Source organism: Macrotis lagotis, chromosome 7, assembly GCF_037893015.1.
Source record: "Macrotis lagotis isolate mMagLag1 chromosome 7, bilby.v1.9.chrom.fasta, whole genome shotgun sequence".
Taxonomy (NCBI): domain Eukaryota; kingdom Metazoa; phylum Chordata; class Mammalia; order Peramelemorphia; family Peramelidae; genus Macrotis; species Macrotis lagotis.
Window position 1 is genome coordinate 47,019,088 of NC_133664.1, and position 72,089 is coordinate 47,091,176.

The window sequence follows — 72,089 nt, forward strand, 5'->3', positions numbered from 1 at the left end:
CATTCCATTTATAACTTGTTCACTCATTCCCCCAAATGATGATTATTTTTTCTCTTGGTTTTTAGGTCCTGCTTATTACAGAAAGAAAGAATATTTTGCTCTCTTTGATTTCTTTGGGATACAGACCAAAGTAGTGGTACCTTAGGTCAAAAAAATATCCAAAATTTAATTACTTTTTTCCCAAATCATTTCCAGAATAAGCATAACAATTCACAGCTATTCCTTCAGTCTCTCCAACAAATGCCATTTTTCCTTTCTGTAAGTTTTGCCAATCTATCTGGTTTAAGTTGTAACCTCAGCATTGCATTAATTTCCATTTCTCTAACTCTTACCTGTGATTAGAACTCTTAATAAATTTGGCAATTAATGTTTGAATTCTACTTATTATACAAGTTCTTGGGGAGGGGAAGGGAAAGAAAATAAAAGGAAATGAGGGAGATGGGGAGAGAGAGAGAGAGAGAGATTTTTTTTGGTCAATTGTTTGGAGTCAGAAGTCTTATAGCTCAATTCATAGTCAGTGATTTTCTCATTGTGTGACCTTGGTCATTTCATTTCATTTTTCTAGGTTTCCATTTCCTTAACTATAAAGTAAGTTAGATTGGATAAAAATCTAAAACCTTTTCCAACTTTAAATCAAACAAGTAATTAATCAAGAATTCACTAATTTGTCTTCTATTTTCCAGGTCCTGTGCTAGGCAATGTATGTTCTAATACAGAAAAATGAAACAAGGAGACAATATGCAAATATTTAAGTATATGCAGAATAAATTTAAAATGGATACAAGATGCTTAGGAGGAGAGGGTACCAGAAACCTGGAGGATCAGGAATGACTTAATGTAGAAGGTTATGTTTAAGCTGTGTCCTGAAAGGAGAATAGATTCCTTAGAAGCCAAGGTGAGGAGAATATGCATTCTAATAATCATTGGTAATGACTAGTGTAAAGAGATGGAGATAGGAAATAGAGTGTCTCAGATTGACTAGACCTTGGAGTGTAGAAAAGGGAGCAATATAAAATGAAGATAGATAGTTGGGACCTGGTAGTAAAGCACTTAAAAACCAAATAGAAGGGGCAGCTAGGTGGTGCAGTGGATAGAGTACCAGCCCTGGAGTCAGGAGAACCTGAGTTCAAATCTAACCTCAGCACTTTATATTTACTTAGCTATGTGGCCTTGGGCAAGTCACTTAGACCCATTGCCTGGCAAAAACCCAAACCAAAACCAAACAAAAGCCAAAAAGCCCAAGAGAAGTTAATATTTGCTCCTATAGTTGACAGGAGTTCAGTTGGGGGGTGGGGCGCATAGTCAGATCTGTTTTTAACAAGAATTACTTTAGCAGGATGGTTTGGAGTGATAAGAGTCAAGGGAGGGAAGACCATTAGAGAAGCACTGAATAGTCTAAGGAAGAGGTAATTAGGGTCTAGGCTAATATGGTGGCTATGTGAATAAAGAGATAGTATCAGATGTGAGATAGAGACAAAGAAATGGAGAGATTTGGTAACAGATGGGATTTGTGGAATGAGGAAGCAAGAGGCTTTGGGGATAACACCAAGACTGAGAAGCTGGGAGACTGAAAGCATTGAAGTTTGGAGGAGGGTGGGTTTGGGTGTGGGGGTAGGTTTAATGAGTTCAATTTGGGGCATATTGAGTTTGAGAATTTTGAGAATATCCAATGTCCAACAGGTAATTAATTGGTGATAAAAGCCTGAAACTTTACAAGAAAAACTAAGGCAAGATCCACAGTAGATTAATGGGTCATTTGCTACCCCCTAACAATCACATAAAGGTATTTTTGAAACCCCTATAGGGAAAGAGATCCTAAATATATGTATATATGACTTAGAATTTGATTTAGACCCAGAAAGTAAGTTTCTCTCATTCTGTTTTCCTGGTTTAATTACTTCATTACTTAATTACTTTAATTCTAGACTTTATGGTAAATGTAGAGAGTTGGGTGTTCACTGTAATTCATGCTTATGTTTTGGGGGCTGTTACTGGACTGCAGGGATTGTTGATATATAATTTGTGTTCCTTTTTTGTAGAATCATCTATAACAATATTATAATTTTAGTCATTGAGATAATACTAATCCCTGTGTATTTGGCAAGCTATTAAAATTTTTCAGTGATAAAAAATACATCAGATAATAAGGAACCTAAGTTGAGTCACTCCTTGCTGAAGGTTGGTAATATGCCCCCATCTAACCCACTGGCTAGCACTAGAATAATAAATGTTTGTTGAGTGTTGACAGAGAGAAGAGGTATGGAAACTGTTTTTTTCTACTTTTTAACCAGAAATTCAGCCTATGTTTTGATAGAAAATGGGGGAAAGGAAGAGGCAACCAAAATAATAAAACCTTTAAAGCTACATGATTCTAAACTCTTACCCAACATTTAAAGTGTGATTTTTCTCATCAATGTTTTGATATGTGTGGCCCTCAGTTTCCTGTATGTGATTTTAACATATTCCCCTTTAAATAAATTGCCCAAGGGCAATTCTCCATGGGTCTCTCCACTAAAAAATTATCCTGACAAATTTGGCACAATGGAAAGAATGGTGAATTTGGAGTAAGAAGACATGAGCTCAGATGCTGATCGATTCATATCCGGCCACTGAATCCAGAGGGTTCTGGAGGAAAAAGAGAGACTGGCGACTTAGTACAGCCCTCTCCCCTACCAAATCCAATTTATGTGCTTGTCTTGTCATCACCTCCCTGATGTCAAGGTCTTCAAATCCATTTGATCCAAGTCTGCTGCTTCTCTGACCATTTCTATACTCATGTATTCTTCTCTGGTTATAGGTTCTCTATCTCTTAAGGGATTTTCAAGAATAAAGCAGCTAGTTAGACAATGTCATTATTTGGACATTTGTACTATTATAGAGACTTCTTACTATGTAAACGATACTTCTCCACAACTAATTCAACTGGGATCTTGCAACACACTGAGTCCTCATGACATTTCAAAAATAAGCCAAATAATTTAAAAAAAAAAGAAATGGAGAGTAGGCACACCCAAGCCCAGAAGGATTAACATCATTTGAGAGTTTACATTCTGCAATGTGAGAAAAGAAACTAAAAATTTTAAATCAACCACAGGCTTTTGTTTTTTTCTCAGACACCCAAATCATCATGCATAAAAATCTCCATGATTTCATACTTTGGTCAGTGCCACATTTCATTAACTCCCCATAGAGTTGCAACCACTTTTATGTGGGTTTTTTGGTTCTGGTGATTATTATTCTACATATTTATTTTAAAATTTTCCAATATGAAGAGTTCTGGGTCCAATATTTCTAAGGCTGGTATAGTAGAGTGCCTAACCTGGAGTCAGGAAGACCTAAGTTCAAATCCTGCCTCAGACACTTATTTGTGCAACCCTGGGAAAGTCACTTAAACTCAGGATGCTTTGGATTTCTCCACTCTTAACTGGGGATAATAATTGCATCTACCCTCAGGGTTTTGTGAGGCTCAAAAAAGATACTATTTATAGAGTACTTAGCACAGTTTTGGAACATTCAGGAGGCATTATATTAATAGATGTTTATTTACTTCTTTTTATTTTCAGGATTACAGGACAATAAGTCTATAGTGGGAAGGAATCCAAGAGATCACCCTCAGTCAACCCCTTCATTTTACAAATGAGGAAATGAAGTCTCAGAGATCACATAGATAATATTAGACTCTATGATGGTTACTACTATGCTTCCCTCTCCTGCTCCATTTTCTTTTAAAAGATATGTTTTTTTAACATTTATATCACTTCTTAATAACTTAGCAAGTGCAGAGTCCTTTACTTGTATCAACTTTGATGTTTTCTCTTCTAATCTAATTATTCTTCTTCCAACCCCTTCCTCTAGAGTTTTTATTTCATCTTTTCTCATTTCATTTCTTCTACTCATTCATGTAGACTGAAGAAAATACATTTTCCCCACTTTGGATTTCTGCTTGTAGCTGTTACAGAGATATCCTCTGTGTATCATGAATGTGTGTGTATGAAAGAGAGAGAGAGAGAGAGAGAGAGAGAGAGAGGCAGACAGACAGACAGAGACAGACAGACAGATAGAAAGACAAAGAAAAAGAGAGACAGAAACAGAAAGAGAATGGAAGAAATCTCTGTATTTATAATGACTTTTTTTATACTGGTCAATGTTATCTTTGATTTACTCATATCTCTAGCTTTAGTTCCTAAATTAGGACTTGGTATTTGGTCCAGGATTCACCCCATTTCCTCACTTTGCAACCTGGAGCCACTTGGGTTCTTTCTCTGACTTTCATCTCTCAGAGTTGGGCTCTCCTGGATTTCTGAAGTTCAGCCCTTTGCTTTACAGAGTTCCTTCTGGCATCTTAGGACAAGGTTCCAGGTACTTTGGAGCCATCAGCCCTAGGTTGACTCAGAGAGCTGCTATGCCGGTTGATGCCAATTCCTATTACTAATCTCTGGAACTTTCAACATTCCCACCCTTCAATATTCTAATCACTCTATTGCTTTCTCGGGGGAGCCCTCTACTCTTCTTGCATCTGAACACAGACCTTTGCAGACTTCATACATCCCTGGACTTTCCTGGACTGTCGCTAGCTGCTAGGGAGCTCCATTTTGAATTACCTTCAAGTTTCTAGTTGACCTCTTATACAGGTAAGGGGTGAAATAAGTTCTTCCCTATAGTTTCTCATTGTGTATCTTGGTCATTGTTTGATCTACTGTGAACCTCAAGGTTTAGTTAGATTATATTTATTGATGCTAAGTGGAATGTTTCCCTTTCAGGTAAAATCTTGTTCAGAAGTGTTTTATTTGTTTTCTAAAACTTCTGTTTGGAGTTCTATTTTACTTTTTAATTTTTCACCTTAAAAAAATTCTTTCCTCCTCTAATTTTGCTTGCAAGAGATAGTTTGTGTCAGCATAGGATTGTCTTTGGTAGAGATATTTCTGGATTGTCTGTAGAGCGACTATGGTCTTAAGAAATGATAAATTCCTTAAATTGAATCTGGGCCTTTTGTGTTATGGAAACCTCTGCCACAAGATTTAGATTAGCTGCTATGTGAGAATGCAGTGTCATTTAAGAAGTCAGGAAAAGCAAATGACCTGGGCCAAGTACTGAAGGAAGATGATATTCATGATAATGGTGACCCAATTTCAAAGGCAATACAAAATTGATTTCCAAGATGTCCTGAAGAGGGGAAGAGTCTAAAAAAATGGAAAAGATCATAGACATTTCTATTATTTTATTTAAAAAAATCCAACAACCCAAATGATGGAGAGATCTAATAACCCATATAATTAATCTTTCATTTCTATGAGCCATTCTTAAGGATGATCTTTGAGTTTCTCAAAGGCAGACAATCTTTTCCCTCTCTTTGTATCTCCAGCCCTTAGCCAAGTACTTCATAACTGTCAGTTTATTAAATCAATGTTTATTGAAAGACTGATCAGTACATGCCAAGGGATTTTTTTAAATAAATATATAGATGGAAGACCTTCTCAGAGTATGTGCCGCAACAATAACATTTCACAGTCACACAATTGATGGAGGTGTAGGAAGATATTAGATCCTGCCCTATCTCTTCCAGGAAAAATTTTAGAAAATACTATTTAGAAGATTGCTCCCAAGAATCTAGGAAAGGAAGCAGCAATCACAAAAAGCCAGATGCTTGGAGCAAGTAGAAATCATACAGTACTGATCCAATTTTCCTTTTTTTGGAGGGATTACTAAACTAGTTTGTGAATGTTGTTTTGGACTGGACATTTGATTTTATTTGTGATTAAGGTGCCAATTGATTCTACTAATGCAGAATGCTGCCTGCTCTGCAACCTTAGGGCAACTAGGTGGATCTTTGGATGGAACTCTAGGCCTGGAGTCAGGAAGACTCATCTTTGTGAATTCAACTCTGACTTCAGACACTCCCTAGCTGGTAACCCTGAGCAAGTGACATCACCCTGCTTGCCTCAGTTTCCTCATCTGGGAAATAATCTGGAGAAGGAAATGACAAACCCTTTAGCATCTTTGCCATGAAAACCCCAAGTAGAGTTAGAGTCAGACCCAACTGAAATAACCGAACAACAATGTAATTTTAGAGATCTAGCAAGAAAATTTAAAATGGAGGTTCTTGCTCAGAGTCTCAGTCAATAAGTATTAGAAATGGTATTTGAAACCAGGTTAACTTGACTCCAGCTATGACTACTGCCATGCTACTGTCATCCAGGTGATCATATAAGAAATATCTGATATGCAAAGAAAAAGGGCCAGACATGTAAGACATTGCCACAAAATAAGAAACTGAGAGTTTAAGTGTCATCTTAATTCCATGGTATCTTGAAAGACCTAGAGGAAGAGCTCTTTGAGTTCTATTCCCTCCATAAATATTCCCTCTAGCTTAATTTTCATTAATATTTAATATATTTAATTATATATTTATAATATATAAATTATTCTATTGGTTAAATTTTCATTCAAATATATATAAAATAATTCTATTAATTTTTAAATATAATATATTTGAATATAAGTATTAATATTTAATGTCAAAAACATGGGTGAAAGATGACACCAGATAAGAAAATGTAAATGGGCTTAAATTAGCACCCTTGGAAAGACTGCCTTCATCAAGGAGATCAGCTATCTACAAATGCAAGGCTATAACTCAGTCCTTCATGTATGATCTATGGCTCCAGATTTTTCTGAAACAAATACCCCTCCTTACATGTGGATTTTTTCTTTCTTATAATCATTTCATAGGTTCATGTGGGCTGGAAGAGGTTTCAAAAGTCATTTAGCCCAAGTCCATATGGGGAAACTGAGGCCTAGGGATATACAATGACTTGCCCAGGGTCACAGAGAAAAGAGGTAAGGCAGGACAAGCATTTATTAAATATCTACTATTTGCCAGGTGCTTTACAATGAGAGACAAGAAGAAACAAAGAATTCAAAGTAGCTTCAAGAATCAAAGATGTTAAAATCTAGTCTTTTTGCAGGTGAAGAAAGAAATAACATTTATTAAGCACTTACTGTATACAGGAGCCTGTACTAAGAGCTTTACAAGTATCTCATTTGTATGGGACATGGATATTCAAAATAATCATAATAATTCCTATTAATGCATTGTTTTGATGTTTACAAAGAACTTTTTTCACCTCAGCCCTTCATGGTAAATGGGACCATGTTATTATACCCAATTTATCAATGAGGAAACTGAAGTTCAACATTGACTTATCAAAGGGCATTCCATAGAATATGGAATATTGGTCATAGAATCAGAGTTCTAGAATCCCAAAATACCTCAGAATCAATCTAATCCAATCCCTTCATTTTATAGATAAGGAAACTTGGATTCAGAGAGAAGTCACTTAGGATCATACAACTCCTGTGGTGGTTTTCACTTGGAAGGAGGAATAAACTTGTTGTGTTTGGTCCTGAAAAGCAGAATCAGGACAAAGGAATCAGAATTAAAGGAAAGATCTAACATCAAGGAAAACTTCTTAATGAGTAGAGTGGCCTAACAGTGAATGAGCCGATTCTGATTGACATTCCTTCAAATTCTAAAATTTCAGGTCTATGCCTAGAACAAAGACTTAAAGTTAGAAGAAGTGTCCAGTTCATCCCTCATCTTATAGATGAAAACACTGAGACCTGAAGAGATTAAATGGTGCACACAAGCTTACAAAGATTTTTCAAAAAGAGTATAAGAGGTGAGCCCAGCTCCTCTAATTTCTGAGTTAATACTTTCCCTATCCATTGTGCTATGCTGCTTCCCAATAAAGATCTTTCATAATCCTTCTGGTTTTAAAATAATTTTGCAAATCCAATCCCTTTTGATGATAAAATCAAAGATTTTTCTTTTGTTTGTTTTTGGACTGAATCTGTAATTTCATCACTATAGGGAATTTCAGCTATGGAAAATGCCTCCACTAAAGCAGCTTCGTAATTCCTCCACAACTTTTTGCTGCTGTTGTTTGTCCTTTATTCTCAAAGAAGACCATGACATGAAGGAGGTGATGCCATGACAAGCACATGAATTGAATTTGAGTGGGGGGAGGGGCTATGCTGAGTCACCAGTCTCACTTTCTCCTCCAGAATCATCTGGATCCAGCAGTCATATATGAATTAGGATAACTGGGGATGACCTTGAATGAGAGGTAATCAGGGTTAAATGAGTTGCCCAAAGGCACACAGCTAGTAGGTGTCAAGTAGCTGAGGTTGAATTTGAACTCAGGTCCTCCTGACTCCAAGATCCACGTTCTATTCACTGTATCACCTACCTTTCTGGACAATGAGACACAGGATCACACAGCTAGATGTGTTAGAGGGAAGACTAGACTCTAGGTTTTCTTGATTCTATGGCTAGCCCTCTATCCACTAACCTTGAGATCTCCCTCAAAGACAAAGAGAAGATTATGTAATAGAGCCTGGCACCTAGATGCTTATAGATGTGAAATTAGAGTACAAACATACAACTTTGATTCTTCATTGGGATATATGGAAAGTAACCAACAAACAAGGTTTCTGTGGTCGGTGATGAGGAAATGCATAGCAACTCTACATTTTACTGTAGAAGTTAAAGGTCAAAACAAACCACAAGATTGCCTTAAGGGAAACACAACAGGAAAGGGTGAAAGAAAGAAGGACACATCCCTGAAACATTTCAATCATCCTAGGAAACTTTTTTCCCCCCTAGGTCTTGTGTTGTCACCTGAACTCATTGGTAGGGTTTCTGCCTCTTTCCCTAAAAACTTAATTTTCAGCCTATCAACCCAGTCTTCCTATGGATGCTTTTTTTCTCACTGACTCCTTGACTCACTCTGAATGAGTTCAAGAATTTCTACATCAAAGTCCATCTATCTAATCCAACTGGTAGCAAATCAAGAATGCAATGGCTTCTATATATTCCTGATAAGAGACCTTTCAATGCTTGTTAAAATCTTCCAGTGATAAGCTCATTCTACTTCCTGGATAGCACTAATTGTGAAGTTTTCCTTTCCCTCAAGATTCATTGAGGCATCTGGGTGGCACAGTGGGTAGAACACCAGTTCTGGAGTCAGGAGGACCTGAAATAAAATCCAGCTTCAGACTTTTACAAACTGGGTAACTCTGGACCAGTTCCTTTAGTCCCAATTGCTTCTCCATAATCCACCAAAAAAGATTCAATAAACATCTGTGGAAGAGAGAATTTCTGTAGCCCCAGATTTCTACCAAGACAGGGAACAGTTTGGAAATGAAATATAATTAAACCTAATGAAAAATTTGTCCTTGGACAACTGGATGGTATAATGGATAGAGCACTGGATGTGGATTCAGGAAGACCTGAGTTCAAATCTGGCCTCAGATACTTAGTCTGGTCAAGTCACTTAGCCTCTGTCTCCCTCAGTTTTCCTCTACTGTAAAATGGGGATAAGAACAGTACCTACTTTGTGGTGAAGATCAAATGAGTTAATATTTCTAGAGTGCTTAGCATGGAACCTGGCAAACAGTGAGTGTTTAGTAAATATTTGTTTCCTTCTTTTTTCACCTATAAAAGGATTAGATGATCACTGTGGTCACTTCTAGTTTCACAATCCTTGATGCTCCTTTGAACACTTGTCATTCTTCCTTCTTACTTCTCATTTTACAAACATATTCCATTGACTCTTAGTGGTTTTACCTGGAAGGAATTGTAGATTATCAGGTTTGACCCATTCATTTTATAGTTGCAGAGATGAGAAGTAAATCTGCCTCCCTGAAATTTCTGCTCATTCTGTCCTAATTCTACTATCTAGGTCCAGATGAAATAATAGATAATTTATAATCTTAGAAGGGTACCTGAGTCAGTGAGGAGTGAAGTGAGTGGCCCAAGGTCAGACAGTAAGCAAACCATATAGACGGTATTTGAGTCCAGGTCCTCTGACACCAAAACAGTATTACTTTCACTCTGTCTTATGAATGACTATCAGAACTATCATAAATTAATTAGAGGATCAAAGAAGAAATTAACTAACTAATTTATAGATGACAGAAGAGTTCATGGACAGACAAAGGATAGACAGGATCATAGAAGATAAGGAAGACAATTTTTATTACATAATATTTATATATTTTATACATGTAAAAGTCAATGCAGCTAAAATTGGAAGAGAAGCAGGCAACTCAGGAAGGCAGGAGAAACTTTGTGGTATGTTTCACTGATAAAGGACTCAAGATATAGAAAGAACTAATTCAAATTTATAACAATAAGAGCTATTCCCCAATTAATAAATGGTAAAGACATACTATGTATATGAATAGACAGTTTTCAGAGGAAAAAATCCAACTTATCAATAGTCAGTTGAAAAGAAAGCTCCAAATACTAACAATTAGAGAAATGTAGATTAAAACAACTTTGAGATTCTATCTTATATCCATCAGATTGGAAAAGGTGACAAAAATAACAAATAATAAAAGGATTGTGGAAAAGTAGGCAAACTAATGTACTATTGATGAACTTATGAATTGACCTGTTATTCTAGAAAGTTATTTAGAGTTGTGCCTAAATAGTTTTTAAATTGTACATACCCTTTAACCCATGGATACTACCCAGTTGTATTCCAAAGATATTAAAGAAACACAAAAATATTTATAGTAGTTCTTTATATTGGCAAAAAATTGGAAACTAAAGGGATGCCTATCAACTGGGGAATAGTAGAGCAAATTATGTAAATGAATGTAATGGAATATAACTTTGCTATAAGAATTGATGAAAGGGACAATTTCAGAATTTAGAGTCCTTTCTCTAAGCAGTAACAGTTTGTTGCTAACTTTAAGAGAAAGGTGAGCCAACACATGGTTGGCAATGATGGAGCAGAAAAGAAGTAGGCAACTTTCAAGAATTTGGTACAGTACTGCATTTGCTCACCTGAGTCAAAACATTTACAAATATCAAGACTGGTTTTATGAAAATGATGGGGAAATGCAGAAGCTGCTAAATGAAAAACGAGAATTCCACAGGATTTACCAGTAGGTTAATTCATCCACTTGGAAGGAGGGGAAGAAATTTTGTAGTAAATTTTTCTGATAAAGGACTGCCAAAGGCAGCATTTAATTCCATTAAAATTAAAGTATATTGGGTGCAGCTAGGTGATGCAGTGGATAGAGCACTGACCCTGAGGTCTGGAGTACCTGAGTTCAAATCCAGCCTCAGACACTTAATAATTATCTAGCTGTGTAGCCTTGGGCAAGCCACTTAACCCCATTGCCTTGCAAAAAAACTTAAAAAAAAAAAAGTAAATTATAAGTGAAGCTTAGAGAGATGTAGGATTCTTGACTCAATAGGAAGGCAGATGAAATTCAGTTTTATGTTGATACAACAATTCAAGCCACATTTATAATGTGCTGAAGACTATTTATGGGTCAAAGATCTTTGGTGCACCTCAACTACACAAGACTAATGGACCCATATTGATTAGTGATAAGGACATGATCCTGGAAAAATGGACGAAACACCTCCAATAGTGTTCTTAACAGAATGTCATCAATCAATGCTGAAGCCTTGAAATCAATCTCTCTCTAGACAAATTTTTCATTGGAATAAAAAGGTTTTGAAGTCTATTAGCCTCCTTTCTGGTAGCAAAGCACCTAGTGCTAATTCTATTGTTGTTGAGATAAGGTAAGGAATCCATTGTTCATAGAAGAACAGATTGAAATTTTCTGGGTTATATGGCAAGAAGAGGTTATTCTCTCAGGAGTTCAAAGACACCTCCATTTTCCCTCTCTATCAAGTTAAAAGAAACAGATGACATTCACAAAGAGGACTCTCTCTTAGTCACCTCTGGCAAGATTCTTGCCAGAGTCCTCCTTAATAAGCTGATCTTTCACCTGGAAGATGGTCATCTACATGAGAACCATTGTGGTTTCAGAAATGACCAATGAATGGTAGATGGTGCTTGCTGCCCAACAACTCCAGGAGGAATGCTATGAGGAAAAAATATTAATAACTCATATGAACCTTCACATTTATCAGGAAAGTTAGAAGTAGCATATATATATATATATACATATATATATATATATATATACACACACACACAAAACACAGGAGGGAATTGAATTTGAATGTATAATATATTAAAAAGATGGAGTTAATGGTTAATGGGTAAGAAAGGAATGAACTGGGAGAAAGGGAAAAGAGAGGTAGAATGGGGTAAGTTATTTTACATAAAAGAGACAAGGAAAAATTTTTGCCATGGAGTGGAAGAGGGGGGAAGGTGAGAGGGAGTGAGCCTTTACTCTCATCGGAAGTGGCCCAAAGAGGAAATAACATACAATTCAATTGTGCATAAAAATCTATTTTACCCTAGAGGAAAATAGGAGAGGAAAGGAATGAGAAAAAGGGGATGGGGCTGGGGGGGGGGGCGTAGTTAGGTGGTAGAAGGGAGAGAGATCATGGGAGAGCATGATCAGGTACAACATACTTTTGATGAGAGACAGGGTGAAAAGAGAAAGAGAATAGAATAAATGGAGCTGGGGGAAACAGGATGGAGGGAAATATAGCTAACAATAGTAACTGTGGTTTTATAAATAGTCTATAATAATAAAAACTTAGCCCAGAGTGCTTGAATAGCTTTTAACTTCTCTGCAGAAAAGACTATCTCCCCAGTGGGAAAAAGCCCCAAATTGTGGCACTGTCCAGTCTTATATGTGATTTGAAAGACTTTCTCCTCCCTTCTGAGCCAGTTATTGGTCTGAATCATCAGAGGGTACAATCTAAAGGATATGTCCACCCTATAACACTCTCTAATATGTTTTCCCTACCCTGATCATGCAACACATGTCATGCTGATGAACCTCAATCATCACAGGGGAGTGTATTGTAATTTGTATGGGCCTCATAGGTCAGCTCAGGACTAGCTGGAGCAGGCCTCAGCCTAATCTCAGGTCTAGTATCTTTAGGTCAATTTTCCAGTTCAGAGAATGGTGGGGTTAATTCCTTTATATCCCCTTTTGTCCTACTCTCACATACCTGCATGGAGGCAGATGTCTTTCCTATTCAATAGCCATAGACAGACCCCAGTCTTTGTAATGTATATATTTTTAACTAACAGTCTTCTCTTGCATCCTGTGGAAACCAAACACTCTATATTTCTCACATGTGGGAAAAATATTGAAGCAATTTCTCTGATGTATTTATGATAAGGAATGTTATTCATCCCAAAGACAAACTGATGGTATCTAAATACAAACTAAAGTATATTTTTTCTCATGTTATTTTTCTTGAAATTTCTCTGTCTTTGGTGGTTATGTTTACTTTTACAAACATGACTATTGTGGTAATGTTTTTCATGGCTCTCTCTCTCCTCTTTCTCTCTCTACATATATATATATATATTAGGTTGTTTTTAGGTTTGGTTTTTTTGCAAGACAAATGGGGTTAAGTGGTCACACAGCTAGGTAACTATTAAGTGTCTGAGGCAGATTTGAATTCAGGTACTTCTGACTCCAGGGCTGGTGCCCTATCAACTGTGCCACCTAGCCACCCCCGGCTATATATTTTTAACCTACACCAAATACTTGCTTTCTCAATGGGGGAAATGGGGTGAAAGGGAAAATTTTTGGAACTCAAGGTTTTGGAAGTAAATGTGGAAATTTGCTTTTGAATGTAACTGAGTTAAAAATTTTAAAAAGGAAAGAAATAAAAAAGAGAGAATTGCCATGAGCAGAACAGAGGTCTGTACACAATTGTAGATATGACTAAGGCCTTTAATACTATTGGTTAGAAGGCTTATGGAAAATTTCATCAAAATTTGGTTGCCCAGAGATGTTCATCAGTATGATGGCATGTGTGCCCAGGTTCTGGGTAATGGATGATGCTCTCACATTTTCTCAATCATCAATGGAATGAAACAAGAATGTGTGGTTACTCCTATGCTTTTTAGAATGATGTTTTCAATAATGTTGTCAAACAACTTCAATGAGGATGCATCAAGGTCAGCTACCACATTGAAGATAAATTCTTCAACTTGAAAGGACTACAAGCCAAGACCAAAGTAGAAGGAATGTTGATGCATAATCTTCTGTTTACACATGAGTGTGCTTTCATGTATCAGTTCTCTGCTATTAGGCTAATTTTGGTCTAAATGAACACCAAGAAAGCACAGGTGCTCCATCAGCTAGCACCACACCACTCATACATGGTTCTATATATGAAAGCTGTGGATAAGTACTTTCCAGGGATGCACACATTGATAATGAGGTTGGCATATGCATTGCCAGAAGTGGCTCAGTATTTGGGATACTCCAAAGGAAAGTGAGGGAGAACAGAGGTATTAGACTGCCCCCCCCCCCCCGCCCACCAAAACAAAGGTCTACAGAGTGCTGACCCCATTGTTGTATATCTGAGAAATCTCGACAGTTTGCCAGTACCATGCCAGGAAAGTGAATCACTTCCATTTAAATTGTCTCAGGAAGATTCTGAAGATCACTGGAAGGAGAAGACACCAGACACTGAGGTCCTTTCTCAAGCTAAATTGCCCAGAATTCCAACTCTACTGTAGAGAGTGCAACTCCAATGGGATGGCCACATTGTTTGAATGTCAAATGTCAGCTTTCCTATTTTATGGAAAACTCACATAGAGCAAGTGCTCACATGGTGGTCAGAAAAAGCAATACAAAAACACTCCCAAGGTTTTTCTTAAGAACTTTGGAATTGATTGTGTGACATTGGAGACACTGATATTGGAGTGCCCAACATGGTGTACCTTCATCATAAAAGGTACTATAGAGACAGCTGTGTGGCACAGTGGATAGAACTAGCCCTGGAGTCAGGAGGACCCCGAGTTCAAATCCAGATTCAGACATTTAATAACTACCTAGCTGTGTGACCTTGGGCAAGTCACTTAAACCCATTGTCCTGCAAAAAACAAAAAAGAAAAGAAAAGATGTTATGCTTTATGAGCAAAACAGAATTGAAGTAACTTTAAAAAGAAAACAAGACGCAAAATTTTAAAGAATCCATTCCAGGTATCCAGGTGTCCCCAAGGACTATTTGTGCTTTACCTGTAGTAGAGCATTCATACTGTTCTATTCACACACCCTGTAACTTGACTCTAACATTGTGCTGTCATTTTGGTTGTCTTTGAGAAAGAAGGACAAACATATAGATTATGAATAACATTGTGTTTGTTGCATCAAGGCCTTCCTAAATGAGATCCAAATTCAGAATAGTTTGGTGTGACCACATACAGGAAAAATCCAGTAAATGATAAAGGTCTGTGGTCTAGCCTATGCTATACAGTTGGATGGGAAACCCATATAGTCATCTCATCTGTTTATATTATGGACAGATAACTGCAAATGGACAGAGTGCTGACTAGTGAATTGAACAGGATTGTCCTTGGGAAAATGTTCAGCCAATTAATGAACTGAATTGAAATAATTTAATTATCCAAATCCTGGAATAGCAGAATCAGCAAAAAGATGGGGCAAAACAATCTTTTAGCCCAAGAAACTTGCAAAGTTGACAAGAAAGATCTATCTCATTTGGGTAAAAGGGGAATGCAAGTCTCAGAAAGGAAATGTCCCAGCAAACTAGTGGAGTTCCTGAGACCCAGGGGCGTGGAGAGGCCAAATAACAACACCAGGACCCCCTCACGTGCTTCAGTACTGCCAGGGGAACAGCAGACTCCAGTTCCGTGAACTGTCACATGCTTCAGCATAACCCTGAGCAAACAGGTAGATGCCAACCCTAAGGGTGCTTAAGCAAACAGGCAGCCACCAATGCTGGATCTTGCCACCTGCTGCAGCATAACCCTGAGCAAACATCCACCAGCAACCAGACCACCAAGTATTCCAGTGTATTCCAGGAGAAACATTGAAACACCCCACTGACCTCAAGACACATCTGATACCAGCACACTACACTGGGATTCTGGCTCAGCACCAGGTAAGCCGAGACTCCAATGACCTCCATCAGAGCCAGTCAGCCCCCACATCACCCCCTCAGCAGCACCACCAGAAATGAGGGTTCCCTGTGGCCCTCAGGGCAATAACAGGGAAGTACCAGTAAGTAACCAGGGCCCCTGGCACAAGGAGCCTGAGATGATGCCCTTTCCACTCTGAGAGCAGGGCTCAAACTAGTAAAGTGACCCTAAGCAAGACATTTAACTTCTGTTTCTTTCAGTTTCTTTATCTGTAAAAATGAGGATAATAATTCAGGGTTTTTGTGAAGATCAAATTATGTAATATTTGTAAAGATTTTAGCAAAGATTCTGACTGATAATAGGAACTAATAAATACTTGTCCCCTTTCCCTTCTCATCCCACCTTAAGTAGCCATGATCCAAAAGAAAGACCCCACAGAATCTGGACTCCCTCAAGGGGATTAATGGGAGGCCATGGGCATAAATTTCACAGAGTTAGAATAGGGATTCTGATCACATTGGTTAGCCAGACTGACCACACTGATGATACCATGCTCTTAGAAATTCAAGCCACAAGAAAATTTCAGGTGAGGGGCTGAAAATAGCAGAGAAGACTAGGCTTGATTCAGTATTTTTAACAGCCATATTTTTCAGCATCTGACTTCAGTGTGACTTGACCAGATTTTGGAAGAAGAGTGGTCCTTGATGAACTCAAGAACACTTAGACTTATAGTTCTTAGGAGATTGTATCTCCTAAGGTATTAGGACTAGAAGGCTCTTTGAATATCATCTTATCTAACACTTTATTATACAGAGAGGAAACTGAGGCCTAGTTAGTCAAAGTGACTTGCCTTCAGTTGTACAAGTACTATCAGAACCCTCTTTAAAGTTAGAATTCATTCTCTTATAGCAGAGTGCTTCCCCAGGCAACACTCTTAAACAAGAAGTTCTGGAATTTCAATAAATAATAATAATGATAATAATGACAGTAATAATTCACATTTCTATAGCATTTTAAAGTTGCCTGAGCCCTTTTCTCTCACAAATCCTGGGAATAAATTGTTCCACATAGAGGACCAGAGAACATCTCTGACAAGTGGTAGATCAGACTTCCCATGAAAATCTCCACACAAGAGCAACTGCTTAATTTTCATTTCAATTTTTGATAGCTCTAATCATTAGAAAATTATACTTAATAACCAAGGAAATCTGCCTCCCCTTGTTCTACTTCTGTTCTCTGAGACCATCCAAAATGATTCTAGTTTCTCATCTTTCAACCCTTCACACATTTGAAGATGGTTATCATGTTCCCTCAAGTTGTAACTGGTCCTCATAGATCTCCTCACCATTGTGGTGCTCTCCTTTGGCTACCTGAGCTTGTCAGTGTCCTTAAAATGTGGTATCCTTAACTAAACATAAGACTCCAAATGTAGACTAACCAAGGCTGAGTATAATTTACTGCCACTTATTAGTGTCATATCCTTGCTCCTGGCCATTAGGTTTCTATCAATGAAATTTAAGAGCATATTTTTTTAGTTGCTTTGTCACTCTGTTGATTCCTATAATAGTCCAAAAACAAACAAAGATAAAAACAAAACCCCACAATCCTTTTCATCTAATTATTGTCCAGTTAAGTCCTATGAAACTGATTTTTAAAAAATCTAAAGTATTCAAAAATGGTAGAACTTTTATAATTTATAATTTTAATTCACTAGGTTCACTGAAACCTATCAGGATTTTGGGGGGGTCTTATTGCCTCTTGTCAACCGAATGGTTAGTATCTTGCTTAGTATCAACTGTAAATATTATAAACTCAAAATATACGTCAACTACAAATGTTTCACTTCTCAGTTCATGAATTCTGAAATTCCCTTAATCTCTTGTCCTTCTTTACCTCAAACTGTCTTCCAGCGTCCCTGTTGTTCAGTTTTTATCGAGGTCATCACTCACATACTGACTGCACTCTCTTCCCTCTCCCATCTTGACTCCATTGGCCAAAGTGTTCAACTCTACACTGTGTTCTGCTTTTGAGTTTCTTACTTGTTATCCCCGTCATCAATCTTCCCCTGCCAAGTCTCACATTCATTGTCTTCTACTGAAGACATGTTACTGAACAAAACCGGACTGGGTTCACTAAAAATTTGTTTCATAATCTCACATGGGTCCTCACTGTAGCAAGGCAATCATGCGATAATCCTTAATCAACTCACTATTCCATTCACTTCATCAGCAATTACAAAACTCCTCATCCCTCTTTAAACTCTCATTGCAGAAAATTTTGCTCTTCCACACCTTCTTAGTTGAGAACCTTCTCTCATATTTCACTAAAAAATTAAGGGCATTGACCAAAAGCTTTCTGTTATGTCTTCCTCAGTTCACACCTTCTTATCTCCATATACCCTGCAATCCAATGACAATGACTTCCTTGGTGTTATTTGCACACTTCCTAAGTATACCTGAAATTCTTTCCCTCTCCATCTCAGCTTCCTGTTTTCCCATAATTCTAAATAAAATACTTCTACAAGAATTATTTTTTCTTTTTCCTTAATGCTGATACCTTCCCTGTGCAATGATCTCCATTTTATCCTTGAACATATTTTATTTTTACCTGGTTGCTTGTATGCTGTCTCTCCTATTAGACTGTAAGCTCCTTGTTTCATCTACTAAGTAGGTGCTTAATTGACTTGACTTGACTCAATAATTTACATCTTAGTGTGAATAAAAGATTTAGGAGCAGAATCTGACAGATGGATGGGTATGACAGTACATGGGAGCATGAAGCCCTGTGCACATAAGAATAGGAAAGAATGGGAAGCTGGAGACCCAGAACAATCTCTTACTTTGTAGTCATACCCAAGACTACTTAGAAGACCAAGTGAGGGCTGTAGTGCTTCTAGCCTCAACCTTTCTAAGAATGCATTATTTCCATCATGTAACAGTTCTATTTGTACCATGGGTACATCTTGGATTTATCTTGACCTTTTAACATCTTGGGAGGTTGGGCAGGACATAATAAATGTTTAGTAAGCATGGGGGGGTGGTGAGGAAGATAAGATTTAACCACAACCACAGGCTCTTAAACACTTAAGCTATAGGATATGTCATGAAGGCAAGGTGTAAAAATCACACCCAAACACCAACTACACACAGAACTATATTTTTCTGAGTTTCTTGTTTATTATTCTATCACTAATCTTCCCTTACCAAGCCTCAACCTCAGAATATTCACAAAATCTATTGCCTTCACTTCTATTTACATGATACTGAACAAATTTGTTACATAATCTCGCCTGAGTCCTCACTATAGCAAGTAAACCCTTTAATAATCTACATATCCAACTAAATACCAACTCATATTGGTACTTCCATTAATCTTAATGACAACATAAGGTCAGAGAGAGAGACAGTTGAGCAACTTACTTTGGAGGGACTCAGGCTTCTTATTTTTATAATGGAATCTGGAGACATGATTTTCATTTATGTGTTTATTGCTTAATTTGTTTTGCTGTTTGGGTTTAGTTAGTCTCACTGGCTTTGGAGATTTGCAGATCTCTCTGATTAATGAAAGTACCAGAGCTAGGATTTAGAGTTTCAGTTTAGAGATTACATACTTCAACCATTTCATTTTACAAAATGAAGAAACTAATGCTATTAGAGGTTAACTTTTTTTTTGCTCATTAACACATTCAGGATTATTCTAACCTATATGTAAAGGGAATATTGAGGTCCATGCTGGCCAGAAGGTAGTAAAAAGTTAGTGATTAAATTTCTTGGAGATAAAGGGAAAAAAGACAGACATGCTGAAATGAATGGAGGTCAATGACTCCAAGCAGTTTGCTCAGTCATATAGTATACATGTAAACCTAGGGGCAAAAACAAGTCAGAGAACACTGTAGAAAACAAAGGGAATCTAATCTCAACAACTTCCCACAGTTCTTGTGAGATTGCTTTGGACTTTTTTTTAAGAGTATAAATCAGAGATTCAATAGGAGTTTAAAGGAATTGTCTAACCTCAAAATTAGTTTGGCATAGGTGAAGGATCCTAAGTCAACACCAGAAGGAAAAAGGAAAAGGAAAAGATAATTAGTTTGTGAAAATTTGTAGACATTTTTTTTCACTGTCTAGCTAGGTGTGGTGAATTATAAGCCTCACCTCTACACTAAAAGAATGTTAGCCCTCTGTTGCTAAAGAGAGGCTTACCAGTCACTACATCTCAATAGAACATAGCAGTGAGGTGTAAACAGCTTCAGAAGAATCTGAAGACCAGAATGTAGTGACAGAGAAGAGCTCAGAGGTCCTGAGATCTGGAGAGAGACAATGCAAATCCAACTAGACAGTAGCATTACTGGAAGTCTCTAACTCTGTAGTCCAAGGTTTGAGATGCCTTAATAATACATGTGACCACACAAATCTCTAGAGAGATTCCTTTAATCATATGTCCTGGTCATAAATTTACAGGGCATGCATGTCTGATAGTGAGAAAAGAGATAGGAAGAAGGAAAAATGTCTTTGTCCAATAATTAATGAACACAACATTAACTAATGTGTGCCCCAAAAAGGAGCTACAATGATTGGCTGGGAGAAGGGGGTGGGGTTGTATCATGGAGGCAGACATAAAGGGAACTGGTTAATCTGTTTCTTATTAGACCATTTCCCTCTTCTTTAAAAAATAGAGGTCGGCAAAATGCAGATGCACAGAGGAAGAAGATCCAGTCACCTTATAGCCAATCAGCAACATTTACTCAATTATCTAACTATAAATTTACTTTAGTTGCCCATCTAATTATTATAAACTCTTTGGGCTTCATTTATATAAAGTGATGGGTGGATTTAATCATCCCTAAGGTCAACAGAACAGTAAGAAATTTCTTCCTTAATTTAACTAAACTCTCTAAGATCATTTCCTCTTATCTGGTTCCTTATAAAAGTGGGAAACAAATAGACAATATCCTTATGATGTAAATTTTTCATATTCAAGTTATGAGTACATTCCTTTTCCCAAGCTGCAATCATTTTAGTTCAAACTAATTCAGCATTTAAAAAGCATTTATTATGTGCAAGGCAATGGCACTAGAAGCTGAGCATAAAAAAAATGACTGCTTATATTTTACATATTTTATTATATGGAAGTAATATAAGGAAGCCAATAATAATTACAGTAATTATGTAATAATCAAAATACTATATATTATATGGAAATATGTATATATAATATGGAAATTATAATAGCATTGTAAGGTTTATAAAACTATGTATGTTATCACTTTTGATTATCACAACAACCCTATGAGGTAGGGGCTATTATTAGCTCCCGTTTGAAAGCCTACTGAGGGTAGGAAATATGAAAGGATTTGCCCAGGGTCACACAGCTAGCAAGTATTCAAATTCTGGTCTTGATTACAAGTTCAGCACTCTATGCATTACAAGTAGGAGTTAGTGATACAAAGGGGAGACTCAAACAAAAATGTTCTAACTAAAACTGGAAGAGCTGAGAGGAAGAGGTGAGTGGAAGGAATTCAATTTCAATTCAGCCAACTTTTATTAAGTCTTTACTATGCTTCAGTCACAGAGCTAAGATACAGAGTTAAAAATGAAATAGCCCCTGACCTCCAGGACCCCACACATTTTACTACATACATAATACAACATGGAGCAAAGTAGTAATACTTGGTGATTCCATGCTTGTGGGTACTTTGTCAGTCTGGTAACAATAACAGAAAGTTCTGTTGTTTTCCTGAGGCATGCATATGATATAATACAGAAATTCTCAGAACTGATCAAAATGGATATCAGTTACCTACTTCTTGTGATTCACATAAATACAAATGCCACTTCTAGAAGGAACCAGGAAAAAGTATCACAAAAGATTATTGACAAGAAAACAAAGACTATAGGGACACAGACTGTATTTTGTTCACTGTCGCCCATGAAGATGGATGAAGAAGGAAAAAATTTAATTTGGGAAGTAAAGAATTGTCTGAGGGTGGCAATTGCATTTCTGAATCACAGATGACAGTATAGGGTTGACAGGTTCCTGGTCAGGGATTGCATATACTTAACAAAGGTTGATAATATATTTACTAAATTTTTTGCAAATCTAATAAAAAGAGTTCTAGGTTTAAAAAGATAGGGGAGGGTGAAGTTTGCAGCTAGATCTATCCATGTAGCTATCTATTCATCTATCAATCCATCCATCTCTATGTTTCTGATTCTTTCTGTCTCTCTCTGTTTTGCCTCAAGGTCTCTGTCTCTGTGTGTGTCTCTCTCTCTTTGCCTCTCTGTCTCCGTCTCTGTCTCTCTCTTTCTCTGTTGTCTCTCTATCTCTCTCTCTGTCTCTCTTTGTCCCTGTCTCTCTCTGATATTATAGAACACTAATTCTTTACATTCTTAAAAATTATTGAAGACCCTAAAGAGTTTTTGTTTATGTATTTATATATGTATTGGATATTAAAATACTTTAGTTAAGACTTAGTATATCACAAAATAGTTTTGACCTCACAGATTCCCATGAAAGGATTTTAGGGTTTTCCAGGAGTCCCCAAATCATATTGTGCAAACTATTTCTATAGATAAGAGCCACAAATTTAAAAAGAATTATGGAGTGGCAAGGTGGGGCAGTGGATAGAGCACCAGCCCTGGAGTCAGGAGGACCTGGGTTCAAATCTGACCTCAGACACTTAATAATTACCTGGCTGTATGGCCTTGGGCAAGCCACTTAACCCCATTGCCTTGCAAAAATAAAAAAAAAAAATTATAACTGAGAAGCCCAGAAATTCACAGAATTTATTATTAAAGAAAGGAACTAGTAATAGACCCCATGTCCTCAAAAATCTATACACAAATACTCAAAGATTAGGCAAAAGATCATAGAGACTTTTAAGATAAAGAACTGCTATGGCACTAATAGGATACCATTACTCATTGCTCTTCACCAGTGAGGCAAGGCAGAGTAGTTTGGATCATTGAAATAGATGTGTTTTCTGAATTACCCAGGATTCTGTGCCTTAGCATCAAGGGGAAGATACCAGGTTTCTTGAATTAGTTAAGCCTTAGCAAACTTTCATTTTGAGAGTTACGATCTTTCGGTCCAACCAAGTCTTCACTGACTCTCAGACTTCATGAAGGAAGTGAAAACTAGGCCTGCCCTTGAAAGAAGGATAAAGAACCTATATAGTGGAGTTGAGGAGGGACAGTTCAGGCCAGGGGGAAAGCCTGTGCAAATAAAGAGGAGAGAAGCAATGTATCAGTCTTGGAGCACAACTATAAGAATGCTCTGTCAGTCAATAAATATTTATTATAATGGAGTCTAATGAGAGATTGGGCCAGATAGGTAAGTTGGATCCATTCTGTGGAGAGGCTTAAATCACTGTTATTATTCAGTCATTTCAGTTGTGTCTGACTCTTTAAGGCCCCATTTGGGGTTTTTCTTGGCAGAGATGCTGCAGTGGTTTGTCATTTCATTCTTTTTTACCCCTAAGTGTTACTGTTGTGATTCCTGAAATACTTTCCCATTTCTCCATGATCTTACCCCAAATTAAACTGGTAAGAAGCATGTGACCAAAGTTTTATAGACCAACCATTTCCTTCTTCAAGGCTTAAATACCATACTCCTAATGTCAACTTTTGATCAAAATCGCTAATCAACTTACTATACATTATGATCCTTCAGCTCTTTCTAATAGATTATGTCCACATAATCTCCACAGATATAGAGCATATTCTGCCTCATTTACCACCTTCACAATTTATGCCCGCACCAAGAGCTTTGCTAGTTTATCAAATTCATTCTGATTTCTATTTCTTTCCCTTAGTTATTTGTCACCCCATCCCAAAAAAAGTTTACAAGCAATTTCTCCTTTTGCTTATATATGCCCATTTCTGTAAATGTGCCCATTATGTTTAAAAAAAAAAAGTACCACACTGATGACAACACCAATATGAGACCAAACTGGGTGTAGCAGGGAGTTCCACTAGAGTGTTTTTTCTCACCTTTCAACAGAAGGCAGAATCACCCACGCTCTTGGGAGTATCTTTGTAATAACTGGCAGGAAATATAGCCTAATTCTCTTCAGCATATAACACCACACCCACATATGCTGTATTATATAAGTGTATGCATGTTATTATATATTACATACACATACATGTAGATTCATACAGACATATTTATAGGCATATGTGTATATGGAGTGATATGTGCATGTACAGGTAAGTGCGTACATGTAGGCATATGCATATATAACACATGTAGGTATGTGTGTATGTATATTTCTGCAAGTATCTACCCACACATGTCTATTGGACATATGTGTTGTACATATGTGCTGACAAATGCATGTTCTAGATAAACCTATACACACACTATTTATATATATGTATGTTTATGAGGAACTTGGGGACATTTATAGAAAATAACTATGTAGATGCATATAAGCATATTCATATAAGTGTATATGAGTTTGTACATATTTTATATATATATAAATTTTATTGTATATATTTTATATATGTTTATGTGTAAATACATGCATCTTCAGAGCATAGTAAATTTACATTTAAGGCTAGAATTAACTTAAAAGGTCATCAAATCCAACATTTTCATTAAACAGGCTTTAAGTGACTTGTGTGGTAATCCAACTAGTAAGTGTCTGAAGCTGGATTTGAAGCTGTTTCTTTATTAACAAAAATGTAGCACCCAGTCCATTCTGTCACTTATTGTATACACTAATATTTTAGTTCTTTAATTCATTTTCTCAAGTCCCTCCCTGTCTCTCAAATCTTCACCAAGGTCAAGATCATGGGTTAAACTTCTTTCAGTCTGAATGCTCAGTTCTCTTAATTTTTATACCCTCCTAAATCTACATTCTACCATCCAGTGTCAATTGTCTCTTTGCTGTCCCTCTCAATAGAAACTCCATCTCCTGACCTCAGGCATTTTCATTGGCTATATATACTGCCTAGAACTCCTTTCCTCCTCACCTCCATCCACTGCCTTCCCTTGTTTCCTTCAAGTCCCAGTCCCTCTTCTACAAGAAACCTTTCCTATTCTCCCTTATTTCTAGTGCCTTCCCTATCTGATTATCTCCTTTATCTTTTTGGTACATAGTTATTTTTTAATCATTTTTTTATTTTTTAACTTTCTCTTTTTTATATATTTTGATTTCTAAATTCTCACCTCTCCCACCTACTCCCTACCCCCCAAGAAGGCAAACAACTTATACATGTAAAATCACAAAAATATAGTTCTATATTAGTCATATTTCAAAAAAAGAAAATGAGAAAATTATATTTTAATCTCCACTCAGAGTTCATCAGTTAGTTATGTCTCTGGAAGTAGATAGAATTATTTTATTATGAATTCTTTATTATGGATCATTGTACTGACCAGATTAACGAAGTCTTTCACAGTTGGTCATCTTTATAACATGGCTGTTCCTGTATACAATGATATCCTGATTCTGTTCCCTTCACTTTGCATTAGTTAATAAAGATACTGCCATAATGTCATTTTTTCTGAAGCTATCTCTCTTGTCATTTCTCATAGCACAAAGATATTCCATCACAATCATATGCCACAACTTGTTCACCCATTCCCCAACTGATGAGCATCCACTCAGTTTCCAATTCTTTGTCACTACAAAAAATACAGCTATAAATATTTTTGTATATTCAGGACTTTTTCCTTTTCCTTCGATCTCTTTGGAATACAGACAGTAGTGGGTTCAAGACAGTTAGGTCAAAGGCTATGCAGAGTTTCATAGGTCTTTGGGCATAGTTCCAAATTGGTCTCCAAAAGAGTTGGAGCAGTTCACAATTCCATCAACAATGCATTAGTGTGCCTATTTCCTCTCATTTCCTCCAATATTTGTTATTTCTGATAGGTATGAAAGTAGTATCTCAGAGTTGTTTTAATTTACAGTTCTCTAATCATGATTTAGAGCATTTTTATATGACTAGAGATAACTTTTATTCTTCTTCTGAATACTATCTATTCATAACCTTTGATCATTTGATAATTGAGGGATGAATCTTGTTTTTTGCTATTTATTTGGCAAATGAGGTCTTTATCAGAGATACATCATTATCAAATTCTGTTTTTCTAGCTTATTTCTTGACTTTAAATGTTATGTTAAAGTTGGACTCTGCTCACCTTGGAGAAAGGAGTCACCTTATAAGCTTCAAACTTTATCACTGCTGTTTTCAGAGTTAGTTCTGGGGGTCAGCAAGTTTTCAGTGCTTCTAAGGCTGCTCTGCTGGGCATTTCTCTGATTTTTCCCAAGAAGGGCCCCTGCTCTCCTGCAGTTGCAAGCTCTAGTGCTTTTCTTGGCCATGAAACTGTAACCAGGATCTTTGCTTCCTTGGGATGGATCACAAGCACTCCTTCTCTACCCTGGAACTGTGATGAGCAATCAGTGCCAGCTGTACCCAGTGCAGCAAAGAGTCCCTTGTAATCTCTTTCTGACCAGTTGCATGACCTTCCTACTATCTCTTGGCTGAGGGCTCCCAAAGCTGGCCCCTCCAAAATCCACTATTGGTATTGCTACTGCATGTGTTCCAAACTGACCCCCTGTGTCTCAGACCTCTCCTACTGACCTCCTAAATTTTCTTAGACTGGAAAAAATGTCTCACCCTGACCTTTTGTTCTCTCTGCCACTCCAAAATTTGATTGGATTTCAGGTTCACCTCAGGATCCACCTCCTCCAAACAAACAAACTTCTTTTATTTGGTTCAAGATCGTACAGATATCTGTTCCTCCCATCCATTCCCTTGGGTGGGGTCAGTGTTAGGACCTGTTAAGGACAGCACCTAAGAGTCTCTCCCATGAAAGAGGTTAAAGCCTTCTAGATCAAGGAATAAGGAAAGGACTCAGCCAGGAGGTCCGCTCTTAGGAGCAGTAGTGCAGGAAAAGGGGAAGGAGGTATGCATTGGAATCTGTCAGGAAATATTGGTTTATCAAAAATCAGTGTCAGTAGTGGTAATACAAAAGAGACAGAACATTTTTAATTCAAAGCCAACTATGCTTTGCATTTCTTTGCACTGGGGGACAGAAAGGCAAAAATAAAAGAATTCTTGCCCTCAAAATGCTACATTCTTTGGAGAAGAAGATATATATATATATTAGAATAAATACAAAGCAAAAATACAAAATAACACAATGTTATTTTGGGTAGTAGCTTAGGAGGAGTCGGGAAGAGTTTTATATAGAATATGGTGTTTTATAACATAAAAGTTGCTCTGGATCAGAATCAGGGGTTGGTGCCAGGATCAGGGCAGCTAGGTGATCCCATAGTGGATAGAGTGCTGGACCTAATCAGGAAAACTCATCTTTCTGTGTTCAAATCTAGGCTCAGACACTTACTAGCTATGTAATCCCAGGCAAATCACTTAAATCTGTTTGACTCAGTTTCTTCATCTGTAAAAATGTACTGGAGAAGGAAAAGGCAAATTGTTCCAATATCTTTGTCAAGAAAACTCCAAATAGGGCGGCTAGGTGGTGTAGTGGATAAAGCACTGGCCTTGGAGTCAGGAGTACCTGGGTTCAAATCCAGTCTCAGACACATAATAATTACCTAGCTGTGTGGCCTTGGGCAAACCACTTAACCCCATTTACCTTGCAAAAACCTAAAAAAAAAACCCCAAATGGGATCATGAAAAGTCGGACATGATTGTAAAACAACTGAACAACCAGAGCCAAAATCAGAGCAGTCTAAGATTCAAAGAGGCAAGGATAGAGAAGTTAAACTGAGGAGTATGAAATGTGGATGAAAGTAGGGATCCTAATTTCACAAACAGTTCATATAATATGCTGCCGTTGGCTTTCTACAAGCCTGGGCTTTTTTGGTAAAACCACATAAGGATGGTCTCTGTTTTCAACTTCCCCCAAGTCAGCTAGAGCTTCCACCCCCTGATGCCATTCTGAAACAAAAGTTGTGTCTAAAAACAGATACATGTCCATTTTCATTTTTCTGAGTTGTTCTGGAGTTGTTTCCCCAACTCCTTCAGGGCAAGGTCTGTTGCTTCATTCATCCTTTTGGTCTCCCAAGATCCTAGCATAGTTCTACCCAACTACTGACAAATATTCCAAAACTCTTCAGTGGCTCTCAAGGATTCAGTCAGATTCATACTCCTTTGGCCAATAATCAAGGTCTTTCACAATCTGACTTTCAACTTTGCCTTATCTTTATCCACTCTATACTCCAACCAAACTGGACTATTAACTGATTCCAGATCTTAGTATGTCATCTCATTATTCAATGTCTTCATCTAAGCCATCGCCCATGGCGATGTATGTATGTATGTATGAATGTATTAGCTCCTCATCACATCCTTTTGGGATCCATTTCTTTCTTTAAGACTCAGTTCCAGGGGCAGCTAGGTGGTACAGTGGTTATATCACCAGCCCTGGAGTCAGGAGAACCTGAGTTCAAATCCAACCTCAGACAGTTGATAATTGCCTAGCTGTGTGACCTTAGGCAAATCACTTCAACCCATTGCCAGAAGAAAGAGAGAGAGAGAGAGAGAGAGAGAGAGAGAGAGAGAGAAAGGAAAGAAAGAAAAGAAAGGAAGAAAGAAAGAAAGAAAGAAAGAAAGAAAGAAAGAAAGAAAGAAAGAAAGAAAGAAAAAGATCTTTAAGACTCAGCTCAAGTCTTCCCTGCTCCCCCTAGTGGCTGGTTCTCTCTCCTTCTTCAAGTTACTTTTTATCATATTTGTGCACCCCTTATCAGATCTGCTCCCTCTATGACATGGCAGTGATGGGATCAGCTCCTTGAACTTTCTCTGTATCCCCATAGACATTCTAAAAATATTTCTTGATTGGATTTCATTTTGACACCAGAAACACTAGCCAGATCGTCAATGATTTATTCCTGATTCTTCCCTCCTAAGATCAGTTCTATTTCTATTTTCTCAGTGGCACACCAGACCTCCTCTTGTGCCCATCTGAATCCCAAGCTTAGTGAAGTTTCTTCTTGCCTCTCCTTCTCTACTCTTTTTTTTTTGGCTATACTCCTTTTAAAGTTTATAGGAAGAGATAGTCAAAGGCAAAAGGCAAAAGAGTCTGAAATTCATCTTCCTTCCAAATGACTGGTTTTAGCTTTTTCCTTTCTTCTTGGTCATTTAACACATCACATTTAAGTTCTCTCAAACTATTCCTTTTAAAATAGGCTTTTGCAGGCATAATAAGAGGAAAACAGCTTAAAATGATGCCCTCTAATGGAATTTTCACTTTAATCTGAGAATCAATGCCTTAACTAAAGAGATGAAATCTTTGAGATTGGGCCACCTCTGTGTAGGGCATGGGAGAGACTGGGAATTTCCAGTTTTCTTGGACCCCGGCTCAGATAATTTTAGCTTATGGGAACAAATAGTAGCAGACAAAAGCAAGAAGAACAGAAGAGACAGCCCAACTTTTTTCCCTTTTCCTTGGCTCCCTGGCATGATCCTTTTGTCTGGATAACAAACTTCTCAAGAACAAGAAGTTTTTTACTTTTTGTCTTTGTACCCAAGTACAGTATGGCATACAGTAGATATTTGAGAAAATGCTCTTTGACTCATTCCATGTCTGCATGCATTTATTCTGATTCTTCATTTTACCAAAAAAGGAAACTGAGACCCAGAGTAATTTTACAAGATCACATAGGAAGTTAATGGTAAAGGTAAAGGTAGGACAAGAACTCAGATTTGCTGACCACCATTGCAGTCTATCTTTTCTACATCATACTCAGAGAAAAGCTTGGTGCGAATTATGAATTATTTGTTTATGTTTTATTCTTTTTTCCCCCTTCTACCTCTCCTATTGATATACTGACCATCATATTCTGATATCCAAGAAAACTCCTCTGAGAGGAAAAGCTCTTATACATATAAACTAACTCTGTTTCTTTTTCTGTCTCTGTCTTGTCTCTTTGTCTCTATCTCTTTGTCTCTTTCTATTCTATCAGTCCCTTTAATAAATAGTTTAAAAGTCTTTTTAAAAAAATCATAGAACAATAGAATCATATAGCTAAATCATATGGACTCAAGAGAAGCATGGAAAGAATTACATGAAATGATGCTGAGCTAAGGGAGCAGAACCAAGAGAGAAATTGTATACATTAACAATAATATGGTGAGCTGATCAACAATGATGCATGCAGCTCCTCTCAGCAGTTCAGAAGGGGAAAATATCACAGAATCTGAATATATACTATATTCACCTTTTTAAACTTCTCTTATGTTTTTCCTTCCTATCTCATGGTTTTCTTTCTTTTTCCTTAGTCCTAATTTCTCTTACATAAGATGACCAATATGTAAATGTGTTAAACATAAATGTACATGTACAACTTTTGCCAGACCAGTTGCCACCAAGAGGAAGAGGGAAGAAAGGGAGAGTGGTTAAAAATGCATAACTTATAAATTTGCAAATTGATGAATGTTGAAAAACTACCATAGCATGTAATTGGAAAATTAAGTAGCAATTTTTAAAAATTTTTTAAAGGACTATAAATACTATCTAAACCAAAGTATTCTTTTAATGATTGAAGAAACTGGGGTCCAAAGGTTAATTTAAGTAGTCCAAGCTCAAACAGGCAACAAGTGGTAGAATTCAAATTTGAACTCAGGTCCCATTTCAAAGTTTAACACTCCTTCTGCCCTACCACACTCTTATGTTAGAAGTGGAAGGAACCTGAGAGAACATTCAAGTCAATGTCTATTTTATAGATGAGAAAACCAAGGCCTAGAGTAGTGTACTCCATGTCATGGCTTATTAGTAGACCAGCCAGACCAGAGTCTTTCCACATATCTCAGCTGTCTCCCTTAAATTTAGAAACACATTTAAGGGAGTTTCAATCTTAAAGAATTAAAAGGAGAACTAATTCATTATTAGAACCTTGTGGTGACATACCATCAGTGAGGGTATGACTGAACCAGTTGTAGAATCTGATTGTGATAGAATACTACTAAGTTATAAGAAATGAAAAACATGGAAGACTTGCGTAGAATAATGAAGAGCAAAATGAACAGAACCAAGAATGTTGTATACAGTAACAGCAATGTTGTTTTGAGAATGACTTTGAATGAATAAGTAATTTTGACTACTATAAACACCCAAATTAACTATAAAGGATATATAAAGATGGTGATCTGTATCCAATGAAAAAAAAAAGACTTGAATAGAGAATGATTTCACAAACACATCCATATATTTTATATATATAGATATCTATTTATAATATGCATACATATTGGTTTCTAATGATAGCCATCCTAATGATAGCCATCTCTAGGATGGGTTTGGGGAAAAGAAAAAAGATGAAAAATTTACCTGATAACTTTGTATATGTTTAAAAGAAATAGCAAGTTGTATATAATAGATTTCAGTTTTATGACCAATCATCTTTTTAATTATTCTACAATGTGGAAATACTTGTGTTATTCCATAAATTAATTAATTAAAAACAAACCTGGGGGCAGCTAGGTGGCATAGTGGATAGAGCACCGGCCCTAGAGTCAGGAGTACCTGAGTTCAAATCCAGCCTCAGACACTTAATAATTACCTAGCTGTGTGGCCTTGGGCAAGCCACTTAACCCCATTTGCCTTGCAAAAACATAAAAAAAAACCTGAAGACCTGAATGTTTTTTAGAAATTTTTCATTTATGACATTGATAAAAAGGACGGAGTTTATGCAGAGTGGATGAAATGGTAAAGAAACTGGAACTATTTCCTTTTGAGGTTAAACTGATGGGATGTTTATTTTGAAAAAGAAGAAAAATTGGCCCAGATAGAGTAACTTCATCCAGGGTTTTTAAGGATCATCATGCAGAAGATGGTTTAAATTTATTTCATTTGACCTTGAATGGGCACTTAGGCATAACAGAAGGAAATTGCAAAAATGATCTCAAAAACTTCCTGAGAATATAAACTGTTCAAAAAGGGGAATGAGTTCCCTTAGTTAGATTATGAGTTCCCCAAACTTGGATGCTTTCAAGCAAAGAATTAGAATTAGCTGGGGATGATAGAGAGGGGATTCCTAATCTTGTGTGGACTAGACCTCTGAGGTACCTTCCCATAAAGTGCCCTAGTCCTTTGGCTAGATTATAAATTTCTCAAGGGCAGAAAGTGATCTACGTTTTGTCTTTTATTTCATATGAAATACAGTCCCTAGAATATAGTACTCAATAATCCTAAGCATGTCTCTTTTCTATTCCCTTCGCCTTATAAATGAGGGAACTGAGTCCCAGAGAAATTAAAGTAATTTGTCCAAAATCACATAGCAAGTTAGTGTAAAGTTAGGACAAGTACTCAGATGTTTTCTATATTGGTGCTCTGAGGAAGGTTTGATTTGAATTATAGATTATTAGAACTGGATGGTAGTCTTTACTTATTTTTATCTTCTTTTCCCTTCTACTTCCTACTGATATGCTGACCATCATTTTTTCTTGAACCATAATTAAAGTTCTTAAAATCACCCCAAAAATTTAAGGAACACTAAGGGGAAGAAGTAAATACCAAACAAAAAAGATAAGGAAGCCAGACTACCAGATGTTTTGTTTTTGCAAGAATAGAATTGCTAAAGCAGGTCTAGTCATTTAGGGTGTCTATTTATACAGAGATGGAAAAAGAGAAGTATACCCTTAGCTCTTAAAAGAAATTGCTGTGATGGTTCTCGTAAGGCCGACTAAAATCAAATGAAGAAAGACTGAAAGGAGACAGGTTGTCATCTCCAAGCAGCAAAGGGGAAGATACTAAAATCCTTCCTAACCCATGGTTCTTTATTTCTGTTCTGTAGCTTTAATAATGTTAACCTAATTGTCCTCCCCACCCCCCTTCCAAAAAAAAGCCTTCCTGGAGGACAGTTCCTCTTCCTCACTCTCGCTTCCCCCACCATTAGCCCATGTCTTGTCCATGCAGATGCCCTTCTCCTCTTAAAAGACTTAAGCTGAATTGAATTTCCAGTATGCTCACAATTACAAAAAAATTACAGAATTATAAAAGATCACCTTATGGAAAGTTACAGAAACACTGAATCATTGACACTAAGATGAACTGTCTTCTAGGGTCTCCTAACTGGAGGGCTTTTTATATCTATCTATGAAAGAGCTGAAAAATAAACATGCATATAGAATGATAGATATCAAGATATCTATATCTAGATATATAACTGGAACATTCTAATCCCACCTATTTTCACTGTGAAAACTCCAGGCCTAACATCCACAGCAATGGAAGCCTGTATCCTGAATTCTTTCCCTGATCTGAAAGAAAGCTTAATCCAGTACTAGAAGACTTTTTCATACTCTCAATTTCATATTTTTACTTTTTAAACAGCACTGGCCCTGTCCACTAATGTCTAAGGAAGAATTTCTTGGGGTTATGATTCTGATACATTTGCATAGCTTTATCCACTTGAGGAAGATAACTTTCAAATACAAAGCTCCCTTATAACTATGTATAACAGCACTACTGTATATTACTGTATTCCCACCATTAGAAAGGAAAGACAAATGTATTCATAGGTACTAACTCCAGTTGTTGAAACAAAGCTCCACTCAGGTTGTAGCACAGAATGCAATTCAGACTATCCTCATGAAAATCATCAAAGATCACTGAATCCTTCACATTACCAGTTCTGACTGGGTGGTCCAGACACCAAGTGGCCAAGAGATCTCCATGGTGCTGACCAAGGTGCAGTTAGGACAGTCAGGTGCAAGAAAGAGACTTGTGAATGTATCACAAGAGCTGTTTAGGAGAGTAATGAAAATCAAATATAATCTAATAAGGTCTAAATCAGTAGACGTGTCCATGTTTTAAATGACTTGTGAATATTTAGTCCCGAGTGATTAAAATGGTTTTTTATTAAGACATCTTAATAGAAAGGCGCACCTCTCTCAAGGTGGGAGAGGGGCGAGGAATCCCAGAAATGTTAGGTCTTGTGTGCACATTGAAAGGCTTTGTTCCTGTCCCTTCATGTCAATCACTGACTGGGGTCACAATCTCATTGATACATTGGTCCCCATACATTTCCCCCTCCCTGCTCATTATACTAATGAGCAAGAACAGCTACCTCCTTGAGCATGCACAAAGATCCTAGATCAATTTAGAACTAGGTGGGGAAGACCTGGCCTAATCCATTTTTTTTTCCCATCAAATGAGGCTAAATTTTTTGTCTTGGCTCACATACCTGCCCATAAGCAACAATACAAGCAGACCCCAGTCTTTGTAATGTAAACTAGCAATTTTCCCTTCACATTCTTACGGAACCCGAACACCCCCCCTTATTCCTCACAGTCTACATGCCAGAAGAGTAGACCAACAATGAAGTAGCCTCAAAATTTCAGGATAAGCAGAAAACATAATCTAAGATCAAACTAGAGTCAAAAGAAACCAACCGTCCCACAAGGCAGTTCATCTCTCCTTACCTACCATAACACAATCCTCCCTCTTTGTTTCTTTGAATAGACTTCAGTAGTGGATAACTCCCAGATAGTGCCAAAATTTCCCATATGAGAACCAGCTGTGTCTAAGAAGCAGAGGCACTTTCTGTGGAGGAAACTTCAATTAGCTTCTGAAAAAGATTTGCAAATCTTTCTTTATTTCCAGAGATGATATTAGAAAAGACATTATGGACATTTATGGTTAAATATGAATTCGATCTCCTTGGTGAAACTTCCCTTGAAAACTTCGATCAAAAGTAATCTCTTCTCCTCTAAAGATGTCACATTTATGAAAACTCATGTGACACTTATGAAATGCACATTATTTTAAGCATTATATTGAAAGACAAGCTTCCAAAGTAGAAAGTGTACTGGACTTGGAGTCAGGAAGACATGAATTCAAATCTAGTTTCAGACATTGGCTAGCTATATGACCCTGGACAAATCACTTTACCTCTCTCAGGCTCGGGTTCCTTACCTGTAAAATGGGCATAGTAGTAGCACTTACAGAATCAGCATGGGAGTCAAATGAGATAATATTCATAAAGTATTTTGTAAAACATAGCAAATTATTAAGAATGAGAGCCAGACTCAGAATCAGGATGACCTAAGTTCCACATTGATTTAGATCAGTTATGTAATCCTTGGCAAATTTCTTAACCTCTTAGTGAATCAAGCATCTCTCAAAGATTATAAGTTGCTGAACATTTATAGATCCACTTTGATAGAAGGGATTTCCTTGCCAATCAGCTCTAACCAATGAAGTTACAGGTTCAGACAATTCTCTCCACCAATAGCAATTCCGATTCTATGTGTACCTAGCTCCACAATTAGATTGGCAGCACTTTGAGGCCATGGACTTCATCTAACACTTCTCTGCATCTCTCAGAGCAGATGGCGCAGTGCCACATTCATTGTACATGCTCGGTAAATAGTACTACTTGGTTGGTGCCAATAATTAAAAATTGGTTGTATGAATCACAAAGTAATAGAAAGTTAGAGCTAGAAGGTACCTTAGAGACTGGGGAATCAGACTTAGAACATGAAAAGGACTTGTCATTTAGTACAACAGAGGAAACTGAGTCCCATTCAGGTATTATAACTTGCCCAAAGTTACCTAAGTAATCAGTCACCCAGCATTATTAAATGTTCACACTGTGCTGAGTACTATAGTATAGCTTGGGATGTATTTGAAGACAAAGTAATTCACGTTCTAATGCAGAAGACAGCAAGTAAATAACAGGGACATGCAAAATATAAACCGAGTCAATGGAGGAAAATCTCAGAGAGGAAAGTACTGACAGCCTGGAGAACCAGCGGAAGACTGCCTATGGAGGTGAAAGTTGGAAGTGGAGGACTTCAGGGAAATGAAGAGGCAGAGATGAGAAGGGAGAACATTCTAGGCAGGAAGGGTCAATCAAGACAAAGGATTAATGGAAGATGGAGTGTGTGTTCAAAGACTAGTTAGAATAAAATTCAAGAAGGCTTGAAAGACAGAGAGTAAGTGGCAGAATTATTGACAACAATGCCATTTTTTCTTTTTTTAATTTATGGAAGAAAACAAGCATTTCCATAACATAGTTTAACCAAAAAGATGATTGTACAAGAAACTGCAAATCCATTATGTACAACTTGCTATGCCTTTAAAATATATAATGAAGTTATTTCTTTTTTTCCTTCCCTTTTCCTCCCTCCCTGGCCTAGAGATAGTTGCCATTAGACACAAATAGGATATGTGTGCATATATATTTCAGATATATATGCATATGTATAACCTCACACATATATAAAATTATTCTATTTCTACTTCTATACAAATAGGATTTTAAGATTTGAGATTTAATAGGATTTAAGATTTAAGAGCATTTTACATATAACCTACCCCCCCCTCCATTTCCAGTCTTCTTATACTTTCCTCAACATGTATTCTTCTAACCAGTTTCACCAATTTTCCAGCTATTCCACAGACTAGCTCCTGGTATTCTCTTTGACTATCCCCATACCTAGAATACTCTCTCTCTCCTCTACCCCAACTACTGACCTCCCTGGTTTCCTTTAATCTTCTATTAAAAAGCCTACCTTCTACAGGAAACCTTCCCCAAAACCTCTTCCCTCCTTGCTTATTGTTTCCTATTTATCCTGCATATCACTCATTTTGAATATATGTGTTTGCACTTTTGCCTCCGCCATTAGATGATAAGTTCCTCAAGGACAAGGACTGTCTTTTGCCTCTTTTTGTATCCCCAGTGTCTGGTACACAGTAGCTGCTTAATTAAATCTTCATTAAATGAATTGAATGAACATGTTACCTAAGCTATTGCATAAAAAAATCCCTGTGAGGTAGGTGATGTAGTTATCACCCTTGCAAAGATAATGAAACCAAGACTGAGAGGTTGAGTGAGTTGCCATTGGTCATCCAGATGTCTGGGGCAAGATTTGAACCCAAGTCTCTCCTGACTTCAAAGTCAGGGTTCTAGACACTGCCTCTTAGCTACCTGACCAAAGGCAGGCACCTATACGAGACACCCTGCCCCTATGTGGCTGGAATGGCTTTGGTCAGGTTGGCTTGAAGGTGGTATGGAGATCCAGTGAACACTCTGAAGTTCCTTCTAGGGCTTTCTAAAATCCTTCTTAAACCCTAGAATTTCAAGAGCTAATTAGGATGCTGTAGTTATTACAAGGTCCCACTAGGGGGCAATCTTCTTTAAATTTTAAAAATTTAAATTTTTGCCTCCCCATTACCAAAATGATTCCATATTCTTGAAGTAATGGAGGCAATAAATGAACCTCCCTAAATAATAAAGTTTGGATGCCTTTCATATTCTCCCTTTCTCAATATGTGGCAACAAATGTTAGGTTTATAAATAGCTTCCTACTCCATACTCTGGGAAAATAAATCTGAAATCATTTCTCTTCTATTAAGTTGTGACCAGAAGGTGCAGAAAGGAATCAAGGATCTCAGAGTTCAGCTGTTATCTAGTGCAGGGGATTTTAATTTGGAGTCCATTTCCTTTTTAAAAAAAAATATTTTGATGGCTATATTTCAATACAGTTTCCTTTGCAGTCCCAACTATTTCTTTGTGATTCTTGAAAAACATCACTCTAAGAAAGGATCATGGTTTCACTAGTTTTCCAAAGGAGTCATTGACACAAAAAGAGAGAAAAATCCTTGATCTAGTGCAGTCCCTCATTTTATAGATAAGGACCAAGAGGCTGTACCCAGGATGCAGTATTCCTATATAAAACAAAACCAAAAAGCTCACTAAAAGTTTCCCTACACCCGCCCTCTCCCTATTACTATTGAGGGTGTGAACATCACCCCCATCAGTGGACTTAACGCTTCAGCACCAGCTTTGGCATCACTAGAATTCACCAAAAAGTACACTGGACCTAGTAACTTAAAAGTTATTGTCTTTATTTTCAGTATGGGCATTTACACCTTAGGAATCAGCAAATATGCATGACCTTAAGCAAGTCACTTAACCCTATTGCCTTGCAAAAAAAAAATCAGCAAACGGTATAAATCAATGCTTAATTTATTATTTTTGTTATATTTGTCTACATTTAATGGATAAAATATGAATAATACAGATTAATCTTGGAAATGTGTCCTGTGTACATTTTTTCAGAAAGTCCATTGTTGAATATTTATCAACACACTGTTAAACTCATCTCATATATTTAATCTGTTGTCATATCTTATCATTTATTCATTTACAATGTCTTTTCTGAAGTAACCAAGTGACACAGTGAATAGAGTACCAAGCCTAGAGTAAAGAAGACTCATCTTCCTAAATTCAAATCTGGCTTCAAACACTTACTAGTTGTGTGACCTTGGGCAAGTCACTTAATCTTTTTGCCTCAGTTTTCTCACCTACAAAATGAGCTAGCAAGCTACTTCAGTATACTTATCAAAGAAAACCCTAAATGGGGTCAGTAAGAATTAGATACAACTGAAAAAACTGAATAGCAGTCTTTTTATCTATCTCCTTTCCTCCACTCACACATTCAGCTCACATATCTAAACTGTTGTCACATCTTGTAGTTTCTATCTCCACAGCATCTCTTCCATATATCCTCTTCCCTTTCCCACTCACACAGCCAACACTCAGGTCCTAATTACCTCTCACCTGGACTACTGCAATAGGCTTCTAGTTGGTCTCACTGCCTCGAGTCTCCCCCTACTCCATTCTCCAATCAGTGCCACAGTCATTTTTCTAATGAGTCTTTTTGCCTATGTTACTTAAATGCTCAATGATTGCCAGTGGTGCCCTGTTACTGCCAGGATAAAAGAGCAAGTCTTCTGTTTGGTATTGCAAGTTCTTCACAACCTAGCCCCTTTCTATCCTTCTGCCCTTCTTACATGTAATGCCCCTTCATGCACTCTATCATCGGGTTCTATTGAACCACTTGAAGTTCCTTGACCAGGATGTCCCATCTCCTAACTCCATCCCTTTGCCTTGGCTGTGCCTCATACCTGGACTTTCTGCCCCCCCCAACTCTACCTCAGTTTCTCTGACTTCCTTCAAGAATCAGCTCAATCAGATTCCATTTAACAAACATGTGGCCAGTGGGAGGACATGGTTTAGTCATTGCTGACTTCGATGGGATCTTGCTTCTCTTGTAAGGGGTTGGACAAGAACAGTTGGACTTTCTTTAGACACAGGACCATATCCAGCGGGGTTGACCTTTCAGGATCCCCTCTTCTTAGGAGTAGTGTCCTCCTCCGCCTCTTTCCATGGCTCCATCTAAGAAGGCCTAGGGCCGGACAACCAAGAAGAACACAGTATGGGGCAGAAAACTTGCCTCTTTCTTCAAGGACTTCAACCATGAAGTACAACCTAGAACAAAGCAAATACAATCAGATACCCAGAGCCTCATCCGAGAAGTAGACAATCTTTACAACATGGAAAGCCGCTGAGATCCAAAAGCTCTCAGAGAGATGAATTGGCTTGAATATTTTGCCCTAGGAGGAAGCAAATAGGCCCTGGAAGAGGTAGTCCCAGCTGACCTGGATATCACAGAGATTAATTAAGTTGTCAGCAGGTACTATTCAAATTCCCTAGAAAGCATCATGCAAAGAGAGCCTCCAGCAGTGGCTAAGACAATTAGAGAAAAAGAAGCTGAAAATATTAATCCTCAGGCTAAAAAGATAAAGAAGTGTCCAAAGACCAAAAAGAGGACTCAGTCAGTGAAAGCAAATGGAAGAAACAAAGTCAAAGTAAAATGGTCTGCTTACTTCAACCTTGGGCAGAGCTGATTTCTTCATAATAGGACCGACTCCAGGTCTGACACCCAGGGTTTGATTTCAGGATCTTCAAGGCCCCAGGTTTTAAGAATTTCAGTTGCTCCATTTTGAGGTCTGTAAGCTACTACAAATCTGAGCAAGTTGATTAGAGAACATCTTAATGTTTCCTAAGACCTCTGGATCCAGATGTGTCAGAGAATGAATATACAACATCTCTGTGGACCACAGACCCCTGACCGATAACAATGAGGTCTTCCTCACTGTTCCAGTGGGTGGAGGAGAGAGCATGTGCTCATTGGCCAATGATTTACAAAAAGATGGCTCTGGCACATCCTCATCCAGAGGTCTTGGGAAACATTAAGAAGTTCTCTTATCAAACTTGTTCAGATTTGTAGTAGCTTTCAGATCCACAAATGTAGCAGCTGAAATTCTTGAAGAAGCCCAAACGAGTTGGAATGGAACTTAATATGTGCAACTTTACCAACGCCAAAGAATTTCTTCAGACTTGTTCTTTATTGGGTCCAAAGTTTTGTGACAGGATTCACTAGTCTTTTGACTGGTGGGATAACAGAGATCATGGAGGTACACATACTTTTCTGTTCATCTCCCTTCCACCAAAATCCAAAACTTGCTTTTCACTGCATCTACCCTACTCTTTAGAGTGACAGCTCAAAACACCATCTTAAACTTTGAATCTCACATCATTTTGGTGATGATGCTTGTCCTTCATTCTTGAAGAAAACCATGATATCAGGGAGGTGATGCAGGCAATTGAATTGGATTTTAGTGAGAGGATGCTATGATAAATCATCAGCCTCATTTTCTCCTCCAGAGCCATCTGGGTTCAGTGGCAAGATATGAATCAGGATGGTTGGAGATAGCCCTGAATGTGAGGCAGTCAAGGTTAAGTGACTTGTTCAAGGTCACACAGCTAGCAGGTGTCATTTTGGTACAATAGAAAAAATCCTACAGTTGAATTCAAAGGACTAAGTCCAAAACCCACTTTAGACACTTAAGAAAGACTGCTATGGCCGCAACCTCTCTCCCTCTACCAAACCAAATGACCAACCTCCAGCACTCTTCCCCTAGTAGGGAAATAACAGATTTGGATTAGATGACCTCTAACATTCCCACCAGATCTAAATCTATGAACCTTATCCAACTGTTAACCTAAAGCAGGACTCTCCTTTCAGCATCTCCAACAAATGGTCATTCAAGTATCCTGGAAGATCTCCAGAGATGGGGAATTCATTACCATTTAATAGCTCTGTAACCACAGGGAAGATCCTTAACTTCCTTTTTTTTTTTTTAGATTTTTTTGCAAGGCAAATGGAGTTAAGTGGCTTGCCCAAGGCCACACAGCTAGGGAATTATTAAGTGTCTGAGACTGGATTTGAACCCAGGTACTCCTGACTCCAGGGCCAGTGCTCTATCCACTGCGCCACCTAGCCGCCCCGATCCTTAACTTCTTGAACCTTACTTCTTCATCTACAAAAATGGAGTTCCTAACTTCCATTATCTACTTCACAATTAATGAAATGCATAATTAGAGGAAAGCAATGAGTAAAACTTGAAGTGCTGTATTAGTGTGAGGGGCCGTTTTTGACTCCTAGGATGGTTCATTCCGCTGTGGGACAGTAATTTGTTAAGTGAGAAGTTCTCTCTCATGTTGAGCTGAGAATCTGACTTCTTGATATTCAAGATGTAGTCTACTGACAAAAAGATATGATCACAATGCATTTCCTGATAGAACAACGGTTAAAGGATATAACTTTTAATTCTCAAAATACTGATTGCAAACTATTAACATACATTGATGATAAGAGAAATTCAATTCAAAACAGTACTGAATTAGAAAGGATGAGAAGAGATGGGACTGGTTGATATTGAAAAGATAGGGACACTAATGCATCAGTAGCAGAGTTGTGAGTTGGTCAAACTATTCAGGAAGCCAATTTGGAATTTATGGATAAAGTGATCAAAATATTTATATTCTTGAGGCGGCTAGGTGGCACAGTGGATAGAGCACTGGCCCTGGAGTCAGGAGTACCTGGGTTCAAATTTGACCTCAGACACTTAATAATTACCCAGCTGTGTGGCCTTGGTCAAGCCACTTAACCCCATTTGCCTTGCAAAAAACCTAAAAAAGAAATATTTATATTCTTTGCCCCAAAGATCCCAATGATAAAACTATATCATAAGGAAGGTATGACCAAAAATAAAAGTCTCAAATGCACCAAAATATCCACAGCAACACTTTTTGTCATAGCAAATAACTGGAAATAAAGTAGATGTCTATCCATTAAGAAGTGACTTTAAAAAATTATTGCACATGTGCTGTAAGAAAAATATTAATATGATGACTACAGAGATGCATGGGAAGACTTCTAGGAACGGGTATAATGTAAAGTAAATGGTATGGGGAAAGCAAGATACACAGTAACTAGAGCACAGTAAATGGAAAGATCTACCAGAAAACAAAACAAAATGAGGTAAAATGCAATGAAATTGTAAAGACTAAATTTGGTCCCAAGGAAGGGGGACTTTTTTCATTTCTCTGCAAATGTGAGAGGAATATGAGTAAGGTATTCAATATGCCAGACTTTTTCAAGGTGCTATTGACTAGCTTTGCTGATTTTTTTTCCCCTCCTTGTTGTCCTTAGTTCTATTTATGTCATGGCTCTCTGGGAGGAGGAGGACAGGGATATGTCAGTAAATATGAATCAAATAAAAAGAAAATGATTCCAAATAAAAGTCTAGTTTTAAAAATATGCCCCTCTTTTTAGTTTCCACTGTTTGATCTTAATTCTGCCATCAGAAGTCACAAAGGATAAGTGAATCACTCTTGCATGTTATAGTCCTCCTGGATGCAATGTGACCAAGAAGAAACCTAAGGCCTTGAGAAAAATTATGTATAGCAGTTCTCGGATGAAGAGTCTGGTGAAGAGAGGTCAGAAGTTTGAGAGGAAAATGACTGGAATGTGGGCTACAGTTGAAGCAGGGACATAGAAGGAGAATTGGAATGCGTGGCACAGCAGAACCCTGAAATTGAGATTAAGGGCTTCAGTAGATCCACATGAGTAGAGGGCATTAAAATCCAAATGTTTTTCCATTGGTCATCCTTGGGACCTCTTTCAATAAGTGATATTGCCCCAGTCATCATAAAAGATAAGGTCCTGGACTTTTTGTCCTTAATCAAGTCCACTATATTTCTTTATGTTTCAAAACTTGATTACTTTGTATGGGAATAAGATGTACACATACATATAGACATGAAATTTAAAGTCAGATCAAAGAGTTAGTTGCTACTGAATCCAAGTTGATCATTTGGAAAAGCAAAGGTGAATCTTTTGTTCAAGACATTCAGGTAATGGAACTTTCCATGTGGGGCACAATACCTTTGAAGCAGATGAACTTTTTTTATTCCAAGATGCCATTTGAAGTTCATCTCTTTGTTCATAAATGGAATTTAGTTCATTCTCTATCTTGGTTTGAATTTTACCTAAAAGTCCCAAAAACACTAGAGAAAGGAGTACATATTTTCAAATATATCTGATTAAAATATTTTTAAAATTTTTTCCCTCCTACTTCTTCCCTTATTATAATGAACCATCATACAGAAATAAGATTCTATTCATTTATTCAACTTATTAAAAGATTTTCAGTTTTATTCAATTAACATTTATATAGTTTTAAAAATGTGAGAACAAGTCTCCCTTAAGAAAAGTTTTTCTTAAACTTTCTCCTTTCTTGTCTGGTCTCCTCAACAATTTTTTGAGGGCAGAATCAATGCCTTATTCCTCTAAGTGATACAAATAGACTCAGAGAGATCTGAGTTCAAATACTGACTCTCTCTCTCTCTCTCTCTCTCTCTCTCTCTCTCTCTCTCTCTCCCCTCTCTTCCTCTCCCTTCCTCTCCCTCTCACCCTCTCTCTGTCTTTCCAGCCTTTAGAACAATGTCTAGCAGATCCATGTATCTAATTAATTCTGATTGATTAAATATTAATCTGTCTTATAAACAGAAAATTCCTTCATTTTCCACATCAATGAATGGATGATGACAAGAAGGCATTATAGTTCATTAGGAGGAAAAATATGTACTATAATATGTTCACTGAGTTAGGAAATTTAAAAAATTACTTTTCAAGGGAAACATTTTAATTGGATAGTCACATCTGTTTTTTAAAAGTAGCTAGATTTTTTTTTTGCCTACTCCTTTAAAATAAGATTCTAAGTCACCATAAACTGGCCAAAGAAAAGTATTCAATTGAATTTGGAACTCAAGGTTTTGGAAATGAATGTTGAACCTTGTTTTTTCATATAACTGGGGGGGGGATTAAATTAAATAAATAAAATAAAATCTTTCTTGAAAAATTTCATCCAATTTACCTGAAATTGTTTGATACCAGATATGCAGGCAGGCACAAGCCAGCTGTAACCTTCTAGAACCATTCTCTAGAATTCAACAGATGGGCAGTGTCAAGGATAGCTTGACAAGGATAACTCTCTGTAGCATACCTGTCCAGAATGGGCATAAATTTGATAAAATTCATTCATAAACCAAGGTGATGTTTATCAATTGGAAAATTACTGAATAAATTATACTATATGAATATAATAGAATACTCCTATAAGAAATCATGAAATGTAAGCTTGCAAATGGATGAATATTGAAAACTACTTTTACATATAATTTTTAAAAAGTAAAATAAAGTGAGGGGAAACGGAAATGATGAAATGACCAATTTCAGAGAATTCTGGGAAAACTTATATGAACTGATGCCAAGTGTAGGGAGCAGAACCAATTTATGTGATAACAACATTATAAAGACAAATAATTTTGAACAATTTAAGTACTCTAATTGATGCAATGATCCATCATGATTTCAAAGAACTAATGATGATGCATGCTACCCAGACCTCAAAGAAAGAAAATGGAGTAAATATGCAAAATGAGACATATATTTCTAGACATGCTTAATATGGGAATTTATTTTTCTTGACTATGCATAAGGGGACAGGAGATAGAATAAGTTTGTTAATTTTCAAATAAAATTTAATTAAAAATAGAATAAAGGGCAATGTGAAGAGTCAAGGCTGCCCTTGCTCTCTCGCTCTCTGACCTTCTTGTATAAGATGGACCCCAATTTGATGAAACTGGCTTTAAGGAGCTTCCACCCACTTGCCCGAAGTAGGATTGCTCACTGACTAAGAGAGAAAAAAGCTATTCTGTCGAAGCCTAGATCTCTCTCCTGATAAAAGTCTTGAATAAGGTAACTGGTTCATCACAGGAAACATACCATAACCTTCAAAGACATCCAGTCATATTTAGCACTTAGCTTTCTGAGCAAGGTTAGCACAGACTAGGAAACCTGAAGCAGCCTGGTCTTTGACTCCACGGTTGAAAGGACAAGGTAGGAGGAAAATAAGCCTTTTTCATTTCTTTTTCTTCTTCTTTCTTTTTTCTCATTTCTTTTTAATGGGTGGTTACACACATACATCTGCCACATAGAGTCATTTCATGGATGCATTTATGTGGGAAAATATTTAAACTTTATGAAATATTATTTGCCCAGGGACCTTCTCTGGGTAGCCGACACACCCAGGCACAAACCAGTCTTCATAAGTCTATTCTGGGCTCACACGGGGGACAAACATATTCTTAGTACCTATCAACTTGTACAGCCCATTTTATCTTTGCAGTTATATATTGCTGTTTGTCCTTTCTTTTCAAAGAGGGAGTTGAATGTTTTTTACCTTCATTTTCAAAGGAGACTATGACATCAAGAGGTGAGACCGTGACAAGCCCTTGAATTGGATTTGGGTGAGGAGAGTTATGCCAAGTCACCAGTCTCACTTTCTCCTCCAGAGTCTTCTGGGTCCAATGGCCAGATACGGATCAAGATGGCTGGAGATGGCCCTGGATGTGAGGCAATCAGGGTTAGGTGACTTGTCCAAGGTCACAGTTAGAAGGTGTCAGTAAATGAGAAACCACATTTGAACTCAAAACCTCCTGACTGCAAGAGCAGTGCTCTATCCACTGCACTACAGACTGCGCACATACCCACCAGGAATCTCCATAAATGCCTATACTCACGTGTTGTGGTTGGACCTTCATTCTCTAGGAAGACCATGGCATCAGGGAGGTTATACTAGGACATGGATTTAAGTGTTTGCAATTTGTCCCCCCATAGCTTTCATGCATGAATTTCCCAAATATACTGTTATTTTTCCTGTTGAAAATGTCAACGAACCAGGCTCCCTTATTCTTTTAGTCAACCTGTAAAATTCCTATTCACAAAGTTTCTTTGCTGCTGCTCCATTGTTGACTTACTGAGCTTTTGTTCTTTAATTTAATTTGAAATATATGGTTTCAAATGATTTCATTCTAGTAATTTCTTCTTCAACTGATTTAAAATATTTGTCCCATTCCTTGACTAGTCACAACTATTGTTAATTTACAGGCTCTTTGAGGCAGCATGGGCTGGAAAAAGAGGCCTGGATGTGAAGGCACAGACATCATGGGATAATGATTAGAGCACTGGACTCAGGGTCAGGAAAGCCCGGATTTAGACTCTTCGTGGCTATGTGACTCTGGGCAAGCTAATTGATTTCTCTGTGTCTCAGTTTCCACATCTCTAAGATGCAAGTGAGGGCTTGGATCTGATGACTTTTGAGGTCCCCTCCATGACCTAGGTTTTAATCCTGGCTCTGTCACTTGCAAACTGTATGATTAGACTTAAGTCATTTAACCTCAAAAGGTCTAGGTTTTGTCATTTAACCTCAAAGACACGGATTCCTTATCTTCAAGATGAGGATGGTTAGATGAGATGAGTTGAAAAGTCCCTTCCAGATATAAATCTATGTTCCTATGACTTCATCTAAATTTTCTTGAGGGTGAATGATGAGGTGTGCACAGTTTGCTGAGAGACACCAGAGTCCAGTCATTGGCCAATATGTTCAAATAGCTTAAATTGCCTCAAATTGCATATTACAAAGTACAAACACCTTGAGAAGGTTGTTTCTATGAACTATTGAAGTTCCTGCTGAAGATGGGCACATTTTGCAAGTCTGACACGCTCTGCCTGTCATCCATATTATATCTTAGTGGGCTTTACCAAACAAACCAATGAACAAAAAAAATTGAACAAACCATAAACCACCACAAATAATGAGGCATAACTTTATAAGCAAAATGCAAACATTCATTTTCTGCAGGTGGAACCTGCATCAAATTGCATTTTAAAGGTAGCATGATGTATTCTGTTGTCAGTATGTCTCTTGTCTTGGAGACTACAAGAAATGTGAGAGTGTTTATATAGCAAGTGAATTTGGCTAATAACAATAATGATCACCACAAGCATTTCTTTTGGGCTTTAAATTTACAAAGAACATTATGTATAATGTCTCATCTGATCCTTGCAATAATCCTGTAAGGTAGGGGTTATTATCGCTATTCTATTTTACATATGAGGAAACTAAGGTAGAGAAAAGTTAATGTCTGAGGCAGGATGTCAATTCAAGTCTCCTAATTCCAGATCTAGTCTTCTATACACTATGTCACACACTAGTCAGCTAGGTGAATAGAAAACTGGGGTTAGAAATAAGAAGATTCATCTTCACGAGTTCAAATCCTGTCTCAGGTACTTACTAGCTGTGTGACGGGAAAGTCACTTAACCCTGTTTGCCTCAGTTTCCTCAGATGTAAAATAAACTAGAGAAGGAATGGCAAATCACTCCAGTATCTTTGCCGAGATAAATCATAAATAGGGTTACAAAGAGTCTCAGACACTGCTGAAAAATGAGCAGGGAGTTTCCTTGTAGATAAAGCACCGGTCTTGGAGTCAGGAAGACTTGTGTTTGAATTCCATCTCAGACACTTGATATTCACTAACTTGGGCAAGTTACTTAACTTGGATTGCCTTGAATCCAGGACCATCTGTAATCATCCTGATTCATATCTGATCACTGGATTCAGATGACTCTGGAGGAGAAAGTGAAATTGGGACTTAGCATAGCACACCCTCACTCACATCCAATTGACATGCATGTCATGGCATCACCTCTCTGATGCCGTGATTTTCTTTGAGAATGAAGGACAAATATCATCATCATCTTCTTCATCTTAGTGTCAATAGTGGGAATATAGACTGTAGAGGAGACCTTGGGGAAAATGCACTCCCATAATGCGATGGAATGATGACTCAATTTACAAAATCTCAATTTATATCCTCCTCCAGGAAAAAAGGAACACCTTTTGACCATAAGGTTAATAAAGGAGCATCCATTTTCTGCTCTCTATCCTCTCCTCCTCTTTCAAGCCCTCTTCCTCCCCAGCAGATGAAAACTATAATAAAATTTACAAGTTTTCTACCTAACTGATCTAGCAAAAAGCTTCAGCCAGTTGATTTCTCCTTTCACCTTTGCTAACTTGCTGACTGGTATTAAATATAGCTAATAATCATAAAAGGTGATTAAAAAAAACTTTAGTTTGCCATCCACCTTATTCTAGTGAGCTCCCCTGCCTGCCTTTGCAAGACTCCAAGGTCTCCAAGTAAAAACTAGGAGCCAGGAAAGGAGGGATGAAGAAGGAAATTATGATTCAGGGCATGGTTACTTTAGATGGCAGCAAATATCTCTGAGTGTCTACAAATCTGACTTCCTTTGTGCCTTCTTAGCTGTGTGGTTGTGTGTGTGTGTGTGTGTGTGTGTGTGTGTGTGTGTGTGTGTGTGTGCAGTGGGGTATGTTCGGATCTTGAATCTGCCACTTACTACCTGGGTTAACCTGGACAAGTCATTGAAGTGTGGGGGCTTCAGTTCTTCATCTATCAAACAAGAGGATGACCAACCTCCGAGGTTTCTTCTAGTTTTAAAGCAATAAATACATCATCCTCAGTCTCACTGAGTTATAGCAAATCAAGCAATGTTATCTATATTTATTAAACCTTTATTAAGGACCAAGCACTATAGTAAATGGTGGGTTTACAAAGAAAAGCCAAAAAGTCCCTCCCTGCACAGTCTAATGCACAATGATAATGGCAAATAATTAGATAGAATAGGGTGTACCTTAAGTATGCAGATTTAGGCTACAGACAAATTAGATGATGCAGAACTCACTAGTAGGTGGAAGGCAAGAGGAAAGGCTTCTTCAAGTAAGTGGAATTTGAGCCAAATCTTAAAGGAAATCAAATAAAATAAAAGGCAGAAATCAGGAGGTAGAACTCTCCAGGTGAGGAGAACAACTAGTGTAGCAGGAAGGAGATAGGAAATGGAGTCTTGTGTTGGAGGAATTGCAGATAGGCCAGAGTAGCTGTACTGAAAAATTCATTCGTTGTTGTTGAATCGTTTTTCAGTTGTGTTCAAATCTTCGTGGCCTCATTTGTTCTTGGAAAGGATCCTGGAGTGGTTCATCATTTTCTCCTCCAGTTCATTTGACAGATGAGGAAACAGAGGCAGATGGATATGTGACTTCCTCGGGATCACACAACTAGTAAGCATTTGAGGTCAGATTTGAACTCACAAGAGGAGACTTCCTGACTCCAAGTCTGGCACTTCATTCACTGAACCACCTGGCTTCCCAGAGAATTCATGGAAGGAAATAAATTTGAAGAAGACTGGGCAGGTAAGAAGGACTCAGATTATCTAGAGCTTTATATCTGATGGTGGAGGTAATAGGGAGTTACTGGGGATCATTGAGCAGGAGAGGTGACATCATCCAACTTAGAATTCATCTAATTGATTATAGCTCTTCCCTTCACTAAAAGATTCTCTGTGATTTCTCATGGTGATCTGGCAGTTCCCTTGGGTCCTCAGAGGCTAAGCTAGTACAGCAAAAATTCTTCATCTTAGACCTCAAAGATGGATTGTACGTCCACACTATAATGACTTGCTGCAACACACTTTTACATTATTAAATACTTACATACAGAGATGGGGAGAGGGGCACAGATTTGTGGGGAGGGAGTATATCTAAGAACTGAGAATATTCAAATGAATTATGAATTTGAATTGTTCCATGTGACTTCATATTTCTGCTAAAGACACCTTTAGCTGGAGGGTTCTGGATTCTTTTCAATCTTTCCCACTGACATGGATGATGTTGCACCTGGACAGCCTTTGGTTTTTCAACCCAGATAGTGGAACCCATGCCAAGACAGAAAATGCCTTAAACCCAGAAACCTGGCAAGTTTTTCCTCCTGATTTCTACCTTTTCTTTGATTTGATTTCCTTTAAGATTCATTTCAAATCCCACTTACTTGAAGAAGCCTAGTTTTCTGTGGCATGTTTTTGGGATTCATCATCAGGCTGATGGGAGAGAGATGAATTTTGAGGTTACTTGCCATGCTCTTAAAGTCAAATCTATAAGCCTTTACTTAATACTTAGTAAAGCTTAGTCACTGTGCTAAATGCTAGAGAGATAAAGAAAGGCCAAAACAGCCCCTGGTCACAAAGGAGTTTGAGTCTAATGGGGAGTCCACATGCAAACAACCAAGAACAAACAACATCTACACAGGATAAATTGGAGAGTCTCTGAGAAAAGGTAACTAGCAGATCATGGGGAGGACCAGGGAAGGAATCTTGCAGAGCTAAGATTTTTTTCATTGAGACCTAAAGAAATCCAAGGAAGTCAAAAGAAGAAGATCATTCAAAGTATGAGGGAAAATCAGTGAAACTGGGGATTTGGGTGTTATAGGAAAAGTAAGGATGTCAGAGAATTATGGAATATAGAATAAATGGAGGAGAGTAAAGTATAAGAAGAATGGAAAGGGAAGAAAGGACCAGGTTATGAAGGGTTTATATTACATCCTGAAGGTAAAAGGGAGCCACTGAAATTTATTGAGTAGGGAAGGTGACATGGTCAGATCTATGCTTTCAAGATGATCTTAAAGAACAAGTCATTGAGAGATTGCAATCTGCACTGGTGAAGAGTATCGCTTACCACTTGAAATTGTATCTTCAAAATACTTGTCCTCAAAACTTTCACTATCAAAAGTCCTTCCTGCTTAAAACTTGCCCATTTTTAAACATTGCAGCTTCTCGTTCTCCCTGGATCCTGGTCTTACCTCTCCCATTTCCCTCCTTTTCCCAGTTTCCAAATTCTGAGTTTGGGAAGTTGAGTTGTCAGTGGGGAAAATAGGAAATTTGAACATTTTACCAGCCTGCAGGATAGTCCACATTGAGGAATACTGGCTTAAATCATGAGGGAGATTTGAGTTTTCAACTTGTAAAAGGTCTAATGATAACACTCATGAGGATACACATGAAACAGTATTGAAAGAACAGTCCCAATGTGGTGAACTCTTAATATGCAATCTCCTTTTGCTGACAGAGAAAATATATGACTTGCCCATGGTCACACAATGTGTCAGAGACAGATCTCCCTTACTTTCAGACTGACCTTTTTCCCACTAAGCCATGCTACCTTTCATGAAATGGTTAGTTTTTGAATTCAGAGTAGTCTTTGCTGATTTCATTGATATAAATACATTCTTCCCTTTATCCCCCTCTTCCAGTTGGGTCTACCTCAGATATGATGGAAACCACTTTGGACTATGGCAGCTATTACAATGGTGACCTCCCCAGTCCCTGCAACAAAGGGGGAGTGAGGAACTTTGGAAAACTCTTCCTGCCACCATTATATTCCCTGGTGTTCCTATTTGGTCTGCTGGGCAACTTCATGGTGGTTTTGGTCCTACTCAAATACAAGCGACTTAAGTCTATGACTGATGTGTACCTGTTCAACCTCGCCATCTCCGATCTGCTCTTTGTTTTTTCCCTCCCTTTCTGGGTCTACTATGTTGCTGACCAGTGGGTTTTCGGACCAACCTTTTGCAAAATCATCTCCTATATGTATTTGGTTGGGTTTTACAGTGGCATATTCTTCATCATGCTCATGAGTGTGGACAGGTACCTGGCAATAGTACATGCGATTTTTGCCTTGAGAGCCAGGACTCTGACCTATGGAGTTATAACAAGTCTAGTTATATGGTCGGTGGCCATGTTAGCTTCACTTCCAATCTTGTTATTCAGTACATCTTATACAGAGAATAACACCACCTACTGCAAAGAGAAGTACCCTGGGAATTCAACCACTTGGAAGGTTCTGAGCTCTCTAGAAATCAACATCTTAGGGCTCTTGATCCCTCTTGGAATCATGTTCTTCTGTTATACCATGATCATCAAGACCCTCCAACGCTGCAAAAATGACAAAAAAAACAAGGCAGTGAAAATGATCTTTGCAGTCATGATTGTTTTCCTGGTGTTCTGGATTCCATACAATATTGTGCTCTTCTTAGGGATTCTGGAAGAACTGGAAGTTTTCCCAGATTGCGACTTTGGGACACAGCTTGACTATGCACTCCAGACTACTGAGACCCTAGCTTTTATTCATTGCTGCCTCAATCCAATCATCTACTTCTTCCTAGGGGAAAAGTTCCGAAAATACATCAAGCAACTCTTCAAAACCTGCAGGGGACCTTTTAGGCTCTGCGAACACTGCAGTTTTCTCCAAGTTTATGTTTCTGAAACTCCCAGCTCATCTCATACCCAGTCTACTATGGATCATGAAATTCATGATGCTTTGTAAAGTGCAACAGATTGCCTTCCTTCAAGGCAGAGAGGAACTGAGACAACCCTTGAGTAATCTCAGGGCCCAGGTTTCAGATTCAACCAGAGCATCAATCTGCCCCTCATCTCAAAATGGGCTTTTTGCTTTATAGTTTAATTCCAATTCACCTGGATTAAGAAATCTTGACTTGTTCTGCTGTCCCATTTTAAGAATAGCATCTCAAGTAATGATTTTTAAGAAGTCTATCTGAGAAGAACATCTATAAGATGACACATAACAAAGATGAGGATGTTATTATATGTAATCTGAGATGACTAGACAATCAAAGATTATCAAGATGGCAAAAAGAAAAAAAAAAAACCCAGAACATTTGAGATTGGTCAGACTGTAGTTTTTCATTTCCAGCCTTGATTTATAAGAAGTCATTGGAGGGGGCAGCTAGGTGGTGCAGTGGGTAAACACTGGCTCTGGAATCAAGAGAACTTGAGTACAAATCCAGCCTCAGATGCTTAATAATTACCTGTGTGACCTTGGGCAAGTCATTTAACACCGTGGCCTTGACCCCCCAAAAAAATCATTGGAGGTTAGAGCTTTCTGATTCTTACTTCAGTATTTTTTGTTTTGTTTAATTCTGACCTGTTGTCATCATATAATCTTGTTTGACTCTTTTTGGGCAAGATGCATTTTATAGACTGGTGGTCTTTAACTCAAATTTTCTGTTTGTTTTATGTTGATATGGCTCTTCTTCTAGCACTACTCTTGTCTAAAATCTAATTTCTTTTCACAAAGATTCATCAATTCAATTGAATCTAAATAAAGGGTTTTCTATTCCACCTGGGGAATGCAGCAAGAAACCCCTTGCCCAAGGTTTGGAGATCCCTGATATAAATCAAGCATGTGCTACCTATATGCCAATGGTTTGGATTAGCAAATAAGCTCAATTAGCAAATTAATTTGATTAAGGCTATTGCTAACTTTATTATAATGAAATATGTTAGTTTAAGTAAGATCTCATATGTTGATAGTATCACCACTGTGAAATATAAGTCATGTAAAATACATATTTGCATATTGAGATTCACATTTTCACTTCTTGGTTGCTAATGCTTTTTAATCAAGACTAAATATAAAAGATAAATGCAAATAGGAGCTTAAATCTATTAGGTATTATAGTGTATTAATTCTAACATGTTCAGAAATAAGACTTTCTTAACCCATTATTAACTGTATCCTAAATGGAAAAATATTTTGGGGTCATCATATTTGGTTAAAGAGGAATGACAATGCAATGCCTCTCTAATCTTTCCAAATCCCATGCTGCCAGTTGGTGTTATGAACACTCTTAAAGGAATTATATCCTTAGGCAGCTAGGTGGAGTAGTGGAGAGAGCACAGCCCTGGAGTCAGGAAGACCTGAGTTCAAATCTGACCTCAGACACTTAATAATTACCTAGCTGTGTGACCTTGAGCAAGTCCCTTAACCCCATTGCCTTGCAAAAAACAAGCAAAAAAAAGTAATTGTAACCTTAAAAAAACTGCTATTAGGTCATCTTATATTGGAAACAAAACTTCTCATCAGCAAATAGATGTATCACGCATCGAAAAATTTTCCCTAAAATTATCTTCTTTTGAATTACATAGAAATATAATTAATTTTATAATGTATTAATCATATAGCCAAATTACACAATTCCAGAGAAATTAATTGAATTATATAAAAAATTAAATTAATTATATACTGTTGTCTAACTCTTGTAGCCAGTTTATATAATTCCAAAGAAATTATTTCTATTATTCATCAATAAACCAATGAACAGAACTAGGCAGTGATGCCATCCATCCAAGTCCTGGATGTTATTATATGAATGCTACTGACATGAGATCAAGTAATACTCATTTGAGGAAATCTACTTCATGTTTTCACACTGATGCTTTGTAGTAAATGTCATACTTTGGATTGTGAGATAATTTCTTTTTGAGCTATCTTCTTCAATGCTGTTACGTTTTATACAAAAATAAAATAAATTTAAATATATTTTGTGTGAACTTTTCTGGTCAGTACTGTCGAACTACTGGAGATGTAGATACTCTCATCCCCACTATTTCTCCATTCATCATTTCATAAGAAATCTTCCAAGGTCTACTGAGGGTCTACTTCTGGAGATCTATTTTGAGAGTATTCAGAACTAAAGGTAATAATGTAAGGCATCTGGACTATACAAAGTATGAGTGAGCCATAAAATAATGCTGTCAAGAAATTATTAAACCACACCATTTGATCTCATTGCCAGATATCAGCAAGTCTTGGCTCCTGCTCCCTGCCTAAAGGGTTCTATGCCCCAATTCCCTGTTGTTTCTGCTCCACTATGGAGCTATGGAACTAACTGGCCTCAAAACCATTCTTTCACCTAATGGCATTTTTTCACATTATGCCACATTGAGATATTCCTCTGTGAAAAGAGATGGAATAGAACTGGAGAAAGATGAAAAGCACAGAAACCCGAGAGCCATAGGTTGTGAGTCCTTAATTGTGACTCTTACATTAATAGATCTTTATTATGACATCCAGGACTGCAGTGGGACAAACAGGTTTCTATGATTAACAGAAGTAGAAATGAGTGAAGCTGACTACAAAGGGTTTGGATCAAATGGAGCAGGGGAAAGAGCATTAATTTCTTCCAGTTCAATGGATTCACCTTTAGCATTCATTACCTGTGTGTGACCTGGGACAAATAATTTAACCTCCCTGAGTCTCAGTTTCCAATATGTAAAATGAAAGTTATGGAGAGCTGATTCTTTTTTGTTTGTTTGTTTTGCTTTTTTAGTCTTTGAGTTCTCTCTGAGAAAAGAAAATTCCTATAAAATAATATATTCCTCATAATTTTGGTTGATTGCGTATGTTCCTAATAAAGTAATGGACTAAAAACCCTATGGTGCTAGCCACAGACACAACTCCTATATAATATATACAGTATAATACATTGCTTTTTTGGTAAAAATGGCATTTCCCAACCATTCATAAACCACCCAATACTTGACAATAGGAAGAAGTAGCTTATAGCTTGGAGTTCCTGTCCTCAATTTACTGCAACTTTTCTTTCACACGCTCTTTCTTCCCAAGTCCTGATGACAAGGAAAAGGATCTGAAAAACTCAAAATATGTGACCAATGAGTTTTTGTATTTTTAAGAGAGAAACCTGCAAACAGAGCTAAAAAGAAATTAAATTACCAATGGTAGAGTTTCAGATATGGAGTATGGGAAGACCCTAAAATTGAAATTATATTCTCATTCTCTCTCTCTCTCTCTCTCTCTCTCTCTCTCTCTCTCTCTCTCTCTTTCTCATCTTCTCAAGTCTCACTGCCATTACCCTAGTACAAGTCCTAATTATCACCCTTCTGTATTACTGTGATGATTTCCTATGAAATCTTTCCTTTTCCATAAACTCTCTCTGCTCCCACCACTGTCTAATCCATTTCTCACACTACTCCAGAATAATCTCATATTACAGGTCATATTACTCTGCTTTTTTCCAAAACCCCATTTGGAATTTTCTTCTCAGAGATCCTGAGTGGTTTGCTATCTCTTTATCTAGTTTATTTTACAGTTGAGGAAACTGAGTGACTTGTCCAGGGTCACAGCTAGTAAGAGTCTGAATCCAGATTTGTACTTAGAAAGATGAGTTTTTCTGATTCCAGGCCTGACACTCTACCCACTACAACACCTAGCTGCCTCCCTATTACTCACTGAGTAAATCTCAAACTTCTTTGCATGGGATTTAAAGGTTTCAATAACCTGGTGCCACCCTCCCTCTTCATGCTTCAGCCAAAATGGACAATCCATTTTCTTCTAAAACATCTCCAAACACTTGCTCACCATGTTTGAACAGTAAAGTCATATTGAAATGTAGATATTTCAAATTTATCATATCCAAAATTGACCTCATTACCTTTTCCCTAAACTCACCACTCTCCCCAGATTCCCCCTTTCTGTTGAAGGCAAATTCACCTTTGCAACTTCAGTGATAACCTTGACTCTTCTCTCTTCTTTACATAAAAATCTTGTCATTTCTATCTTCACAATATTTCTTGCTTCTCTTTTCTCTACTCATTCAGTCATCATGTTGGACCAAACCTTTCTTCCCACTAATCTGGACTATTGGAACAGTTGGTTTCCCTGCCTCAAGTCCTCTCCACTACAATCTATCTACTACATAATTGCCTAAATAAATATTCCTAAAGGGTGTCTCTGACCATGTCATTCCCTAGCCAAATAAACTCCGGTGACTCATAACCTCTACACACTTGTCTGTTTGGCCTTGAAAGTCCTTCCTGTCTTAACTCTAATCTGTTTATCAATTTATAAATCTATCTATCTATCTTTGCATTTATATATTTTATAAGTATTTATATATAATAATTATTATTTCTGTATATTATATGTAGTCCAGCAAAACTGTCTTTAGTGTCCCTCATATGATTTTGTGCTTTTACACCCATAACTGGATTATTCTTTCACCTCTCTCTCTACTTCTGTATCTATAAGAATAGAATGCCCTTCCAGGCTCAGCTCAAATACAACTTTCTCAATCACACCTTTTCTGATGCTCTCTCCCATCCCACCCCCATTCACTTAGTTATATTTTGTATATGCCTATATGATATTTTTTATCTCCCCACTAGTCTATAAACTCTGGTGAAAGGGCTGCCAGGACTTTTTCAAGATTGCTTTCCACTTCTGGTGAACCCCTGCCCCCTACCTCTCGCCTGTGGCTCCAAGAAGCTATAGCATGTAGCCACACCCCAAGAAATCATTTGGGTAGGTGGGCTAGATCAGGTTGAGAATAATCATGGAGTCTCAAGCCTAATGGTGAGTTAAAGGATGTTTATTTTAAGTATGTGAAGACCTCCCTAGCAGAATAGATGGTGAGCAATTTGTCTCAAGGGGCCATGAAAGTGGTAGAAGCCTCTGTGATGCTTAGAGCTCAGTTAGACATTGAAGATACCAAGGTCATACACTGCATCTTGAGCCTTCTCCAATGGTCTTGATTTTAGTCTTGTCTCTGGATTCTGATGATTCTGAAAGGCAGAGTGAGGTTTTTGCAACTCTACCTTGCTTAAATCCAATTTATGCTTGAATAAAAAAATATTACCCATGTGATTTTAGCCTTTTCACCTACCTCAAAGTCCTGGGGGATGAGCAAGTGATGAAGCAGCAGTTGTGAATACACTGAGAGTTGTCGTCACAGTCCTGCACATCGGCAGCTTAGGCCAGAGGATTGTCTGCTCACTGAACTGAATCAGCAGTAGGATTTGGCAGCCCTCCCCACATACCACCCCCAAGTCTAAGTTGTCTTTCTTAAGAACTCACTACTCACCTCCTCACATGTGGAAGGGGCTAGAAAAGGTACCTTAAAAATTATCTACTTTAGTGGATTTCAGAAAAAGCTAGAAAGAATGAACTGATGCTGAGCATAGTGAGCAGAACTAGAATGTTGTAATTGTACGTAAACATCATACAAAGATCAACCGCAATAGACTTAGCTCTTCTCAGCAATACAGTGATCTAAGATTATTCCAAAAGACTCATGTCTGTAAATGCTATCCACGTGGAGTCTAAATGCAGATCTAAGCATCTATTTCCTTGATTTGTTTTTTTGTTTTTTTTTTCTCTTACGGGTTTTCCCTTTTGTTCTGTGACTAATGTAGAAATGATTAATATGATTGCACAAAAATAATCTATATCAGATTTCTTTCTCTATGGAGAGATGGGAGGGAAGGGAAAATATGGAATTCAAAGTCTAATAAAAGCGAATATTGAAAAATTTCTTGGGAAAAATAAAAATAATATTTAGTGGAAAAATTAAAAAAAGATGAAGGGAAAGAAATGTATCTATTTCACTAACTTAACCCTGATCTGCTTATTGTAGCAGGTAGGGATTCTATTCTGCTGTTAAAACACAAAAATTGTACAAAAACTTTTCCACAGGGCTGAGTACTTGCTCCTACTTTTTTTGGTGTGATGTTTTTAGCTATGCTGTCATATACCTACAAGGAAATGATAGAGCCTTCCAAACTCATATTGATCTCATAAGTCACTGTAGGACACATTGAACCTTGACACCAACTTAGTGATGCCATTTTGGACTCTGAGCACAAAGAATAATAACGTCCTTCTTCTACTGAATTTACTTCTTCCATGAAGTCAACCCTGATTTCTCCTATCGAGAGTGATTCCTCTCCCAAAGACCTCCCACATGATTTTGTTTCCGACTTTTTCAATACATTTGTCATATGTAATTGTGTGGTGAAATTATTTGTTTCTTCCCACTAATCTGGACTATTGGAACAGTCAGTTTCCCTGCCTCAAGTCCTCTCCACTACAGTCTATCTACTACGTAATTGCCAAAATGAATATTCCTAAAATGTGTTTCTGACCATGTCACTCCCTAGCCAATAAACTCCAGCGGCTCATAACCTCTAGACACTTGCCTGTTTGGCCTTGAAAGTCCTTCCTGTCTTAACTCTAATCTGTTTATCTATATATCTTTCTATTTTTGTATTTATGTTATATTATATATATAGTGATTATTATTATTTCTGTATATTATAGATTGTCCCTCATATGGTGTTGTGCCTTGATCCTGGCTGCCACCCATAACTGGATTATTCTTTCACCTCTCTCTCTACTTCTGTATCTATAAGAATAGAATGCCCTTCCAGGCTCAGCTCAAATACAACTTTCTCAATCACACCCTTTCTGATGCTCTCTCCCATCCCACCCCCATTCACTTAGTTATATTTTGTATATGCCTATATGATATTTTTTATTTCCCCTACTAGTCACCCCTGATTTCCCCTATCAAGAGTGATTCCGGGCGGCTAGGTGGCGTAATGGATAAAGCACCGGCCCTGGAGTCAGGAGTACCTGGGTTCAAATCCGGTCTCAGACACTTAATAATTGCCTAGCTGTGTGGCCTTGGGCAAGCCACTTAACTCCATTTGCCTTGCAAAAACCGAAAAGAAAAGAAAAGAAACTTACTTAGGGGCGGCTAGGTGGCGGAGTGGATAAAGCACTGGCCTTGGAGTCAGGAGTACCTGAGTTCAAATGTGACTCAGACACTTAATAATTGCCTAGCTGTGTGGCCTTGGGCAAGCCACTTAACCCCATTTGCCTCGCAAAAAAAAAAAAAAACCCTAAAAAACAAGTGATTCCTCTCCCAAAGACCTCCCACATGTTTTTGTTTCCGACTTTTTCAATACATTTGTCTTATATAATTGTGTGGTGAATTCATTTGCATTTGCGTCTCATCCTCCACCAAGGAACTCCCTCCTCCCTTCAGGCGTCATGATTCTGTCTTATCAAAACTGTTTATCTTCTCCTTTCCTGTGGAACAAAGTGTCTCTGAGAGTAGATGCTAAAGAAATGCCTGTTGTGAATTTGGAAAACAATGTGAAATCGTGCTAAGAAAGTGGCTAAAATGTCTACAATCTCTCATCCAGAACATCCACTGTTGGGAGTACAACCTAAGGAAGTTAAAAAGAGATCACATCCCCCCAAATTATAGCAGCAGTTGGAAAAGAAATGGAAGCAAAGCAGATGTCTATCAATGAGGAAATCGCTAAACAAATTGTCACATTTGAACATAATAAAATATTTTTGTGCTTTAAGAAACGATGGGAAGATTTATATAAACCTAATTCAAAGCAAAGGAAGCAGAATCAGGAAAACAAATACTAAGACACAATAAGGTAAATGATTTTTGCTAATATTAGTGCTTGATGTGCTATTTTATTTGCTCCTCACCATCTATGAGGTAGGTGCTATTGTCACCCCATTTTATAGATCAGGAAACTGAGGCAGATAGTCTTTATATGATTTGCACAAGGTCAGTTGGTCAGGGAATGCCTGAGGCAACATTTGAACTCAGGTCTTCCTGACTCCTGATTCAGCATTTTATACCTGATTAAACTGTCTCTAACTAACAAACTGATCAAAAGTCGAGCTTGGAAAAAGTACTGACTGGAGATTACAGAAACCTTTATCTGGGTGATCTTGGACAATTCACGATGTCTTGGGTTTTATCAGTCAGAAAATAAGAGACAGACTGAGATTGAGTTTCATAAGAGTGAATGTGGTCAGACCCCGGCAAGCAATCTGATATAGATTATTTTTGTGCAATCATATTAAGGCCCCACGATGTAAAACTTCTATATCCACTGGATCACCTTGCTGGAAAGATCAAAAGGAAATGAAACTGAATGCTCTGTAATTATAGTGACCAAGCGTGGCCCTGAAGCAAAGTTGAAAAATTGTACCTTCCTCCCTTTTTTTTTTAAGTCTTTGCAAGGCAATGGGGTTAAGTGGCTTGCCGAAGGCCACACAGCTAGGTAATTCTTCAGTGTCTGAAACCGGATTTGAACTCAGGTACTCCTGACTCCAGGGTCAGTGCTCTATCCACTGCACCACCTAGCCGCCCCTTCTTATTCCCTTCTTTACAGGATTGGGAGACTTTGGTGTGGTGTGGGACACTACATATACTGTCAGATTCGGTAAAGTGTTGCTTAGTTTGCCAAATAATTTTTTTTCTCCCTATCTCTAGGAAGTCAAAGGCAAGAGAGAAATTTGAAAATGAAATTATGTAAAAACAAAAGATACCAATAAAATACATTTTTAAGTCTGATGAATAGGTTTCCAGCCTTGTTAAGTCCAAAAGCAGTATCACACAGGACACTGTGGAGTTCAAGATGATGATGATGATGATGATGATGATGATTATGATGATGCTTGTTCTTCATTCTCAAAGATGACCAGGACATCAAGGAGGTGATGCCATGACATGAAGTGAATTGGATTTGAGTAAGAGGGGACTATGTTAAGTCAGCAGTCTCACTTTCTCCTCCAGAGCATATGAGTCCAGTGGCCAGATAGGAATCAGGATGACTGGAGATGGTCCTGGATATGAGACAATCAGAGTTAAGTGACTTACCCAAGGTCACACTGCTAGTAAGTGTCTGAGGACAGATTTTAATTCAGGTCCTCCTGACTTTGGGATCAGTGTTCTTCCCACTACCTCATCTCATAAAGAGAGAGATGGATTTAGTCCCTTTCCTTAAGGAGCTCACAATCTAATTAGGAAACACAGGCGCACTCATAATAGTCATGAGGCAATAATATGATAATATAACAGATTATAATTCAGGACAGATAGTCTAATGAGGCTTCTAGGCAGCACACCACACCTAGAGTCAGGAAGCACAAGTTCAAATGTGGCCTCAGATATGTACTAGCTGTGTGACCCTGGGTAATTTGCTTCACTTGTTTGCTTCAGTTTCTCCCACCATAAAAGGAGGAGGATAATAGAAGGACCTATCTCTCAGAGATGTTGCAAGGATCAAATGAGAAAATATTTGAAAAAAGAAAATCATTAGCATAGAGCCTAGCTTATAGTGTTAGACCAATATTTATTCCTTCCCCTCATATAGTATGTACAAATAAATGCTTACCAATAAACCATTTAGCATCAGCCACAATCCCATCAGCTGCCAAAGTTCAACAGGTAGCATTGAGCTACTCCAGAAACTCCTTTAAAAATCTTCTGAACACATACACAAGTCCATACCTAGTCTAGAAATGCCTTCAGAAATTTGAGCCCCCAGGACATTCCTAGCTAGTCATGCCACTTGTAAATGTTGACTAGGAAGAACAACCTTCACTATTTAAGAGTCCTGTGGGGTCACTATATTTCACCGAGGATTCACAATCTTAACAGACACCACAGTGGTTAATTTAAACAAAATTCTTGGGGAATTCCAGAGAAGATGATCTCATGAACTTTGAACTAGTTGTCTCCTGTGGTAGTGTGATAGAATAGATAAAGTCGGTAATTGTCCCTATGTGGTTGTCCAAGTGATGCACCCTATGGAGTGCACTCTAACTAGAGACAGTGGTGAAGCGAAGTCACAAAAATCTGTGCCAGTCCAATGGCAAGAAAAGATACTGAACCACTCCCAGGATTAATATTGTGGTAGTCCAGGGGTAGCTTGGGGTGGGGATGGGGAAGAGGATATAAGGAGGAAGAATAGATCAGACCAATCACAGTAATAATCTTGCAACTACTTTAAAATCTTATAATAGTGTTAAGATTTCTTTCTGGAAGGTGACTCAGAACAAAGAGAGTTGATGCTCCCCAAAATAGGGAGATAGCGAGTAAATAGTTTCTTCTTGCTTAGTTCAAGGTACTAGACTCAGATGAACAAAATCCCCCAATACTTTCAGGGTAGTGAAAGAACTGATAAAAGAAGATATGGGCTGATACTAGTGATCTTAGAAAGATCATGTTTAACAGAAGAGGTGACACATACTTGTAGAAAAGGGCAAAGGTTAAAATTTTGAAAAAAAGGGAAGAGAATTGAGTCTTAACTCTGTAGTCCAGTGAGCTTAATTTGACTCCTAGAAAAATCCCAGAATATATTAATGTAAGCATAGACATTGAATATCTAGGAAAGAAAAGATGATCACATAGAGTTAGCATGGGTTCTTCAAAGAACAAATCACACCAGTCTAACCTTTTTTTCCTTTTTTTTGGCAGGGAAAATCACATATAGTACATATTCTTCATGCCTCTCCCAACACTCATCTGAGCTCTTAATGCTACCTTAGCAATATCACCAGTCTCTAGAGATGGACCTAACACACACACACACACACACACACACAGAGAGAGAGAGAGAGAGAGAGAGAGAGAGAGAGAGAGAGAGAGAGAGAGAGCTTTCTTCACCACTTTCAGCAGGATCACAGAATCATAGAATCTCTGTGTTTCCAGTCAATTGAAGAAGAATCAGTTACTTGGAATTTTAATGGTTTGAAGTTATTTTGGCAGAGATGATGGTCAACAAAATATTGCATGGTAAATGGATATAGAAATATCTCTTTATCACATATAGCTATCAAGATATAGTGCTTGTCATCATGCTGTTATTGCTCTTGTTTGCTAATGAATTATGTACATAGCGATTTCAATATTTATTTAAACACAGATAAATAAAAGTAATTACTAAAAGAAAGTTTTTCTAGGTCATTGAATAATCAATATTTAATGAATTAGAGTAGGAGCTTAAGCTAGTTAATAGGAGATCACTAATTTATTCAAAAGAAATTAATTATTCAATATACTTATAGATTGTTATAAGGCTCACTTATCAATTAAATAAGTCCATGAATCAAGAGACAGGCTGAGATTGAGTTTCATAAGAGTGAGTGTGGTCAGATGCCAGACCTCATGTATACCTGCTACATGTGCAATTGTGGTTTTCCTCTCCCTGCCCCCAACCCTCTTTCCCCTTCTCTATTCAGAGACCTTATGAGCTGTAGCTAGTCACTACCTCCTTGGCTAATAGCATATGAGTGTGTGGTGCAAAGGTTTCCCTGAGATAGCTTAGACAAGTTCATTGACATGAGGCTTATTTGAGTTTACATTCTATCAATCTCTGGGGATGAATTAAGAGCATCAGTGAAACAGCAATGAGATGAACTCTCTTCCTCTCCCACAAGACTATTGTCCCAAATCAAAATCAAGACAAGTAATATGTTATCTCCCTCCTCCTCAAGTCTTCTCTTCTCCAGCCTCAACACTCCTAGTACCCAATTGATTCCAAAGTCCTTTATTATCGTGGTTGCCCTTCCCTGGATATTCTCCAGCTCATCAATGTCCTCCCAAAATATGAAAAGTATATCAGGATGATGATCACCCTGATCAAAATTACTGCCTTGAAGGCAAGATTGGATGGCAGTGAATTTTGCTGGGATTCTCAGAAGCTTTTTCCAATTCTGTGTTTTTCTTGAAATATTGATTGTAGGAAAAGTAGCCAGGGGAAGTCATGTATGTGTCTCCACTGGCACTTATATGAATTTAGCCCAAATTAACTGTTAGATTACTTTGTACTCAAATAATCAAACACAAACTAATTTATGCTGTAGTCTTGTTGCCACAGTAAACAGAGATGAGTTTACCTTTTTTCAAGGAGGCGACCATCTCGGCAGTTTTGACCCTGCATTTGGGAATGACAATTTGTGAAGTTTCTTCAGACTGTGGTTTAGCCTAGAAAGAAGATTTCTCTCCAACTCACTACTTACTTTCCAAATAGTAAAATGCAAATTCTGCAAATGTTCATTTATATAAAAGAAAAGATAGCAACAAGAAGGTGAGAAAACAATGTGCCCCATATCCATGTGTAGTCACTCCTAGTACTTCCTAAGAAAAATCAGCATGACATATCACTGATTCTGACAAAATGGTTTTTAAAATTGATAATTCAACTATTCTGTTTTTTAAAAGTCAAGAAAAATGAAATTTAGGTTTTTGACAAGGTCCCCAGGAATAACCATAATAATGATCTTAGCAATGATGTTATTTAAGACTTCCACCCAAAGTCCTTTCACCACTGTCATGATCTTAAAATGTTTATTAATATTAATATTCACGGATAGATTTACCTAGCTCTCAAATCCCAACAATCTAGGAGCAGATAAGACACAAACACATATAGCCACAATGTATAATATAATACAATACTTAGTACATTTAAAGGGATAAAAGATAGTGTTTTGTGGTAGCAAAAAAAAAAAACTAGACACAAAGTAGTCAATCTCCTCTGATTTTAGAATGGTTACATTTCCTAAACATTCTGACACAGGAATATGAGTGGAATATCACTACACCTTAAGAAACAATGAATAGGAAGAACTCAGAGAAGCATAGGAAGATTTATATGAATTGAAGCAGAATGAAATAGGCAGCAGCTTTGCCTGCCTAATAGAATCTAGAAGTTCAGTTCAATTCAAATTAACAAGAATCTGTTAAATGTGTTGATATGTAACAGGATATAGACATGAACAAAATATTCTGTCTTCAAAGAAAATTACATTCTACATGGGGGAAATACTATGCACATTGATAAGTAAATATAAAAGGTATTTTTTAAAGGAAGCAATTTCTGGGTGGAAACTAAGTGGGGGAGTCAATATAGACTCCTTGCTGGGGGTGCCAATTGGGCTAAGCCATAAATATTGATACAGGGACTACAAGAGATGGAATGGAGGAGGAGGTTTCCATATATAGGGGACAGCCTTTGCAAAGACATGACTTGCATGAGGAATATGTGTCACAAAACCTATGCAGAGGATTCATGACTTTATTCTAGAACTACACATATAGACATGTATACATATATAATACATAAACATGCACCTACATATATGTGTATGTGGTTATAAATATATATACATAAGTAATTATATATTTATAATTCTATGTGTTTTCTTTTATGCATTTTTCTAAGGGGATCCATTAGTCTCACCAGACTGTCAAAGTCCATGAGATCCAAAACATTAAGAATCCCTCCCAACTCTAGAACATTTCTTCAGGACCTCCCTCAGAGACCTTTTGACTCTTTCTTCAGAAAAAATCTTTACTAGTTTTGCTATCTATCTGATTTCCTAGCCTATAGCAAATAGAATCACAAATCAGAAGGAAAGAGAGAGCTATTAGAGTCAGACAAACTGATAGCATCAAGGAAAAAATGGCCGAAAAAATGAGAGAAAATCAGGTATAATTCAAAAAGCACAGAACTCTGAGAATATTAGTGTTGGACAAAACAGGACAAGAACTGATACTCAAAGTGAAATACAAGTTCACAAACTGTCTTTGCCAATATAATGGAAGACATCCTGCATAGATTCCACCCAAAGGAGGAATTCTCTATTGATGATAACATTTTCCAGATGTTCCTATTCACAGATGGAATTGTGCTGACTCAATTTAGCTCTGGAATACTACATAGCTACTTCAATGTGATCCACAATTATTGGAAAGGCTAATGTTAAACCATATTCACTGGAAAAATAAAACAGGCCAAAAATCCACTTGCTCAGATTATAACACATAGTTGGATGAGAGGTCCAGTGAGTTAATTTATTGCTTTCTTTTCCAGATAAGCATAACAGATGGACAGTAAGCCAGTCTGAGAAATAAAAAGAAGGAAGAGTATGGGTTCAGTCACTCTTCTAAAATTGTGTGCCTCTGGAAAGACTTGTATAAACTCATATTGAGTGAATTGAGCTGAACACATTACAGCAATATTAACAGTAACATTGTGATGATCAACTATGATAGACTTAAGTTCCTCTCAGCAATACAGCCATCAAAAACAATTCTAAAAGACCTGTGATGGAAAATACCATACACATACTGAGAAAGGGCTCCAGAGTCTGAATGTCGACCAAAGCAAACTATTTTCAATTTTTTAAATTTGTTTTTATGTTTTATATTCTTTCTCTCTCTTGGATTCTTTCTCCTTTTTTTCTGATTCTTCTTTCACAACATGACTAATATGGAAATATGTTCAACATATTTGTAGACATATAACCTATATTAGATTATTCACTGATAAGAGGAGGGGGGAGTAAAGGGAGGGATGGAGAAAAATATAGAATTCAAAATCTTATAAAAATGAATTTTGAAATTATCTTTACATACAATTGGAAAAAATATAGGAAAAAAAATTGAGTGACTCAATCAATAAGCTCAAACAACTCGCTCTTTCTCCCCAAGAAATCACACATTTTTAACACCAATGTTGTCTTAGTGATTTCATGTGTCTGCAATTTATTAAACACTGCAGCCTCAAAATAAAATAAAATTGACAAGAAGGCAATGGAAAATCTTTACATTTCTAGTGATATTATTACCAAAGATGACTTATAATAATAAATGACATAAAATAAATCCTTATGGATATTGTGTGACTGGAAGAGACAATGAAGAATATGAAGAAATGAAGAATAACAGATAGATGGCATAGTGGATAGAATGATAGGCCTGAAGCTAGGAAGACTTATTTCCCTGGGTTCAATCTGGCCTCAGACACTTATTAGCTATGTGACCTTGGGCAAGTCACTTAACCCTGTTTGCCTCAGTTTCTTCATGTGTAAAATTAGCTGGAGAAGAAAATGGCAAATAATTCCAGTATATACCTGCCTCCCCAATAAACTTCAAATGGGATCAGAAAGAGTCAATCAAGACTGAAAAAAATGATTGAATGTGAGTACTACTGGTTTGTTTGTTTTTTAACTCAGAGGAATGGCTTCTAGGATGTTGGGTAGATCTATTGAGAATTTACAAAAATATAATAGTAATAATAATACTTGCTAACATTTACATAACACTTTAATTTTTGCAAAGCACTTTTAAAATACCATTTCATTTTATCCTTTTAACAATACTGAGAGATAATAAATATTTTAATCACTTCTACTATTTTTGGTCTTTTTGTTGGGCAATGGGATTAAGTGACTTCTCCAAGATCACATAGCTAGTAAATATCAAGTGTCTGAATCTGAATTTGAACTCAGATCCTCCTGACTCCAGGGCCAGTACTCTATTCACTGCGCCATCTAGCTGCCCCCTTATTATTCCCATTTTACAAATAAATAGACTAAGGCAAAAAAAGGTTAAATGACTTGTCCTATTAGAAAGTTTCTGAGGCTGGATTTGAACTCTGGTCTTCCTGAATCCAGGTACAGCATCATATCCAAAAAGATACACACAAAATGACCTGGGTTGAGAAGGCATGGATGTGATTTGCTTGGGAGGAAGTAACCTCATTGTAAAACTTACTTATCCATAGAGGTAGTGACATTTAAAGAGATGTGAGTAATCTGGAAACTACCACTTGAAATTTAAATTTGGTTCCAACAGACTTGACTTCATGATTGAGAGTACTGTCTTCCCAACAGATAAGGGAGGGGGGGGTTAGATCATTTCACTTCTCTAACTTCTTGTTGAATGCAGTTCCCATCAGGGTTCTTCTGAAAATGCCCCAAAGAGGATTCTCCCAAGGTACCAAGGACCCTTCTTGATTCTTTTCTCAAAGGGACCAGTGTAGTACCTGGATGATCCATTTACTATCACTCATTTTTGATACATGAACATTGCCCTCTTTTTTGTCATACTTGATCTTGATCATATGTTTTATTTTATTTAGTATTATTCTAGACCTCAGTGAGAATAAATTTGTTATCTGTCCTCACCCCCATCATTCCCCTTTGGCTCACCTTCAGTTCCAAGAATATGTTCCAACCTCATTTCTTCCTCTTCCTTTGATCCCTGGTGTCCTATAAAATGCAGCTTAAATGTTACCCCCACAAGGTCTTTCCTGCTTCTCCTCTAGCTCTGGTGGTTTCCTCTCTCACCTATAAAAGCAAAACAAAAACAAAAACAAAAACAAAAAATCCACCTATTTATTTGAGATTTACAAGTAATTCTCTATCAGGTGCTAGTAAGTGTTGATAAAGCATTTCTTCACTTGGAAATTCCTCTTTCAAGATATCAAAGACCTGATGCCTCCCCCAAAAGGTATTTACTTATACATAAATTATATTATTTACTTATATTATTTCCACCAAAGGGAAGTAAACCACTTGAGGACCAGGAATGTTTCATCTGTGTCTTTGTTTCCACAGACCTGTGAAGCGTGTCTGATACAAAATACATATTTCATAATTTTAAAAGATTATGGGTCAGTTATTTTGGCAACTCATGATTGGCTGTCATATATCTTCCCCAGGAGATAATCCAAAGAATTATAAAAATCACAGAATTTTGAATGGAAAAGTATCTGAGCAGCCATCTAATTCAATGGTCAGCAAACTATGGTCCAGACAGTTACATCCAACTGATCTTTGCTTTTTAAAAAAAATAAGTGACTAATATGGAAATGTGTTTTGCATGCTACACATGAATAAACTATTTCAAATGGTTTGATTTCTCAATGTGAATTGAAGGGAGGAAGGGAGGGAGGGAATTTGGAACTCAAGTTTTTTTTAAATGAATATTAAAAATTGTTTTTACCTATAATTGGAAAAAATAAGATATTTTTAAAACAATAAATCTCAATTTTAAAATGTGAAAAAAATTCTAACTCATGGAGTAACAAATTTGGTTTACAGGTCAAAGGCTGACCCCTGAAATTTCTAATTCAAGCCAGACACCAAAGCAATTCCCACTAAAACAAAGCCAACAAACTGACATCCAATTTCTCTTTGAAGACCTTCAGGGAGGGCTAAACCCTCATCATTTGAAACAGCCTGTTGTATCTTTGGACAACTCTGTTGTTAGGAAAATTAACATCCAGCCTAAATCTGCCTCCATGAATCCCACCCATCGCTCCTAATTCTTGTCTCTAGGTTAAATGGAATAAACTGAATATTCACATAAGAACTTTTTAAACATGTCCCCTTGAGTGTTCTCTTGTCCAGACAAACATTCCTGATTCTACTGAAGTACCATAAATGAAGTATCACTGTAGCAAACATCATTAAATAATATAGGACCTGAAATTTCTCAAAAATGAATAGTAATTCTTACTGATCTAGTGCTACAAAGTTAAAGATGGACAAGATTACAATCAATTTATAATGATACTCAATTCATCCTAAGGACAATAATTTGAATGTGTTTTTAGAAAATTAATCTTTAAGATGAACTACTTGGAAAAATAGTTTTTAGGTCTAGTTTTAGAAGGTCATGATGATTGGATTCCAGGTAATATTCATTATGAAATGTTAACTGATGCTCATACCAATGACCCCAAAACTTCCTTCTGAATCATCAAAGATAAAACTATGCTAACACTAAGCATATTTTAGAGTATTTCGGTTTTTTGAAACTAGAGTAGTTTTTATGATAACAGAAAGGGAAGCAGGATCAAAAAACAAACAAACCTCTAATTAACCACAGGGAAAATAATGCTGTCCTTATCAGCATCAAGGGGCATTTCCAATGCTGAAATCATTTCAGTAATGACTTCATAGGAACTCAATGTTCTTATCTTTCCTCATGTTCCCAGGACAGCTTGTCCCACCCTACAGAGACCCAACGGAAGAGAGGCAGTCAACATTGCTCTAAATCTTTTTCATGTAATTTCCACCCCTTTGTTGTTTTTAGACTGGCTAGATATTCAATGAACTTTCCAAGGTAGTTCCTCGGGAATCATCTATATGACAAAGAGCCCACATCATAAACTAGGCACGGCCAGCATGCTCAGGACTTTAGGGATCCATGATTTCATTTGAATCCTCCCTTCAACAACAGCAATAACAACAGACTTTTCTATAGAACTTTAAAATTTGCAAAACTTTTACCTTCTTTAAGGCATTCACAAAAACCCTCTGAGTTGGAGTACGATCAATCAAAAGAAAAGCATTATTAACCACTCTGCTAAGAACTGAGGATAAAAAAAGAAAACAAAAATAGTCCCTGACCTCAGGGGGCTTATATTTTAAAAGGGTAGAAAATATATTCATAAATTGCTATGTTCAAAATGATTGTGTAGAAAACAAGGAAGGTGATCTTAGCAAGGAAGGCATTAGTAGTAGCTGAGGTAGGGTGGGAGGGACCAGAAAATCATTTGTGCAGATGACAGGACTGGAATATTCCCATTTTACAGACAAGGAAACTGAGGTTTGGAAAGGTTAGGGGACTGGCAAAGGGTCACACAACTAATGTTGGTTATTTGAATATAGGTCTTCCTGCTTGTAGGACTTTAATCACCAGACCATATAATGTCTCCAGGAGATGATCCATCAGGACTGGCTATAGCCAAAAAATTCACATCTGCCAATAACATAATGATAAACTTTATATCAAGGTCTTCAGATAAACCAGGTCCATTCTTGAAGCCTTGGCAGGACCTACCGGTGCTTGTGCTCTACAGGAATAGAATTTGAGAAATCAGGTTTGTATCCTTACCATCATGTAAGTGGGGTATGAGCAGGTCATTCAGAGAGGAATCATGCTGCCGGGGACATCATGCTGAATTTTCATCAGAATTTTGACCTTGCCAACCTACTACTTTGAACAATTTCATTAACCTCTTTGGGCTCATTTGACTCTGAATAAATGATCCCAGGAAGAATAACAACTCATATTAATGCACCATAATTATTTTCCCTATTTATCTGAGACTATGAGAGTATAAGTCACAAAGCTAAGAAGTGCTAGCATTGGGATTCAAGCCCATATCTCCTCATTCCAAGCTGGTATTCAACCCACCACCTCATGCTGCATCTCCTATTATGATGACTACATAATGTTACCCTCCTGTGATGGTTATGCTACTGATAAGTTGGCCACATGGAAAAGTATAAGGGGCAGAGAAGTTAAGGATCTGGAGGAGTAGACTAATGGGCATTTGGTTTCAGGGACCTTTGGCCTTGGTGGTTAAGTTGGATCAAATGATTACCCATTGGCTGTCCATCATCTTAGACAAATCACAGCTTCTTGGGGCCTCCATTCCTTCATCTGTAAAATAGGCATATCACCATTAGGGATTATTGTAAGGGTCAAATGAAATAATGCCTGCAAAGAACTTTGCAATCATAAAAGGGCTATGTGATTTCAATCTATTGCTTTGTTATCGTTTCTGAGACTATGGCAAGGATACTTAAATTTTTGTGTGCCTTGGAGCTCTCTGACTGTCTGGAGAAGCCTATGACTCCTTCTCAAAATAAGGTTTTTAAATGATTATGCTATATGTATTTATATATGCATGTATATATATATATATTTATATGACATTATATATAATCATTTAAAAACCTTATTTTGAGAAGGGGTCATAGGTTTCTTCAGACATTAAGATACTCTCATATATACATACACATATAATATTGAAATTTAGCTCTCGGAGCAGCTAGGTGGCACAATGGATAAAGCACTGGTCCCGGAGTCAGGAGTACCTGGGTTCAAATCCGGTCTCAGACACTTAATAATTACCTAGCTGTGTAGCCTTGGGCAAGCCACTTAACCCCATTTGCCTTGCAAAAACCTAAAATAAATTTTAGCTCTCAATATTTTTCCAACTAAATTCATAAACACCTATGGACAAGATAGGACTCATAGTTTTGATTTTAAAATAACTCTCAATGGGGTGGCTAGGTGGCTTAGTGGA

At 37.4% G+C, this 72,089-nt stretch overlaps 1 protein-coding gene and 1 pseudogene across 3 annotated transcripts; both read left to right on the plus strand.

Annotated features, from left to right (window-relative positions):
- The first annotated feature begins 15,474 nt into the window (after positions 1-15,474).
- On the plus strand, positions 15,475-54,102 carry CCR4 (C-C motif chemokine receptor 4). 3 transcript variants are annotated; one of them, XM_074195907.1, is made up of 3 exons: positions 15,475-15,877; positions 48,869-49,137; positions 51,029-54,102. In XM_074195907.1, exons 2-3 carry the CDS (start codon positions 49,104-49,106, stop codon positions 52,099-52,101), a joined length of 1,107 nt encoding a protein of 368 aa, XP_074052008.1. In that variant the 5' UTR covers positions 15,475-15,877; positions 48,869-49,103; the 3' UTR covers positions 52,102-54,102. The 3 variants fall into 3 exon arrangements, with proteins under 3 accessions (XP_074052008.1, XP_074052009.1, XP_074052011.1); XM_074195908.1 differs by lacking the exon at positions 15,475-15,877 and adding an exon at positions 44,838-44,929; XM_074195910.1 differs by lacking the exon at positions 15,475-15,877 and adding an exon at positions 47,976-48,667.
- LOC141493666 (borealin-like) lies at positions 39,006-40,290 on the plus strand (annotated as a pseudogene).
- Positions 54,103-72,089: the final 17,987 nt, after the last annotated feature.

Coding starts and splice junctions, on each gene's coding strand:
- CCR4 (XM_074195907.1), top strand. CDS start 49,104: ATGGAAGGAAATAAATTTGAAGAAGACTGGGCAG. Junction 49,138..51,028: donor ATTTGAAGAAGACTGGGCAG/GTAAGAAGGACT, acceptor CCCCTCTTCCAG/TTGGGTCTACCTCAGATATG.